The sequence below is a fragment of the Ambystoma mexicanum genome, chromosome 3q (assembly GCF_040938575.1).
Source record: "Ambystoma mexicanum isolate Mex_15411 chromosome 3q, UKY_AmexF1_1, whole genome shotgun sequence".
NCBI classification, from domain to species: Eukaryota; Metazoa; Chordata; class Amphibia; order Caudata; family Ambystomatidae; genus Ambystoma; species Ambystoma mexicanum.
The window spans coordinates 1,252,080,954-1,252,152,111 of record NC_090926.1 but is presented as its reverse complement, the minus strand read 5'-3'; the positions used below and the strand labels follow the sequence as shown (position 1 = coordinate 1,252,152,111).

Below are 71,158 nucleotides of genomic sequence, written 5' to 3'. Positions count from 1 at the left end.
CCGATCCTAAACACATTTCAGCATATTAATTCTTAACTCTGTGCTCTCTTGGTCATCTTCTTTGTGCCTGTTGGCTGCATTTGTCCCCTAATCAGAGCCTTACTTCTCTGCCTACCTCTTCGCCCCTTTGAACACAGCTATCTCCCCTCTCCCGAACTCTCCTACTATGACGTCAACCCTTAAGGTTCTTAAGTTTTTTCACAGAGCCCATCTACCCACTAAGGTTCTCATGGGCTCCCAGAGGGTTGAGCCACCCCTTACATTTCTCAGGTTTTTCACAGAGCGCAGCCAAGCAGGGTATCTAGGGTGCAGCCACCTCTTAAAAATATTCCCCGTGTGACGATTCACCAGGTATCGTTAATTCTCCCCAAGGGGGAGCCCTTTCCCATGAGGCTAAAGAGGTGCAGCCGCTACCCAATAGTCCCCTTAGGGGTGGTTTCATGTGGGAGGACCTCATGGCGAGGGACTCCCCTAGACCTATGGAAAATGGCAACCATGTTGAGTACAACCATTGTACATTTAACCCGCACATGCCTTAGACCACCCCCCCTCCATTTCAAACCACTACATTGAAAGCAAACCTGTCTTTCCATAGTGCCTGGGGTATAACCAAGACGGAAAATACAAGGACGAAGAAGAGCAAAGAAAACATGAGGAGTACGGACTATGCTAGTACTGAGATGAGGTGGCTCACAGGAGGCATGAGGAAAACCCACGAGCCACTGACAACAGGTGTTGACGTTATGCTGGGTTGGAGCAAGCCCTATAAAGTAGAAAAAGAAGACCTGTGCTGCTTCGTCTTCCATCCTCATTGTAGAACCCGGAAGTTTCGTAGTCTGCACTCGACCTGAAGCGAGGGCTCTGCAGAGGATGCTGGCAAGTGGCTGAGGGAGTCCATGGCGCGTCATGTGACGGCAGGACCCAGCGCAGCAGGTGAGGTAGTGGCGCGGCCTCCAGGGGGAGGTACACCGCACAGTGCCCCAACCGTGCGAAGACTGCAAAGAGCCACAACACGCAAAGCCGCAGCAGAAACAGTAACAAAGCAGACAGCTGCAGGAAGCGGAAGAAGACCGATCCCAGTCCTTGGAGAGGGTGGATCGGTAGGGATGTGGGGGAGTAGAGAGGTTGCCACTTCATGCTGGTGCAAGCGTAAGACCGATCAGAGGGCCATCGCAGGGTGAAGAGTGCATATGAGGAAACCTTCCTCGTACCAGTGGCAGAGATAAGCCCAACGACCAACAGAGAATGGTCTGGGACCCTAAGAGAAGAAAGCCAAGCACCCGGGGAAATCTTCCTCATACCAGTGGTGGAGATAAGCCAACTGACCACCAGAGTAAGGTCTGGGGCCCAGACCGAAGAGAGCCCAGCATCCAAGGAATTCTTCCTCATACCAGTAGTGGAGATAGGCCGCTGACCAGCAGAGAAGGGTCTGGGACCCCAAACAACAGAAGAGAGCCAAGCATCCAAGGACGTCCTCCTCATATCAGTGGCAGAGATAAGCACACTGACCATCAGAGAAGGGTCTGGGACCCTGATATAAGTAAGATGTGGAACTTTGCTGATATAGTTAAAAAGTGTCAAGATAAAACCCGAGTTGAGAAAGAACTGTCAAACACCAGCAGAAGGGATTCATTCTCCTGGTAGGAAAACGGAATCCTTTCAAGTACACTGAAGAGACACCATGGGAAAGGAGTCATTCCCACTGGCCTTGTGAAGCCTTGTTGTGAACTACATTGAAAGGTACTGACCAGTACCAGGAGACGAGAGTCATTCTCAGAGTCCAGAAAGCTGACTTTACAAAGTGCTGGAACTGCCAGCCAGGGAAAGGGAGTCATTCCCCCTGACATTTGTTTAAAGAAGACATTTTGGAAACACCACCCCCATACCAGAAGGCGGGAGTCATTGTCTGCGAAAAGAACTTTCTGTTTCTGTTAGATTGCTTCAAGCCAGGGAAGGGAGTAAATCCCCCTGGTACCTTTTGCAAGAGACCACTTCGGAAACACCACACGTATAAAAGGAGAAGAGAGTCATTCTCGTGCAGAAGGAACTTTCGGATTGGATTATAATAGTATTTAGTTATAGAGTAAGGGATATAAGTAGGTTGCGACACAGGACAGTGGACTTTCATTTAGACAGACATTCTGACAGATCCTTATTATTAGTTTGAAGCAGGGAACTCCTCTTATAGGTACGGATAGTGAAGGTTCTTTTCCTATCAATAAAGGTTTATAACCACAAACAAGCTACGCTTGTGTCAGCTTGTCAAATTCCCATCATCACTACATGCAGCCCTACAGATAAGGTGCACAGCAGTACTTTTTACGCACAGTAATCTTGTCAATACAACACTTTTCATTCTTCCTTGCGTACCACTTATGTAGGCTATTTATAGCCGCACCCCCATAAATCATGTAGTTCACTGGTGACAGCCTGGCCGGCAGCCGCTTGCAAATCCACTCTTTACTTTAGCAATCCACATAATTCCTTGAAAGAAGCAACTGGGATGAGTGCTGGTCTGTTTATTTTTTTTAACTCTCCTCTGTTAATAATTCTATCAAGATAATACTTTCTGAGCAATGTAGAAGGGAATTTGTGTTTTGTCCACTTTCAACTGCTTGCGTTTTGTAGGTTACAGTGCTAGTAAAGCATTTTGAATCATGAACCTGCTTTTCACATTGCTTTAGGACACATTTAGTACTGTGTAAAATTAAAATTGTCTTAAACAAGGGCTGCATTTCTGCTTCATTTTCATCTGTTTTCATCAGCTTTAATAGAAGCAGCGCAGCTGCAGCAGCATCAGCATTTCATACGTTGTTTTCTTTTTGTAACAGAAGCACATCAATTGCATTCAACGGCTTTGGGTTCTTGATGTTTTAGAAGAGCCTCCCAGCAAGTAATTATTTGGCATTTGTGAGAAGGAAAAGCTTTTTGTGTTCTATATGAAGATGTGTTTTTATTAGTCTTAAGATTGTGTTTGCGTGCATGTGCATGCATGAAAGGGCACTGTACCTAGTGTGTTGTCTTAGATAGCTTGGAATAACTGGGCATGTGGTCTGAACTACATTAACTCCCTTTCTGCTCCCCCACCCTCCGCGAGCAGGCATATTGGATACAGGTAGAAGAAATGCTGTATATATTTTCAGTGGCACAGATTGTACCATTACCTCTCAACAGGACTGCTATATATTTAGGCAAAGTAGCCCAATTTATCAGTGAAGCTGCTTTACATATGTCATGGCACAATGCCAATTATTCACAGCAGGGCTGATTGCATCATGCCCACATTTCTTAGCAGGACTGCTATGTTTTGGGACAGTACCTACAGTTCTTAACAGAGCTGCTGTAATGAAACAGCACCAACATGTGATGGACTTTTCTGCAGAAAAGTCGGAGCTCTTCCCACCATCCTCCTGAGCTGGCGTGATACACACTGGTGGACAGTGTGAGAAGATGTCATTGCTGTCCCACTGCCCAAATATCTAGCACATTTCAAAGACTCATTATGAACCTTCTGACTCATGTAGGATAGTCCAAACAGGCTTAGAGATTTTGACAATCCAGCTATGTCAGGAAAGCCTCACATGGAACTGCCAGTGCCCTAACTCTATGTACCCTTCGGAGTCAACAACTTGGTGGGAAAGGTAGCTGAGTGGGTCAATAAGCCTGCTGCAGAGCTCATTGTGTCACCTGTTAGTTCAAATCCTGTTGACAGGTGAGTTAATGCGTCTGCATCAGAGGTATGTGTTTAAGATGCCGGTAACATTCAATTATAACAGAGCTGACCTAGCTTTTGACTTATCAAAAGGACTTCTAAATGTTCAGTGATTCAGAACACACACATTTCATTGGGGATGCTATACCTGTAATGGGTCAGAATACACACCTCACTTCTGGACTGCTATACTTGTAATGGCTCCGGACACGCACCTCTCATAAGGGCTGCTACACCTGTAAGGGCTCAGAAGTAGAACATGCACATCCCATGAGGGCTAAGTGAGCTGTGTGACGAATCCTGTGGATTCATCACCGATCCGCAGCCTACGATCTCCTGACATGAAATGAAATGATATTTTATTTATATCGCGCTCGTACACAAGTGTTTCAGAGCGCGAAACATGTGGCCAGGGGAAGGCAGCGGTTACATGACCCTGGGGATGGTATTATGAGGGAGGATCACATGGGAGGAGATGGCTATTGGGGAGATGTGGCATTCTTCACGTCCTAATGAAGAAGACCGTATAATTCCTAAATTCCTGATGGGATGTTGTCACTTTAAAAATCCCTCTCATTGTAAACCCCAAACCCCTTCTTGCCAAACAATCCAAGCAGAATAACATTTATATTTTCTGTGTACATAATACTCACTTAACATCTCCTGTCTCTGGTATTTTTGATTTAAACGAAAACCTAAAACAATGTAACTTTAAAAGATCCCACATTTCTATGGACTCCAACTCCCATAAAGCCTCAAGTACTGCAATGAGGAAGAGGAAAGAGGAGTCAATGTGGATTGAAGGAAACCCCAAGCTAAAGGTGCAGACTTGCTGTTATGATGCAACTCAGCTGTGTGGGACATTTAAACATTGTGAAAATCCTGCAATGTGGGAGTGAAAGTAAAAGAAAGAGATGCAGAGCGTGTGAAGCAGAAAGCAGTACCGGAGGCAGAAGCAGACATTGGAAAATGGAGCGCACTGAGAAAGGCAAGCGGTTCCAAGCAACCGCTTGGAAGCATAAATTACCGGAGAGGCGCGAGACTGGGAGAGGCACAGCGGATGCCTTGGAGGGACCGCTGGAACACCGGTAGCAGCAGCAGGGCTGTTGGAGACGCGGTCTTGGTGAGCGGCAGCAGTTCTGCCGGCAGAGAAACGCTGAGCTGGCGAGAGAACTGGGTGAGGGTCAGCAACGCAGGGGACGATTTCGATAAGTAAAAACGTTGCTAATCAACGTGCCACAATTCGGAAATCCCATCAAACACTGTTGAGTCTGCCTATAGGTGTTGGGGACCCCATAACGTGCCGAAAAGCGTATGAACAATTGAACACTTATTTGGAATACCGACCACGTGACTTAGAAAGCCAACATTTACAGACGTCCTCATATAAGAAGTCAATATGGAGAAAGTTGGAGAAGATGTTATCAATAGCAAATGAATATTAACGAAGAGGTTGAAAGGCACATTTTTTACAAGTCTCCATATATGAGATGAAGATAGAAGAAGATTCAACCTGGGAATCCTCCCGTCCCCTGCACACTATCAGGTGCATAAAGCCAAATACTGTATAGTTTATATGAAGTTCAAATGTGATAGGTAATGCTCATAAAAATAATTACATCACACAAGAAGAATTTCAAGGAAAAAAGGTTTGTATAATTGATTCAAAGCAATAAATACAAAATATGTACATAACATAGATAATTATACAGAGAAGGAAACCAAGGTAAGTCCGTTTTCTAGGGCGATGCATTTCGAGGATTGGATCCCCTTCTTCAAATGGCCCAAACGGATGTCAAAGAAACAGAGTTCATAATATTACAACCAACATATTCAAAGCGCATATTACTTATTTACAATATAGCTCGGGATTATAAACAACATTTTTAAATCCTAATGCTTAAATGAGGTTGTAAGGCCTATAGCAGTTTGTAAAATCATATTACATCACCTCAAGTATTATTAGGGAACATATGAAATGAGATTTGCTTATAGTTTGTAGATTCAACCTATACAACTCAGTGTATGCCGTAAGGGTGTCTAGTACAAAGTTTGTTACATGACAGAATGCCATCAGAGATTGTTATATACTCATTAAAAAAAACATGAAACATTAGAATGTGGAGAACCCATTTCACTCATTAGAACTCATGTTAATTCTAAATAGGGTTCAAATAAAATCAATTCCATTGTTAATAAAGTGTCATACTCTGAACAGCCCCTCGTGTAGCATGGAGTAGGAGCAACCTCCCATTTCATGTAATGCAAGCTAGAGACAAAGAATATAAGGGGTGGTTATCTGGTGGGGGTGATGCAATGCACAGTAGTATAGAGACCTGTCAAAGTGCATAAAATAAGAATGTTCCTAACTGTGTCAGACCATTAAAAAGGTCTAGTACTTCCAAAGCGCTCAATGCCAGAGGCAGAGTACTGTGGCGGGTCCTTCTGGGAAATAATAGCGTAACCCGATCTGGGAAAAAAAGAGAGGAAAAAGTACAGGCATGAGAGATAGCAAAAAAAGTCAATAGATCGAAACGTCTGGGTGTAGTTACATGGCTAAATGATCTCTGGGTATATAGGTAAGTAAAAGTCATTGAAATACATGGCAAACTCACAGAGCTAGATGGTCTCTGAAAATATAGGTAAGTATGAGTCATCGAAACATATGACGATACCCTAAGGGTGAAAAAAATAGAATTGAATACAAATAGGAATTCGGAGAGATAAGGTAAGAACCTACCACCCTAAAGGTGCCAGGGATTTCCAAAAGGAGATGCTTGATATAGTTCATGTCACGTGTATATTTATATTTATAGGCAACCGCACGTACTATAGTTAAGTGTCAACGTGTTGAAAAAAACCTACAACAATATGATAAAGTGAGTTTAGCAGACAGATTACAGTATAAATTAGAAGAACGCAAAGCGCTAAATAAACCCTAAGAGGGGTAACATACTTCTGTGGAGGTCAAAGATCATTCACTGATGGAGTAACGAAAGAATACAGTCATGCTGTCAAAGTGAATGTGGTAAGTGAAGAAGATCACTGATGCGATGCCGCTCTGAGGCTCAAGTCACTGCAAAGCAACGGAAGTAGAGAAAGAATAAGAAATAAATGACGTTTGGAGACGGTCCCTAGGGCTGAAGCCGATCCCTGCCTGAGGGCTTACCTTGTCTCTCTCAGAGTTAAGCACGAAATGCAAAGACTCTAGAAATGGCGTCTGGAACCGTTGCTCCGGTAACAACCAGTGCCATCTTTTAGAGCACTTTATACGTTTCGAGGGTAGAAACATAGACGAGGGACTAATCCTTATACCAATATAGCATCGGCCATATTGGAGGTGAGCATTTACAAATGAGCTGAAAAGCTCCCTCTAGATCAAAAGATCGTTCGAATGGAAAAAGGGAGGTAATTAGCCAAATTTGCGCGGGTAGAGTCTAATCTGGAGACTGAAAAAAAAGGGACTATGGAATAGATTAAATTCGAGTCGTTAGAGGGATATGTAAAGAAACCTGAGGAAATTATAAAACATATAAATAAACCGGAAAAAAGGGAAAAAAAGGGGGGAGGGAAAAGAAATATTTTTACTATGAAAAGAAATAAATTATACATGTCCAGGAAGGATATATATCCTTAAGAAAAGGAATAGTGAGTGGGGCAGGCCCCCACAGTGTAAAGAGATAGCAAGTATCTATTGTTGCGTTCAATATAAAAGATAAGGGGCAATGATGTATTGGACAAACCACCGAAGTGGAGATAGAACACAAATGTCTACTGGCGCGTTTGATATGCAGGAAAAAGGATCTCAAGAGAAGAGAGCAGAATATCTAGACTCGAAGAAGGATTTGTAAAAGGATCAGAGCTGGATGGGCAAATATTCGAATAGTGTCCAAAAAGTAATCAGAAATATAAAGCTCCAAGTGAAGTGAAATATGAAGGAAAGCTCCCACTCGACATGCTCAACCGGAAATAACCAGAGCAGACAATGGTAAGAGAAATTACACCCAGAACAGGTAGAATAAGACCAATAAATATGATAACAGCACTAACCTGGAAAGAAAACAGATTTGTGTTCAGATCACAATTTCTATATGCATCAACAGAAGCAACTATTGACAGATAGCAAAAAGATACCTAAATTCAGCAATGGAATTTAAAGAATAGGCAGGATTAACGATGCTATAAAAAGCAATTCAATGAGAATTCATCATTTAGACCACAGGGTTGCACAGAATCCAACATATCAATCCAATAGGCTTCTCTTTGTAGGAGAAGGGCTTGGTAATTACCCCCCCTGGGGGAATATTTCACCACTTCCAAAATTTGGAATTTCAATTGAGCAATTGTATGATTTTGTGAATTGAAGTGTCTTGCCAAAGGAGAATGTTGGTTTTTACAATGTATATTAGATTTGTGTTCAATGAGTCTGGTCTTAAATGGTCTCTTGGTCTGGCCAATGTATACTTTCCCACAGGGACATGTGATCATATATATTACTCCTGATATTAAACAGGCGGTGTAATGTCTCAATTTGATTTTTTTTCCCGATCTTGGATGTGTCACAATATTGCCCTTGATAACGGTATTGCAATGTGTGCAACTTAAACATGGGAAGGTACCCAGTTTCTTAGTTGTTAAGAATAGTTGTTTGTCTCGTGGTAGTTTTTCTTGCCTCACCAGTTTCTCCCTTATGTTTTTGCCTCTCTTGAAACACATCATCGGCGGTGTGGGAAACAACCTTAGAAGTGTGGGATCGTTATGCAAGATGCTCCAGTGTTTTTTAATGCATTTAGAGATTTGAAAGCTTTGTCTGGAAAGATTTTAAATAAAAAGTAATGGTGTTTCCTTGGTATGCGTTTTAGCTTTCAGGAGATCTGTTGTAGTAGTGTTAAGGGATCTCTTTTTGGCTTCATCTAAGATATCGGGAGGATAACCTCTCTTTTGAAATCTATTCAGCAGGTTAGAGCATTCTGTTTCTAGGGTTCGAGGTAATTCTCTTGAGCCGTAAGATCTGGCTATATGGTAGGCTTTGTAACATTGCTCTGAGGTGGAAACTGCAGTAGTGAAGCAGGTTGTTGACATCCGTAGGTTTGTGGTAGACTGGGGTGATGATGTTATTATTGGAAATTATGAGATTCACGTGAAGGAAATGCAATCTAGGATTGCTCATTTCAATGGTGAATTTAATTCTTGGATGGACCGAATTAAGATAATCAAAGAATAGTTTTAATTCTTCCTTTGTGCCATACCAAATGGCAAAAATGTTGTTGATGAATCTTTTCCAGGTCAGTATGTACGGTGACCATGTAGGATGTTCTAGTACATATTGACTCTCAAAATGGAACATGAAAGTATTAGCGTATACTGGTGCCATCGAAGAGCCCATTGATGTGCCCGAGGTTTGTAAATAATATTTTGCTTGAAAACGGAAATAACTATTGTATAGAATTAAGTTGAGTAATTCTAATACAAATTGGCCATTACCCTTTAAATCCGGTGAGTTCAGGAGTAACCATTCGATTGAGTCTATACCCTCGTGGTGTGGAATTGAGGTGTATGCACTACACACATCAAAACTAAACAGTATGCATTCTGAGCTCACTGCTGAGAAGTCTTTCAGAGAATTTAGAAAGTCAGTAGTATCTTTTAAGTTTGTTGATGTTACCTGTATTAATGGTTGGATGAGTCTATCAATGTAGACTGCTAGTGGGTCAAAGATGCTCTCAGTGCCTGCGACGGCAGGTCTCAATGGGGGATTTTGTTGATTTTTATGAATTTTTGGTAGACCATAAAACACTTGAGTAATAGGAAGGTGGTGTCAAAAAGGAATTAATGCGTCTTACTACTGATCCAATCATTCTCCTTAGCTATGTCAAGTGGCTTCTTATTGAGGTTCCTGATCTCGGTTAGGGGATCCCTGTCAAGTGTGATGGAAGTATTTGTATCATCTAATAACTCCATGCATTTCTTGAGGTAGAAGTCCGAGTCCATCACAACAATTGCTCCCCCCTTATCAGCCCATTTAATAGTTATAGCTTTGTCCTTAGCTAAATTCTCAACCAGGTCTAATTGACAATTCTTGACATTGATAGGGGTGTTCCTTTTATAATTATTCCTCTTTAGGTCTGCGAGGAATTATTTTTCAAACAAATTAAGTACAGAGTTCTGGATGTGGGGATCAAATACACTTTTGGGTCGCATTCCCAATATGTCTTCCGTCATAGGTTGGGATTCCATTGGAATTTCAGAGTCAAAAAATATTTTCAGTCTGACCTTTCTCAGCAGTCTATGGAGACAGATCTTTTCCTCAAAATGAGTGGTGTTGCACATTGGGACAAACGATAAACCTCTGTTGAGTATGTTAAGTTGGGTGGTAGAAATTATCTTGCTCGAAAGGTTGACAACCAAATTCTTAGTGTTTACTTGTTCTTCTTTTTGGTTGTTTGCTTTCTTGCCTCTCCTTGTCTTTCTCTTACGCCTAAAAACAACTTCAGTGCTGTCGGTTTCCCTATCCAATGGTGGTGTAGTATCCCTAGTTGGGGCTGTTTCCTCTACCTGACTCCGATCAGTGGGTTGTTGAGGTGTTTTTTGTATTGGTTCCCCAATGCTACTGTCACTGCTATTGCCTGAATTAGTTGACCCCGTATTTTGTGATCTGTTGCGGTTCAGATTCCTCTGATGATAAAATTCTTGCCAGTTAAAGACTATTTCATTTAAGTAGTCAAAAGTATCTCGTTTGAATTTTCTTAATTTTCTCTGTTCTATCTCTGATTTATAGTTAGACAATTTCAAGTCAATTTCCTCAAGTAAATCTGAGAGATCTTTTGACGATTTAAATTTAGATAGTTGTTCTTTCAAGGATGTAATATCACTGTCAATACTGGTCAAGGATTTTGAAAGCTCCTCTATGGTCAATAGTATCACTTATTCAAAATGTGTTCCCACCTTGCCCCGAAGGCCTTGTTTTCACTGCAGAATGTAGGTCTTAGATAAACCCTAAGACCTCTAGGTATTTTTTCTGTAACTAAACTATCAATAACCTATTGGTGAGCACCACTGTTTCAAACCATTGTTTTCAATCCATATATGAGATGCCATTTGTTGAAAATGGAACAAGCATTGCCAGAAGCAAATAGATACCAGTGAAGATGTTAACAGAATGTGTACACGTCTCCATATATGAGATGTCAAGATGGGTAAAGTTGGAACAAGTAGCACCTAAATTCAAAACAGTATACACAGTGAAGGAGTACAACAGTGTTATACTGAAAGAGAACATTGTAGAAAGTCCTGGTGAAAGACGCACATCAGGTAGTGAACCTTTGGGAACAAGATACCTGGCAAGGGAGTATATTAGGGGGTCTACAACACCCAGATGGGGGATCCCTGGAAGTATACCAGGTAATCCATTTTGAATAAGTTGAAGAGAACTTTGTCAGAAGTCCTTGTGAAAGAAGTACATCAGGCAGTTTGCCTTTGGGAGAAAGATACATGGCAGGGAAGTATACCAGGGATTGAAAAATCCAGGAGGATTCACCGCCCGAACCTGTCAATCTATTTGAATTTGGACCAGTCTCTATACAAGAAGTCATTAAAATCATCTAAGGCCTGAAGCCCACAAGATGCCAAGGAGACATCTTCCCAGCTCCCTTAATCAAAGAATGCGTGACAGAGCTCGCCCCCTTCATCACATTGCTCATTAACAACTCCTTTGCACAGGTTACTGGCTCCAACAACCTAAAAGAGGCCTGGGTCCTATCGCTCTTAAAATAAAAAAACACACTAGACCCTAAAACCCCACTAATTACTGTCCCATCACCACTGTCCCCTTACTTCTTAAAATTCTAGACAGAGGAGCACACCTGCAAATACAGAAACATCTTGAATCCAACAACCTACTTGGCCTACACCAATCCGGCTTCCGCCAAGGAAATGGTACTGAGTCAGCGTTCTTAGACTTAAAAATCCAAATGGACGAGATCATAGATAATGGGAACCTAGCCATCCTCCTCTTCCTTGACCTCTCTCATGCGTTCGATCTAGTGAACCACAAAATTGTATGCCAACACTCATCGGCAGCTCACTTCTCCACAAAGGCCATAGCCTGTATTGAGTCCTTCCTATCCAATCATACAATGGGGGTCTTCTCTAATTTAGCTGCTGCCACCCCAGCCCCAGTCCTGTACGGTGTGCCTCAAGGCTCCGGTGTCTCACCAACACTTTACAATATCTTCACAAAGCCCCTTTTTGACCTCTTCGATGAACAAGACATCTCCTACACTAACTATGCAGACGATATGCAGATCCACATCCCCATCTCTGGCTCTGGTACCTATAACACTGACACCAATGCCCTTAACAAAATATATCAAATCACCCAAGCCTGGATGGTGCAACACAAACTCTGTCTAAATGATGAAAAAACTGAACTGCTCTCAGTGGGGACCCAAACTCGACTAGATAAACTGGATGGCCACTACAAATCTTTCACCATAGATGGGAATTCCATCCCCGTCCTGAAGGAAGTAAAAACCTTGGGGGTCTATCTGGACTCCTCGCTCTCTCTAACGAGACAAGTTAATGCAACGACTTCGGCGGCAGCCAACACTGATAAACCCATTAATGCCTGCAGACCATGCCTGACTCCAGAAAGCTGCATCACGTTAGGGAGAGCTCTTATTTCGTCCAGACTAGATTATTGCTTTGCAGACTTTGCCGCTGGCAACATCAAAACATTACAGGTCATCCAAAACAATGCCTTAAGAGCAGCATTGAATATCCCCAAAAAAAGAGCAGATCTCTTCGGCCAGATGAAATGCCCACTGGCTGCCAATTGGAGACCGGATTATGTTCAAAACCCTCTCCATCACTCACAACTGCTTAGCTAACACTGCCCCTAAATATCTCTCTAACAATTTTGCCAAACATTAATCCAACTGACCCACCCGGGTCACCCACTCGCACCTCCTCACCATACCTAAATTCAAATGAGAAAAGGCAGCAGGTCGTAGCTTCCCAGTTGTGGCTTCCAAACATTGGAATGCCCTCCCTCCGTCCCCAAGATCAGACTCCTCTCTCTGGTCCTTCCGCAAAAGACTCAAAACTTGTCTCTTTACACAAGACCTACATATCATATTGCTCTGCATTTAGGTAAGCAGTACTTTAGGTACTTGAGGAGAACCACCTCTGGTTCCGGAAGCACCTCAAGACCTTCCTCTTTGCTTCTGCCTTATCTTCTCTCCTCCCCTCCCCTGTTGATCTGTTCTGTATCGGCATCATGTACCTGGTCTCACTCTGTCTTCAGGGGGCAGGTACCTGCTCACCCTGCCACGCACCTGCACTGCCTCTGGGCAGACCCTTGCACTGGGGTCTGTATCTGTAACCCTGCAGTTCCCCGCTCCCCCTTTTCTTTTTCTACACGTATTCAGACACCCCCTGTCTGTTGCCTTATTCCTAGCACTTGCCACTTGCTGGCTTCACTACCACTGTTTGTTGACTTTGTTATTTATTTACTTCATGTTTTATTTACTTATTTTTATTTTTGCTCAGCACTTTCCACCTCTCCCCTCCCTCCCTTGCACTTACCCCTTTTCCCCTCCCATGCACTTGTGTGTTCCCAATGTCACTGGGCCTAGTAAGATCATTGTTTTGTTTTTTCCCCCTTGAACCCCTCACTTGCCTCGTCGCGCTCTGAAACACTTGTGTACGTGCGTGATACAAATAAAATATCAATTTCATTATCAATAAGCCCTGCCACTTGGTCTCCCTCTGCAATGACTGTATTTACTGCTTCATGTCTGTTTCTCTGGTCGTTCCGTAAAAGATTCAAATCTAGGCTCTTTATGCAAGACCTATAGATCATATTGCTCTTCATGCAAGACCTATAGATAATATTCCACTGCAGTTAGGAAAGCCCTTTCACTTGGTCTAACTCTGACATTACTGTATTTACTGTTTCATGTCTGTAATGTAACAGGTGCCCAAAAGCCCTTGGGTTCGGCGGGCTCTACAAATGTAAAATAAATATATAAATAAAGATTGTTTTAGTGTGAGGGTCAGATACGTTTTGGATACAAGGACAGTTTGCATAATTTTGACGAAGAGACACAGCCTGGTCTTTAGTTTTAGTTTCACAGGAAGGGAAACTCTTTAGGATAGGGTCAGAAAGGCCATTATCCAACCCTTTTTCTTTAATACAGACGTCTGTTGTCGAAAATATTGCAATGTTGTGTCCGCCTCTCATTTCTGACCCCTCACAGCTGCTATACTTGTAATGGCTCAGAACACAGGAAGAGTTTGGTTCTTCCGTCAAGGATATTGATAGTTTTAGTAAATAGTTACAGATTGAGTTGAAGCCATAAAAATTGCTGGTGCTACTTTTTAGGTCTCCCTTTTGGGTTATAATATAATGGCTCAGAACGCACACCTCTCATCAGGGTGTTTTTCCATGAAGGCTGTTATATTTGTAATGGCTCAGAACAACACATCTAATCAGAGCTGTTATACATGCAATGGCTCAGAACACACACCACTCACCAGGGCTGCTATACCTGTAATGTCTCACAATAAGCACAACCCCATGAGGACTGCTATACTTATAATGGACCAGAACACTCACATCTCAACTGAGCTGCGATACTTGTAATGGCATGCAGTGCTGGTAATGTAAAGCATCTGCATTCAAGCAAGTGCTGCATCTGGTGAGACAAACCTCTAACTCTATAAATTGCCAGCCTAATGGCCCAAAGAAGGTCTGCACACATCTAAAAGGAGCACTCAATAGTAAAGCTGCACTACATTTATAACTATGTATTGGTGCTATGTCAAAAGACAAAAAGAAAAACAGGAGTGGAAGAGTAACTCTGAACTTGAGCAATACAGGAGAACAAAGTGTGGGGGGCAGAGGCAAAAGATAATATACTAGACACTCCAAAGAAGGAATTCGAGCAACATGATGTAAGGTTCCAGCACTGAAAACCGGCAGGAGCAGACAAGTAATCTGCCAGACCCCTTAGTCCGGTTCACTCAGCAGTCAGTTACATACAACTAATGCGCAGACCAGGCTGGGGGAAAGGGGAAGTTATTAAAACAACAAAGAACAGGTCTCCTCCGTTAACCTCCTACTCCAGAATCTCCAAGTGTTCAGGAAACCTGCAATAAATATTTCCATGTTTAGACATCTTAACAAACCAGTACACTTTCCTATATTTTATCCCATCTTCCCTTGTTACCTGACTGCTTCCGCCCGAAGCACGGAGGCCAATGTGAAAAAGAAAATGAATCTTCAGCTTCTATGCACTCTATCTCTGTTTCTCTATGCTTGCGCTACTTATGCTTGAGAAACTTTTGCGGTTGTCATTTGGGAGGAAAACACATGCGTCTCTTTAAGTTTGAGTCTCTTTATAAACAGCAATTATGTAGCTTGCTCAGAGCATATATATTTGACAAGTTTAATGGGAAACCTAATTGTTAGGTTGCCTCAATGTTCTCCTTCTCCTTAAAACGTTCTTACTGTATGAGGAAAAATCTAACTAAATGAAGAAAGATTACATGCGCCTTTACTGAAACCTCTGTTTGTGCATGTGGCGCGATGCAAAATGGACAGATACTCCACTAATCCTCGGCAGCTTCCACAATGCCTTTGATCCGATGCATGGCTTCCCAGCTGCAGAGTTTCTGAAGGCTGAGAAACTCTTGACGTGTTGCTTCCGTTACAACAAGACGCTGGACTGCGCCTTTATGTACTTTCCTCTAATGTGCATTAGACACAATGAGACCTTGTGCACACAATATGGAGCTCCCAAACTATTTACAAATCATTCAAGAGCATGCAAGCCTTGGAAAATAAACATTACACTTGGTCGCGCACAAGCCATGGAATAAGGTTCCTTGCTTTTCAGCTGTTCATTGCGCGAATTTACAGTGCGTACATTTTCATAACCTTTGAAACATCACAGAATCGACTTTCCATTTAAAGGCTAAAATGTACTTGACAGTCTTATGTTTTCTCATACTCGTCTTCTGTTTAAAAGTTCCTCTAACTTACTGATCAATTTTCCATCAATCATATGTCATAATAAGTTGCATTCTTTAGTAATGTAACAGTCACTTATCTGAGTTAGAGTTTTCACTGGATTTTCCAGCTGTTAGAGTTCTTGAATTACTTCAGATCTCTGGTTACTTTCGTTTTTCTGTTACTCTTAATGGAGCTTCTTGCTGCTGTGACCTCTCTTGGATGAAAGGTAGTTTAGAACCTCCCCAGAGGTTTCAGACTACCTCACAATAGTCTTTAGACCAATCATGCTGTGCAGGCAATTCTCCGTCTTGGATTGGGATAATAGAAGCTGGCTGATTTACATGGTTAAGGAGAAGTACAGTTCTAGCCAACTTAACCCCAAAATAAATTTTACTAAGCCACTAGCCTCTTCCTAACAGGATGCCTCAAAGGGAATCTGCTGAACCTCCAAGGGAACCTGACACAGGAAGAGAGAGACCAATGGGCTACATGAGAGGGCAACAAAGAAAGTGAAAAGGGAAACAGAGGTAAATAATAGCACACACACACACACAATACGAATGAGGGATAGAAGTAGAGCAAAAGAGACATTTAGAGACAATAAAATAAAACACAGATCAGCAGCAGGTGGGGAGGGCTGAAAATAGAAAAGCAAGACTCGAGAAAGGCAGGGCAATATCATCAGGGGTAGTGCAAGAATGATAATCAAAAGGAGAAGCAACCACACAGAGAAAATAAAAATAAACAGATATAGCCAAAGTGATGACATGAGGGAGGAAGAGGAATTATATCAACTGATACAGCAATATATATTAGGGAAACAGTGATAATACAATGCAGAGATGGGAAAGACAGAGTGACAGAGCAACAGACCACAAAACAAGGCAGAGCATCAGAAATTGAGAGACTGGGGAAACCAAGTAGCAAAGGAGTGGCGAGATGGAGCAAAAACATGGAGTGGCTGTCAAGCAGGTAGTGCCAGGCAGCAACAGTAGGCCCTAGAGGCAGAGAAGTGATGCTGGTAGAGTGAGGGACTTCCTTTATGATGTAACTAGCTGGCACCTGTAATAGTACTCAAGAGTTTTAGTGTCCAAGTATAATGAAGATGAAGCTGGGTAGTACGCACCTACACGCTCTTTGTCACTAATGTTTCAAACACAGTTTGGATTTTACGCACAAACTGAATAGTTGTCAGACACTTTTTACTCTCTTGTGAATGCTACTCATTTTTACTCTCTTGAAATTGGATTTACACTCTAATTCGAAAATTGGGAGTAAAATACTCTTAAGCCAAAATTCTATCTGGAGCACTGACTACATGGTCTTAATTCCCCCAGCTAATGGACTGCCATAAATGTAATAGGTGTATACATTTGTTATAATGTAGCTGATTGGGTCCTGCCCAAAGACAGGTGCTGCCATTGACGCACCGCCCCCAACAGTTTATGGGGGAGGAGGGTGCTGGCAAAATGGGCTGCTGGCTACACGGATTGTGCAGCCTGGACTTGTGTGGGAATTTTGGCATGGCATGCCCAATGTCACTGCAGCGCTGCACCATGGCCTGTGGAATGCTAGGGATCTCTCCTGCTGAAGCAGATGGTGGTGTCAGTCAGGTTGCCAGCACCTTTAACAGAGGAATAGGGCTTTTTTGCTAGGCAGACTTGTTTGTGCCACTGGCAGATGTGGTTCCTGATAGCCATCGTCCCTAGGGCCTCCCTTGTCTTGCTTAACCCACTTCTGACAGCCCTCCACTGTGCGGAAGACCTAAGGCTCCTCCCCCATGATGGTCTTCCTTGGTGGCGGGTCAAAATATTCTCACACCCAGGACCATGTGGGATGTGTAGGGGGGAGTAGAGGTCTCCACTCCATGGCGGGTCTTCCAGTGCATGGCTTTCCATCCCCGCCATGGCAGGTGCATGAAGAGTTTGCTCCGCAACCTCCTCGATTGACTCCTTTGACCGTTCCTCCTCTCTGCAGGCCACCACCTACCGCAGCACCTCCGTGGGCTAGTCCTCCTTCTAAGCCTCATCTTGATGTACCACCCCCTCAGCCTCAAGAACGCCCTCACCAAGATGCTTGGAGACCACTTCCTCCTTAATGCTACCCATCTTCGAGCCACACTCTGTGGGGCCATGCACTAGAGGCCCTGCCTCCATGGGGCTGTACACTAGAAGCCATGCAGCCCCAACTTTTGTGCCAGTAGTCAGGGCTTCAGCTAATCTCTCTGCCTTGTTCCCCACTTCTTCCTGATGTACATCTTCCTGATGCCTGCCCCAATGCCTCCCAATAATGGCTGCACTTCTAACTACAACACTTCCATAGGTTTCCCAGGTGACGGCTGAAAATTGACCCCCTACTGCTGACCTTCAATGTCCTCATCAAAATAGCCATTTCATCGCACAAGCCACAGGATGTGGATTCTTCATATGGGTGTCACAATCTGTCTTTGACATACGCACAGGCCTGCAGTCGAAGTTCCATACACGTGTGGCGGCCCAGACTACTTTCATTTCCATGGTGACCATACTTGTGGTTCAGTCTTGCTTTCGTGCTGAGTCCTCTCTTGAACTAGGCTTCTCTGTTGGTTCAGTGCATCGCAACTTACATTGCATTTGGTCGTGATGCTCTGTTACCCTTTCGTTTTCTGGGCTTTCTCCTTTCCCAATGCCTTCCCTCGGCTCTGAAAATCTTGTGTTTTGTTTGTGCAGTCCCCCACTCCGGCGAGAATGTTATCTGCCTTGTTCCAGCATCTCGAAAGACACATCTTAAATCATTTCAAACACCTAGACATGCAGATATTAGACCCCCCAGTCTGCCCATTTAGCAAAGGTCCACAAGCCCTATATAGTCAGCCCAAATCCTACAGTTGACCCTAGCCACATCCATCCTGCACACTTCTTGCAGTGAACTCCACGCCCATCCGCTCTGTGCACTTCCTGTAGATGAATACCGCCAAGGCAGCCAATCTGTACATGTCCTGTAGATGAGGATGTCATATGCCGAATTCAGTCAGACTGACTGTTCTACTACGGATTTAGGGGTCGATTCAAGGAATTTGTTTGTGGAAAAAAATGTGATTTGTGCACAATTCTGCCCGCAAATCCCCATTTGTTAAACAGGGATTTGCGGACATAATGGCGCACATATCCCTGTTTTTCAGCGCACAAATTCCTTGAATCAGACCCCGAGTTTCCTGTGGGCCACCTGTACCAAGATCATAGACCAATCAAGATAGCTCTGGGGCAATGCCCTTGCCTTGGGAACAAGATGATGCTATGCAACATGGGTAAAATCCCCAGTACAGGGCTAAGAAGTTGGCATCAATCCTGATATAAATGACTTATAAAATAAATATGCATGCTCCCATCTTCTCTGAAAACGAGGACTGTGGAGTCCAGTCCATTCAGCTGGCCCATGGTCTGCAGATGAGGAGTTCCGAGTTTATTACACCGGTCCATTTTCTGCAGGTAAGAAGTATTGAGCATATCTAGGATTTCCAGTTCACTAAATTTTTAACAGCAGAGGCTCGGCTTTGCTGTTACCTCAGTATTTTCTCTTATGCTACACGACGTATAATGGACTCACTCTGTAGGCCCTTCTGAGCTAGGCTTGCCTAACATGTGACTCAGCAGTCTTCCAGAGAAAGCAACCAGGACACTGTTTCGAAACTTATGCCGCATATCCCGTGTGGCTAAAAGATTTCTCAATGAAAACTGATTTTAATTATTTTTTTTTTACTTTGCATAGCATCCGTTTTTTCCACGGAGCTGGCAGATGAGCAGTTTTCCATTGGGTCAGTTGCGAGGTCACTGTTTTCCAACGAAGCTTTACTGTGTTTTTTGGAGTTCTTCGTTAGCAGTCTTAGCAAAAATGGTGGAGAGGGAATTGAGACTTAGTTTGCATGTTGTGTACATTTGAAAAGTTGTTTATTAAGGCAGTAGATTAGTGAATGTAAATTTTAACTTTATACAAATGTATGTCGTATAGATATGTAATGTTTCTAGTAATGGCTTCCTGGGTTAATGTTTGGGATAGGGTTTAAGGTTTTATTGTGTTAACCATCAATGCACTTAATAAGGGCAGGTGTTTCAGGAGCGTGTGGGGGCAATGATGCAGCAGGCGGCCATGCGCGGAGTAACTCCAGGAAGCCGCTGCAGTAGAGGCTGCCCTGGCCGAGTTGCACTCCCTTTCTTTCCCATCACCATTGGGTGGACCCCCTGTAGATGGTTCCATACCCGCCCGCTTTCCTAGTCTCACTCCTTGCGATAGAGACCGCGCACTCCCCGGGCGGGTGCACCCACATGCCACGATGCCGACGAGCCTTGTTAGACGTGTGCAGTGGTGAGGGGCGCATGTCATCCTCATAGCTTCGAGAGCACCATAACATGTGTGCGTGTGTGTGTGTGCGCGTGCGTGCGTGCGTGCTACCCTCGTGCGAGAAGGCACGCAGTTCAGCGGGTTATGAAGTGCAAACAGGGGGTCGCTTTTGGGGAATAATGGAAAGGGACTGCGCCCCGTCGCCACGCCAGACAGTGCGGCACATAGCCCGCGCAGCACGGTGGCAGCCGGGCATGAAAGCGGCTCTTCCCACGCATAATGATAAAGGTCATTCCTGGGGTGCCGGGCCCCCCACTCCGGCTGCCTCCCCCCGCCGCACGCCCCGCCCTGGGTGGGGCAGGGGGAGGGCCGCGGCCGGGTGGGGCGCAGCTGATGTCACATCATATGTTGCCTTAGCACCACCTCCCAGGCGTGGAGGCCATCACACCACTCGCAGACCCCTCCCACCCCCGCGCAGTAAAAGCACATTGCCGGGCTGCCCCCGCCTGATTCCACACATTACTACTACTACGCCTGCTGCCTTCCGAGGAGGGAGAGCCGGAGCCGCCGCCGCCCGGAAGAGGAGAGCCCCACTGGCAAGAGATACCCGGCCGCAGGAGACCCCCAGCCCGGCCCAGCAGCAGCAGCCGCCGCAGCATGCGCGCCCTGTCCGTGCTCACCCTGGCACTGGCCTGCCACTGGGCCGCTGCAGCCTCAGGTAAGCAGCCCCACCGCGGCCATCTCACATACATTACCGTTAGGTGGCAAGCTACGAAAAATGAAGGAGAACTCCTTTTGAACGTGATTGTCATATTTATTTTTTTAGTTGTTTGGCAGCAGGCTGCATCCCACCGAGCTCGGGTTGCTGGGCCGATGAAATGGGGTGTGACTCGGAGTCGTTAAACTTGACGGCCTGTTTGCACTTTCCAGCCCTTGCTGGCATAAAGGCTCAAATAGATATAAACTATCTTTTAGTGGGAGTGATGGCACGTCGCGCCCGTTCATTTAAGTTCGCTTCTACTAGGCTGACGGGACGTTAATGGCCCGTTGTCGGGTTGAGGGTCGCCCGTTTCGCCTTCCCTGCAATGGGTTGCCTTAGGAAGTAACACCGTACACCTGACCTGACAGCCGGACGCCAACGCCTTGCTTAATTACTCACACGAACTGATTTTTTTAATCTCCACTTAACCTTTTCTTGAAGCATACGATGATCCGCATCTGCATGAACTTTTTGACGGCTACTTCCTTATAGTCCCTGTGGTCACACGAGGTTATTTTACTTTTTTTTAACGCAGGTTCCTTCACGTAACGTTTATTTTCCTAAAAGACCACCACACTTCGCCTATGCAGTCGTTAATTGAATGAGAGGGCGGGGTAGGACGCACACACGCCGGCCGCTCCCATTGGACGACGTCATAACATGCGATCGCGAGCCCTCCGCTGTGGACCAATGCGCGCGGGCAGCGTCTGGCGCTGGGGGCGGCGCGAGGCGTGGCGGTTGGTGGCGCGAGGAAGGGGGGGCGTGGCGGTTGGTGGCGTGTGGGGTGGTGCCTTGGCTCCTCCTGAGTCTCCTGTCAGAAGGAGGCGTGCGGCGGGAAAGGAGTTTCCTCTCCTGTCAGGCCCGCCCGGAGCCCCGCAGGAATGTCTCCCGCCCACTCGGGAGCACTTCCAGTTAGTCAATATATAATGTTCCCCACTAAAGAACGGCTTTATTTCTTAGCTGGACCGATAGTTAAACGAGTAATGCGGCCGGCACTTATATACACGTTTTGGGGGTGTGTAGGACTGTTAGAAAATCAGGAATGTAATAATGCGCACCCGGCGTTGCACACAACTTACTAGCGAAATTCAGATATTGAAGTCCAAGTTTGACTTGTCTGTGTGGACTGTGTGCCGACATACATTTTATATTCTGACTGGGCTAGGATAACTCAATCTGGCCAGAATTACGGAGAATGCGTTGAATGCCCAACTTGAACTTGGTCTTATGTAAGGTTTGTTAGCGGGCGGGATGCCATTGACACACCACCAGGCACACTCCTATTCTGAGCAAACTGGTCGTTTTGAGTGGGTTGTACATCTCTCCAGTGGCCATGCGTGAGTAGGCCCCTCCCACCCAATGCGATTTTCTTGGAATGCTGGGACTTGTAGTTTTCTATAAGTTTAAAATGGGAAATAAAGTACTGGTCGCAAAGGAGGTGTTGGGGAACCTGGACTGGATGACCCTCTCTCCCAGGTCATGGGAAAGCTGAGAGCTTTGGGGTTGCCGTGTGTCACACGTCTAATTGTGGCGCCAGGAAAGCTGCATTAGTGTGGCATGGTGTCCTGAGGAGATGTGGCCTTTGTGTTTGGCTCCAGGTTGTGAGTATGGGGTTCTTGCTTAGGGCGATAGCTTGTGAATCCCCTTCAGGCTGCCCATTATGTGGGCATGGGAGAGGGGCGAGTAGTTGCTATAGTGTGAGCGTGAGGACACCGGGGCAGTGGCTGCAGGATCTTTCCTCTGATAGCAGAAGTTGCAGTGGGGCAGTGCAAGCTGCAGGTCCCTGCAGCAGCCGCACTCTCCCTCTCCCTAGGTGTGGAGACGTGCTAGAGGCAGCGCCTCTGTTTTGCGTGGGTTGCGTTGGAGGCAGTCGTGGTAGGTTTATTGGTCGCTGGACCTTTGGGTGGGCTTTTCCCCAGGTGACCATTGTGAAGCCTTCCACATATGAGGGTAGATGCAGCAGCTCTCTGAAGTGCACTCTGCAGGGCTATTGTGGAGTGCTCCTCCTGCGTGAGTCATGTTACAACACACACGACTTACAACACGTTTGTCCTGGAAAGTATGGTGCTTGAGGTAGTCTTCCCAAAATGCCATGGCATATTGCAAATGCCTTGCCTGTCACTGTGCAAGAATATTAAATATATATATATATATCCGTTTATTATTGTAAAATGTATTGAATTAAAATTTGAATTAAAAAAAAAGCAAACTGTTGCAGTGCAGTCGTTCGCTGTTGGCTTTCCCTGGTTGGATCTTTGGACAAGCTACTGCTGCAGGATATTTTTGGGATTTCGTTGGTGATGGGAGTGCAGCTTCCTAAGAGACCAAAGCCAACCAGCACTAAGATGTCGCACAGGCACTGGCCCCTTTTTAAATGAAATCTGAAGATATTGGGGGCCGAGAGCTCAATGATGATTTGTGATGTATGCCAATTGTTATCCTCAACTCCAGCTGTGTCATGGGTTAAAAAAAAAAAACACCCATCACTGTTCACTGTTCCCATTGTGGCGTGGTGGGTGCTTTCAAGGAACACAAATCCAATGCCTGTTATGTTATGATATGGCATTTATTATGCACTTTTACTGTCAGTTAAGACTTGCAGTCTCCCTACAAATATCACAGTATAACTGGAGATGCAACAAATGGGTATACATGTTTATCAAGTGTACATGGGCAGTTCCGTGTGATTTGGCACTCGACGGAAGGGGAGCCATATTAAAGGAAGTCACAGGGCAAAACCTGTTGCCTAGAGTTATGACCATGTTGTGGTGGTTTGTGTGTTTTTCTCCAACCCCAATTATTGTGGTCAACAGCCGTGACTTACACATGGGGGGCGGACCTACACTTTAAAAGAATAGGTTTTTTAAAAAAAATCTTCTCCCTAGGCAAAATCTATAAATGAGGCCTCGTAGTATGAAAAGTCACCCGGGATCATGCATTGATCTAGCCTGGTGCTGACACCGGATACAGTAGCATGAACCCACAGAGCTGCAGCCCCTTGGCGGGCTGCACGGTCTAACGGCCACGTTGGAGTAGCCTTTAGGAGCAGGCAGCGTCTTAAAATGGCGACTGCAGAGTTTTGAGGCGTGGTAGCTTGCCAGGCAGCTAAGGAACGCACACACGCATTATCCACAGGACATTGGTGGCGTAACAGTAACGTTCGACCTGTTCAGCCACTTTGTAATTAACATTTTCTTTTCCTGCCACTTCAGGATGGGTGGAACCTATGCGCATGTTCAGCAGACTTGTCTCATACTGGCTGTTGGTGCTGTGCCTAGGTCCTTTTAAAGTTTCTCACACTTAACTTGTTTACATTGGCGGGTTTGGAAGGCTTTGGGACAATGTACATACGGAATTTAATGTTTCTCCCCCATTGCAAGGGACACATGGTGGCACTCGCTAGAGATGTTGTACATCTGCAGCAGTGTTTGTAAGTGGGTATCAAGCTACCTACCTCTCCGTCCATCCGTCGCATTTTTGTTTAAGCCCTATGAACTGGTTTCCCAACTAATGTTATATTGGAATCTGATGACATGTCCTAGCCACTTTACCTTCGGCCTCTGTGCCTTTATGCTGTCACCAGAACCTCTTACTTCCAGGTGCTTTACAGTTATTGTAATGCAGAGGGCCATAACAGGAGGTATGGGCCCTGAAGTCGTAGTTAAAGGCCTGATCACAGCAAGGGTGTTTAACAACAAGGTGTAGAAGCATAATCCATCGCACAGCCCAAGACTGGGTGTCTATAGACCCCCCCCCTTATAACTCGCATTGCTCGTGAAATCTGGATTTGTATGATTGTATCCTTGCCTTGCTGCTAGCCTTGAATGGTGTTTTCTTAACAATCTTGGGTATTTTTTTTAAAAAGGTGTGTGTATGTTTGTATGTATATATATATTTTGGTTCTTCAGCCTGCAATTGTCCAATGAGAATATTAACATTCTAAGGGTTATAACGAGTTGATGGAGATGGCAAAACCCAATTCCCAATGTAACATAGTAAGCCTCAAACAATCCTGAAAAGGACTTGCGTGTGCTGGCTGGTGAAATTCTGGGATATTGTAAAAAGGGTTGTCTGCAAGACCTCTGCTTTCAACACAAGTGTTTCAAGGCGCAATGAGGCAAGGGAGTGGAACAAAGGGAGGACAAGACAACGATCGTACTAGGCCAGGTGACATTGAGATGCGCAAGTGCAGGGGAGAGGGGAGGGGGGAAAAGTGCCAAGGGGAGGCTGGGTAAGTGCAAGACATGAGATCAAAACATGGAGTGCGGCCAGCAGGGGTTTAGTGCAGATAACAAGTGTTAGTAACGTGGAGTTCCCACTACCTGCACTTATTAAGCATAACTGCTGCCCCTTTGGGGCAATGAACCGTCACCCATTGATCTTCCCCCAACTGCTGCCCTATTGAACTCATCAACCTGTAGCCGTCCAATTCAGGATACTCATTAACTTTCTGGTGTGTAAACATTATGAAATAGTGTTACATTAATCTGCTAGCACTGCCAGCTTGGATTTTGACAGGTTTTTTTTAATGGGGTCACCAGCGTGTAGCATGTTGCAGTGCCCGTAGGACTAAAACCCACTTGCTCTTTCTCAACCTGCCATTTTTAGCATATGTAGACGTTGCCTGGGTTGCTACTCTACACTTTATCGTCCCCATCGCAAATATTTTGTCCAGCCTTTTAGGGATGTGGTAGCAAACCTGGAACAAGACGGGGGTTTCGTAGCAAGTGACTAGTTGGATGTAGAGAAGAGGCCACAGCTTACACCACTGTAGTGCTGTGTGAAAGATTACTGCCAGACGAGTGTTTTCTGGGGTATCTCTATTGAGGGGGACACAATAAGAGTACATTGTTTTGTTTTCCTTCCCCACTGGACGAAGGGGTCTCTTCCAGGGGTGAAGTTGCTATAGGCAAGCAACTAGCAATGCATAAACATGTACTTGCCTCCCCACATTTCTTACTCGCCGACGGTCCGTTGTCACTCGCCAATGGCTAGTAGTGAATGCACGTTTTGAGGCCTTGTGAGTGCGTGTGCGAGTCCATGTTGTGCATAAAACAGTACCTTAAGGGCTTTGACAGCAGATGACTGTGCAGGTTGGATTGAGCCTGATACTTTCAGGATATTGTGCATTTTTCAAGTAACCAGTGTTTGTCATGACAACGGATCAAGACAGGAGAATGTGGCCAATCTGGCAACGGGATGTACCCTTTCACAAGTCTTTAAGCGACGAGTTTGAGTGCCTGGTCACAGCACCTGACACTATTTGTCTGCTTGCAGATTGGCTGGAATGCCTCTGGTGTGATCCTAGCTCCACCTTCATTATGCACTGGGTTTGCATTCAGCACAACTAAGCCACGGGCAAAATATAGCTGGGCGCGGTTTGCCTTTGGGCAGGCCCTCTTTGCTAAAGGAGAAGCTGCCCTTTGATGGAAGAATAGCCCAGGTTGCGTAGGTTGAGTCTTGCCTGGGTGTGCCCAAAGCTGACTATTCTCCAGGTACAGCAACCTATGGTCCAGGGAGCACTCTGCCGAGTTCTGCCATGCTCTAATTATCAGTTTGTTGAGTAGATGGCATAGCGGAGAACGGAAACCAAGAATGTGGCTCCAATGGTGGTGCTTGCGTGACGTGGCATTTATTCTCAGTAGAGTATTTGCCAGCTAACTCTTAGCTGAACCCCCTAGTAAATTCTATAGAAAAATAAAATCATGGCCTCTATCTTGAAGTGCTTCCAATGTTAGTAGATAATGGAACTCTGGCTGAGTGAGTTTGGTGGGTAAGGGGGTGACCTTCAACAGTGAGTGAACCAGTAAGTAACCTCTGTCTCCTGGTGCCATTTAGACCACTTGGCCCCTAGTACACCTTGCTTGATAGAGTGCACACCGTTCTTAGTTACTCTACATGTATGCATCTAACGCTTTCCCTTGTCTGTACAGTTTTGCTTTTGTTTTCCTGAAGGCCATCGCAAAAATTGGTCGGCCCTGTCCCGTTTTGACGTTTCCGGTTTGTGATTTCTTGGATAGTGGAATTCAAGCTCTTAAAATGTTGCATAGTGCTCTTCCAGGATCAGAGGAGTCTGCACTTAGTTTCCATGGAGTAGGCACTGTTCTAAGTGGAAGCTTTGCTTGATATAAAGGTTGACTTCTGCATACTTTGTTCTCTTGTTAGACAAGTGCTAAGGATAGGGTTGGGAGAGCCTGGAATTCAGTAGGCTCCTGGATTTTTAGGGGTCTCCTCCCCTATTGTAGCTTGAGTGCCATGTCTTGGCTCCAGATATGGGCAAGTGGCAAACCATCTCTTGTAGCCATGTTTAAAGTGTGTGCCTTTTCCATAGAAGTGTTTGATTTTGGCGTAAGCGACTGATGGACTGATGTACCCGAGCCTGTAGTCTCAATGTGTTACTTTGAACTAAACCGTCTTCTGCTGTCAGATTAAACCTGAAAACCCACGCCTCGTTCATTTGCTTGTGCAAACAGTCTTTAATACAACAGTCGCCTTTGCTTCGAGTTCATAACTTGATTATCTGCAAGCACCCCACCCTAAAGTTTCCAATCCACACCCAAGCCTCCTGTTGCTCAGGTCTTTACTATTGCTGTGATGTTCAGGAGGCATCTCACGGACCGTAGCTCCTTATTGGGCTCTAGCACTGGCCACTGAGGCCTAGTGCAGAAATGCAGGTACATTTGGTTGTAGGAAAGGCCCTGCTGCTAACCCCTTGCTTTCCTCTTTTGAGAACACGAGCACAGCCAGTGAATGCAGGCGTAGGAGAAAATGTTAGTTACACCCAAGTTGCAGTAGAATCCCTAGACTTTTCATCCTTCCAGATAAAAATGAGTACCTTTTTTTAAAAATAACCCTAACAATGTACTAAGTCTTTGCATTCTGGTAGTTGCAGTTCTGTTTCTTGCCATCAGTAGTAGTAGTACTGCCTGCCTAAGCAATTAAAATTGGGTTTGGGAGCATTTGCTATCTTGGTTGTGAAGTGACGGCAACAGCTGGGCCCGGCTTTGTACTGTATGGCAGGACTTGTAATATACTCTTGCGGCATGGGTTTGCTTGGCAGGTGCACGTGGCACCCCTGTGGGAGAGTAGGTGGCGATGTTTTTTTAGTTTTTGGGTGATCACCTGGTCTGAACTTTACATTGTCTTGCAGGTGTGACACAGTGCAGCCGGAACGAGTTCCAGTGCGGCGATGGCCGGTGTATCCCATACAAGTGGGTGTGCGACGGCAGTGCCGAGTGCAAGGATGGCTCGGACGAATCCCTGGACACCTGCCGTGAGTACTGCTGGTGGGCACTCCCATTGGGTGCCATGGCAATCTCTGCAAACGGAGCTTTAGGCACTAGTTGGCTTCAAGCCTTGGGGTGACTAGAAGCATAGTGTTTGCGTGGGGCACATTTTCTAACCTATAATAATGGGTTGCTCCAGGTGGCTGCTCTGGCGCTGCGCATGCCTGCCTGGCTCAAGCAGTCGTGCAGCTCCTGTCTTTACACTGGTGCCAAGTCTTTATCCTCTCCACTTTCAGTGCAGCACACATCCCCTAGAGGGCGTGCTAGCTCTGCAGGCTGTTCATGTTCTTAGTGAGGGATACATAGGCCAGACTCCAGACCAGTCGCATGGCACGTTATGGGTCGATTTTAATGTACCTTCATATCTAGCTGGATAGACGCGCCACATTTTCTGGAGCAAAAGGCTTGAGTATGAGCTCATTTTGAAATGTTGGATTTCCGTTTTGCTGTGATTCTCGGGGTTTTGCTGTGATTCTCTGGGTTTTGCTGCTGGGGAACCTATAATTTTGCACTTGTGTTTGGAGCATGTCCTGAAAGATGTGGCTGTCTTGTGCCATCTCCTCTACTGGGACTAATGTCTGACTGTGGGCAGGTCCTCCTTGTGCCCTGTGCTACACCCCTTAGAGCTGTGTGTATTCATGTCATGTGTCCCCTTTTTGTCCAGGGTCGGTTAGCTGCAGGCCGGAAGAATTCAGCTGCGGAGGGCGAGTCAACCGTTGCATCCCCATGTCGTGGAAGTGCGATGCCCAGGCGGATTGTGAAAATGGTTTCGACGAGAAGGATTGTCGTAAGTGTCCATGGAGAGACTGGGGCAGTTGGGGGCACTGATGCGCACATGCTCCAAGGGCCTTGTTTTGGTAGGCTCTTGAGCGTTGTGGTCCCACACAGATGTTCCCTAGGAGGTGGTGGGTATGTTTCCATATTGACCGTTGGCTAGTATCTTGGCAAGCACTAACCCCCATGGACCTTCTACATGGACCTAATCGGAGGGTGGTGTTGGAAGAAACTAGTGTACATGCAGCCTTGTCTGTCCTCTACCTATCTACTACGTACCTAAAAGGTAATTCTTTTGATCTTCCTGACCAGCACCCAAGTCATGCGCCGATGACCAGTTCCAGTGCCACAGTGGCAAGTGCATCTCGTTGGCCTTTGTGTGTGACGAGGACCATGACTGTGATGACGGCAGTGACGAGGTGGGCTGCCCTGCCTCCACTTGCAACCCCACCATGTTCCAATGCCACGGCACCAAACTGCTCTGCATCCCCAACCTGTGGACTTGCGACGGGGATCCTGATTGCGATGATGGTTCTGATGAGTCTCCGGAGCACTGCGGCTATACCCCGTTGGCACGGGATATCAAGTCCTGCTCACCGCTGGAGTTCCACTGCAGCAGTGGTGAATGTGTCCACATGACTTGGCACTGTGACGGGCGTGCCGACTGCAAAGATGGTTCGGACGAAGCAAATTGTGGTGAGTTCATAGTCCTGGGATTGAATGTATACAAGTAGATGTTGTGTTTGCTCAACTCTCCTCACTTGGGGTGGCATGAGGCCTTGGAAAGTAGACTGGGGTTATAGTTCATACTTTGGGGTTTGAGTCTAGTTGGTTTTCAGGGAACCAAGTGCCATGTGACTCCATGTCTCTCCAACACGCTATACGTCTCGTAAGTCAAAGTCGCTTTGATTTTGCTGCTCCTCGTGGTAGAAGTAATTGTAGTAGGAAGAATGTCTTTTACCAGGGATCTGCAACCTCTGGCTCTCCAGATGTGTTGGACTACAACTACCATGATCGCTCACCTTTGGGTATGCTGGCAAGTGGAGAGGAGTTGCAGTCCCAACGTCTGGAGAGCCAAAGTCGCAGGCCCCTGCCTTATACAGTTTGTCGGTTTGAGGAGCACTTTTGTCAGCATGTGGCATGCTCTTCCTTTTAATATATGGTTCATCTGGATCTGGGAGCCCCAGAATCCCTGCCTGGCTACCTCCTCACTATCCAGGGATTGGAATAAAGGCTTGATGAGTGGGTGCTAAAAGCAGCTCTAGGTATCGAGCGTCACCCAGTAGGCAGCCTCCATAAGGAGCAAGCTAGGAGTTTGTCAATTCTGCAGATGCTCGAAACCTCTTCTAGCGTGGGCATTCCCAACAGTCAATGCCACATAGGCCAAGCGATGCCATGCATAGAGCTCCTGGTAGCCGGCTCATCGGAGCGACAGGCCGGAGCTATGTGGCTCTCTGGTCTCCTAGACAACTGAGTGTGATTCTTCTTCTTCTCTTCCTTTAGTGAAGGCGACCTGCAGGCCGGATGAGTTCCAGTGCACCGATGGCGCTTGCATCCACGGGAGCCGGCAGTGCGACAAGGAGCACGACTGCAAGGACTCGAGCGACGAGATTGGCTGTGCTAATGGTAAATGGGGGTGGGGTGGCGGGGCAGCTGCACTTTTGGGTCCTTTCTTAAAGGTGAAGCACAACAATTACAAAATATAGGTTGCCTTTTATATTGAAAAGGTTTTTTTTTTTTTTTAAATCGAGCACTCTTGAGTTTCTTCAAGCTGGTGGGGGCTTGGGTAGTAGATTTTAACTTTTTCAATGTTGGCTTAGTTCTAAAAGTAATGTCTCCTTCGGGTCTATAGGTTTTTCAGGATTTGGGATTGGTTGCTACAACTAGCTTTCTCAAAAGTTGTTTACTTTATAATCTCAGGGTGGCAGGGACTTTTCACCAGTGTAATCGGTTTAATGGTAAAAAGCTTATGGTTATTGGGGCAATTTTCTTTTTTCTTTACATAAGCAATTCCACGGTGGTATTTCTGCCCACCTCCTAGTTACCCCCGTTCAATTTGACTGGACTGGGAGTTAGAACAGCAAAGCTGCAAGCAGTGGGAGCGTGCCAGCCTGCTTCAGCACGTAGTTCCTCTTGCCTCCAGCTCGACCCGTGTAGGCTTTCAGGGGATTTTATTCGACATAGCCCACATGGTAACACTGCAGCGTGCATGGCTAAATTGGGAAGTCCAGGGTCTTTTGAAATATGGAGCCCATGAGAGGGGATGGGGAGTAATAGGCATGCGCTGGCCTGCTGTGTCGCAAAGGGATCCTGCCTCACTCGCTTGACCAACATTCAGATTTTAGCAAGTACTTTCACCCTCAAGTCAAATAATTGGCTACCGTTTGCCGACATGTTATCAAGGGGAGGGGGGTTTCTCGCTGACCGTTTGTTTTGCCAGCTTACCAGATCTCCAATTACACTGTGACCTGGTGGAGCTAAAGATGGTGGAAAGTGGATCCTGGCAGCTGATATTAGGCTAACCAGGGTTTTCTAGATTGAGAAGGATGTAAAAAGCTCCCAGCTGCTTGGAGCCCAGCAAGGTTGAATGGGAAGAGTGCTTCTAAAGCTCTTCTCTTCCTATCCCACCAAGCTGATCTAAAAGGCCTGGAGAGGGCCACTGCATGCCAGGCTCTGCCGGCACATTGTCTCCCTCTGGAGATTCTTGGGGGAGCACTGATCCCCGGCCTCCTTTAGACTTGGAGAAGCGGAAGGGGCTCTCAAGATGTTCCACTCTGTTGCTGACAAAGTTGGATGGCTTTTAACACTTTCCCTCTCTGACCCCCAGTGACCAAGTGTGAAGGGCCAGACAAGTTCAAGTGCCGCAGCGGGGAGTGCATCTCTATGGACAGAGTGTGTGATACGCACAAGGACTGCCGTGACTGGACTGACGAGCCGCTGAAGGAGTGTGGTAAGGGACCCTTCGAGCCTTGGTTTCTGGACCTTACCTCGTGTGGCCTAACTGGTGCAGAGTTATCCGGTATGGGATTTATCAAGCCTGAGCCTAGCTGGTCAGCAATGGGGTTCTGTACGTAGTAGGACACACCCCTGGACACACACTCTGCAGTGGAAAGATTGTCTGCTCAGAGATCTAGTGGGTCAGCTGTTTGACTAGGTGCTGGTGAGTAGAATGTCCTTCCCAGTAGTTGGGAGTCTGCTGCCACAGAGGCTACTCCTGCCCCTCTTCTGCAGAATTGGCTAATGGGCTGGATGCCTGCTTCCCTGCTCCCCTAAAACTCGACCACCTTTCTCGTTGGGGAAGGATTCATGCCATATTTTATGCGAGGCAGTGATCTGATGGACTTGGTGTTTGGGTTCTGCACAGCTGACTTTGGTGGGAGCAAGTCTCGAGCTACTCTCCTGTAAAGCAATGATGAGGATCTCTGACCATGCTGTTACTGAGCCCTTCGTTTGTCTTCCCAGGGGAGAACGAGTGTCTAGCCAGCAATGGCGGCTGCTCACACACCTGCAAGGACCTGAAGATTGGTTATGAGTGCCTGTGCCCAGAGGGCTTCCGCCTGGTCGACAGCAAGGGATGTGAAGGTAAACACTGGAGGCTGGCGTCTCATCGCTTGTGTAGGATGGTGGGAAAGCAAACTTACTTGAAGTCATGCTGCAGACATGCGTAGTCTGCAAATGATTGTCTATAGCGGAACACGCTCGTTGGTGCTTTCGACTAGTGGCACTGTTATGGATTGCCAATGAATGGCCTTGGCAGAGCATTGAGTGCCTTTCTGCTGGCGCTATTCTTCAGCCTTTTCACTGGTCCTCTTCGGCTGAGGGTCAGGCGTGTTCTAGGACTGCACACTGGCTTCTTTGCCTAGCCCGTTGTGGGTTGCGGTGGCGGCATTGACTCTTGGAATGGTGCCATTCACCATGTTTCTTTCTGTTTCTCCCCAGACATCGATGAGTGCCAAAACCCAGACACCTGCAGCCAGATTTGCCACAACTTGGAGGGGAGTTACAAGTGCGACTGCAACGAGGGCTACCAAATCGATCCCATGACCAAAACCTGCAAAGCTATTGGTGAGCATCAAGAATAGAGATTTCCCGCAGTGCTTGAGGTTGGAAGGGTCCGCTCTCCCCTGCTAGGCAGGTCGCCTAGATCTTATTGGTCTGATGGCCACGCCTAGCCCTGTACTCATGAGTTTCCTTCAAAGGGGGTTTGATGTAGTCCTTGACTGACCGCTTTCCAGATTTAGTTTACTGCTGGGATATGTGGGGGGCAGGGGGTGCCCACACACCCATCCATCCCAACTTGGGGCCACAGCGTAATGTAAAGTGTTAAGCTTAATGGCCCTAAATTGACAGTGAACATGTTACCTTGCACAGATGGCGGATTTTCTTTCCTCGCGTGGGGTCGCCTTCTCGTTTCTTCTGTGCCTCCTGGGGTCAACTCCACACTATACAACCTACTGATGCCTCTGGGTGATAGTGTCTGTGTGCCGAATGCCATCCCTAATCTGAGCACGGCCACTATTACTCGGTTTAAACCGACTCTGTTTCTTGGCGTCTGAAGGACAAAGGGGGGGGGGGGGAGTCGGGACATGGATTCAAACATGAAGTGCGGGCGGCTCGCCCTCAGGTCCGGGATTTAACCTGTGACCCCCCTCCCCCGCCCCCTCTAGACTTGACCATCTATGAACCCTGCATAGCCTACCCCACCGCTACAATGTTGGGCCTTTGAACTGAGAACATGAAGTCCTCTCGAGCCACACCACAGCTCTTTCAGCTGCCTGTCCCTGTTGGTTCCCCTCTCCCTTGTATGAAACCCTTGCAATCTGCTTCTCTCGTTAAGTGCCCCCCCCCCCAACTCTATAAATAGCTTTGCTGCTTCCAGGTCGCCCTCACAAATACCCAAATACTGTGTAACCTGTCTGCTTAGAACTTGGACATTGAAGTGTAGAAAGCACGATCCATCTATGCCCGTACTGTGCAATACTTATTCCAGCCCAATGACTGGCGGGAAAACCCTGGTCAAAAAGCCCATCCTCTTCCCACCCGGAGTGGCGCGAGGGGGCCTTCATCTGAGTGACGTGCCCTGGTGAATCCTCTGATCCACCTCCGGTGTCCATGAAGCGTTGCCTTAAACGAGAAAAGCTATAGGAGTTGGCGTGGCGCCTGCCTACTGTACGGAGCTGCAGAAGTGACTGCAAGCTCTAGAAGTTGGCATGGCGCCTGCCTACTGTACGGAGCTGCAGAAGTGACTGCAAGCTCTAGAAGTTGGCATGGCGCCTGCCTACTGTACGGAGCTGCAGAAGTGACTGCTGGAGGCTCTTTGCATTTCTTTTGAAGTGCCCAGGAAGGAGGTGGGGGGATTCATGTTCGTTTGCCCGCACGATTCCACAAAGTTGACTTGTAGGCAGAGGACCTTGGGGTGTGACGTGCTTGCTTTTCCATTTCCAGGAACTGTGGCCTATCTCTTCTTTACCAACCGACACGAGGTGCGGAAAATGACGCTGGACCGTAGTGAGTACACCAGCCTGATCCCACGGCTGAAAAATGTGGTGGCTCTGGACATGGAGATCGCAAGCAACAAGATCTATTGGTCGGACCTATCGCAGAAAAGGATCTACAGGTACTAAGATTGGGGGGCGGGGGCTAAGTGGCACCTCTTCTGTAGACTGTGGTATAGATGGGCTCTCATGCCCACTCTGCCCAGCATGGTCTCTACTGTGGCTGTGTCAATAGATGGGGCGTTCATGCCCACAGCGCCTAGCATGGTCCCTACTGTGACTGCCAATAGATGGGGCTCTCATGCCCACTCTGCCCAGCATGGTGTCTTTACTGTGTCAGTCACCAGCTATTCTGTATCCTTTGTGTCGTCTTGCTCATGTCCTTTGCTTAGAACTGCTTGCCTTTTCCCACATGCAGTGCGCTCATGGACAAAGCGGATAACTTCTCTCACCATTCCACCGTAATCGAGCATGAAATCCAGGCGCCTGATGGCATTGCTGTTGACTGGATCCACGGCAACATTTACTGGACCGATTCTGCTTTCAGCACCATCTCTGTGGCCAACACCGAGGGCTCTAGGAGGAGGACGCTGATCACAGATGGCCTTGCCAGGCCCCGGGCCATTGTGGTGGACCCTGCCATGGGGTACGTATGTGGCTTCTGCTGACGCCATTTATGGTTGGGCAGTAGTGATTGCAGTGCACACATTTTATTATTTTAAAGTGCCAGTTCTCCTGCCCTGTTTACTAGACAAGAGGTAACTTCCAGACAATGAGAGCTGCAAGGATCACGGAGTCTCCATGAATAAGTTCAGTTGCCCCTCTTGTCTAGCCAGAGTGCGCACAGGCTTGAGCAGGTGTGGGATGGTGATCTCGCATAGATGGGTGTATGCAGCGTGCGCACAGGCTTGAGCAGGTGTGGGGTGGTGATCTGGCATAGATGGGTGTATGCCGCGTGAGCACAGGCTTGCGCAGGTGTGGGGTGGTGGTCTCGCATAGATGGGTGTATGCAGCGTGAGTACAGGCTTCAGCAGGTGTGGGGTGGTGATCTCGCATAGATGGGTGTATGCAGCGTGAGCAGGTGTGGGGTGGTGACCTCGCATAGATGGGTGCATGCAGCGTGAGCACGGGCTTGAGCAGGTGTGGGGTGGTGATCTCGCATAGATGGGTGCATGCAGCGTGAGCACAGGCTTGAGAAGGTGTGGGGTGGTGATCTCGCATAGAGGGGTGTATGCAGCGTGAGCACAGGCTTGAGTAGGTGTGGGGTGGTGATCTCGCATAGATGGGTGCATGCAGCGTGAGCAGGGGCTTGAGCAGGTGTGGGGTGGTGATCTCGCATAGATGGGTGTATGCGGCGTGCACACAGGCTTAAGTAGGTGTGGGGTGGTGATCTCGCATAGATGGGTGGATGCGGCGTGAGCACAGGCTTGAGTAGGTGTGGGTGGTGATCTGGCATAGAGGGGTGTATGCAGCGTGAGCACAGGCTTGAGCAGGTGTGGGGTGGTGATCTCGCATAGATGGGTGTATGGTGTGGGATGGTGATCTTGCATAGATGGTGTATGCAGCGTGAGCACGGGCTTGAGCAGGTGTGGGGTGGTGACCTCGCATAGATGGGTGTATGGTATGGGGTGGTGATCTGGCATAGATGGTGTATGCAGCGTGAGCACAGGCTTGAGCAGGTGTGGGGTGGTGATCTCGCATAGATGGGTGTATGGTGTGGGATGGTGATCTTGCATAGATGGTGTATGCAGCGTGAGCACGGGCTTGAGCAGGTGTGGGGTGGTGACCTCGCATAGATGGGTGTATGGTATGGGGTGGTGATCTGGCATAGATGGTGTATGCAGCGTGAGCACAGGCTTGAGCAGGTGTGGGGTGGTGATCTGGAATAGATGGGTGTATGCAGCGTGAGCACAGGCTTGAGCAGGTTTGGGGTGGTGATCTCGCATAGATGGGTGTATGCAGCGTGAGCACGGGCTTGAGCAGGTGTGGGGTGGTGATCTCGCATAGATGGGTGTATGCAGCGTGCGCACAGGCTTGAGAAGGTGTGGGGTGGTGATCTCGCATAGATGGGTGTATGCGGCGTTAGCACAGGCTTGAGCAGGTTTGGGATGGTGATCTGGCATAGATGGGTGCATGCAGCGTGAGCACGGGCTTGAGGAGGTGTGGGGTGGTGATCTGGCATAGATGGGTGTATGCAGCGTGCGCACAGGCTTGAGCAGCTTTGGGGTGGTGATCTGGCATAGATGGGCTTATGCGGCGTGAGCACAGGCTTGAGTAGGTGTGGGGTGGTGATCTGGCATAGATGGGCTTATGCGGCGTGAGCACAGGCTTGAGAAGGTGTGGGGTGGTGATCTCTCATAGATGGGTGCATGCAGCGTGAGCACAGGCTTGAGTAGGTGTGGGGTGGTGATCTCGCATAGATGGGTGTATGCAGCGTGCGCACAGGCTTGAGCAGGTGTGGGGTGGCATAGATGGGTGTATGCAGCGTGAGCACAGGCTTGAGCAGGTGTGGGGTGGTGATCTGGCATAGATGGGTGTATGCAGCGTGAGCACAGGCTTGAGTAGGTGTGGGGCGGTGATCTGGCATAGATGGGTGTATGCAGCGTGCGCACAGGCTTGAGCAGCTTTGGGGTGGTGATCTGGCATAGATGGGTGTATGCAGCGTGAGCACGGGCTTGAGCAGGTGTGGGGTGGTGATCTGGCATAGATGGGTGTATGCAGCGTGCGCACAGGCTTGAGCAGCTTTGGGGTGGTGATCTCGCATAGATGGGTGTATGCAGCGAGAGCACAGGCTTGAGCAGGTGTGGGGTGGTGATCTGGCATAGATGGGTGTATGCAGCGTGCGCACAGGCTTGAGCAGGTGTGGGGTGGTGATCTGGCATAGATGGGTGTATGCAGCGTGAGCACAGGCTTGAGCAGGTGTGGGGTGGTGATCTCTCATAGATGGGTGTATGCAGCGTGCGCACAGGCTTGAGCAGCTTTGGGGTGGTGATCTGGCATAGATGGGTGTATGCCGCGTGAGCACAGGCTTGAGCAGCTTTGGGGTGGTGATCTGGCATAGATGGGTGTATGCCGCGTGAGCACAGGCTTGCGCAGGTGTGGGGTGGTGATCTCGCATAGATGGGTGTATGCAGCGTGAGTACAGGCTTCAGCAGGTGTGGGGTGGTGACCTCGCATAGATGGGTGTATGCAGCGTGAGCAGGTGTGGGGTGGTGACCTCGCATAGATGGGTGCATGCAGCGTGAGCACGGGCTTGAGCAGCTTTGGGGTGGTGATCTGGCATAGATGGGTGTATGCTGCGTGAGCACAGGCTTGCGCAGGTGTGGGGTGGTGATCTCGCATAGATGGGTGTATGCAGTGTGGGGTGGTGACCTCGCATAGATGGGTGTATGCAGTGTGGGGTGGTGACCTCGCATAGATGGGTGCATGCAGCGTGAGCACGGGCTTGAGCAGGTGTGGGGTGGTGATCTCGCATAGATGGGTGCATGCAGCGTGAGCACAGGCTTGAGAAGGTGTGGGGTGGTGATCTCGCATAGAGGGGTGTATGCAACGTGAGCACGGGCTTGAGTAGGTGTGGGGTGGTGATCTCGCATAGATGGGTGCATGCAGCGTGAGCACGGGCTTGAGCAGGTGTGGGGTGGTGATTTCGCATAGATGGGTGCATGTAGCGTGAGCACGGGCTTGAGCAGGTGTGGGATGGTGATCTCGCATAGATGGGTGTATGCAGCGTGAGCAGGGGCTTGAGCAGGTGTGGGGTGGTGATCTCGCATAGATGGGTGGATGCGGCGTGAGCACAGGCTTGAGTAGGTGTGGGTGGTGATCTGGCATAGAGGGGTGTATGCAGCGTGAGCACAGGCTTGAGCAGGTGTGGGGTGGTCTCGCATAGATGGGTGTATGCAGCGTGAGCACGGGCTTGAGCAGGTGTGGGGTGGTGATCTCGCATAGATGGTGTATGCAGCGTGAGCACGGGCTTGAGCAGGTGTGGGGTGGTGGCCTCGCATAGATGGGTGTATGGTATGGGGTGGTGATCTGGCATAGATGGTGTATGCAGCGTGAGCACAGGCTTGAGCAGGTGTGGGGTGGTGATCTGGAATAGATGGGTGTATGCAGCGTGAGCACAGGCTTGAGCAGGTTTGGGGTGGTGATCTCGCATAGATGGGTGTATGCAGCGTGAGCACGGGCTTGAGCAGGTTTGGGATGGTGATCTGGCATAGATGGGTGTATGCAGCGTGAGCACAGGCTTGAGTAGGTGTGGGGTGGTGATCTCGCATAGATGGGTGTATGCAGCGTAAGAACGGGCTTGAGGAGGTGTGGGGTGGTGATCTGGCATAGATGGGTGTATGCAGCGTGCGCACAGGCTTGAGCAGCTTTGGGGTGGTGATCTGGCATAGATGGGCTTATGCGGCGTGAGCACAGGCTTGAGTAGGTGTGGGGTGGTGATCTGGCATAGATGGGCTTATGCGGCGTGAGCACAGGCTTGAGAAGGTGTGGGGTGGTGATCTCTCATAGATGGGTGCATGCAGCGTGAGCACAGGCTTGAGTAGGTGTGGGGTGGTGATCCCGCATAGATGGGTGTATGCAGCGTGAGCACAGGCTTGAGCAGGTGTGGGGTGGCATAGATGGGTGTATGCAGCGTGAGCACAGGCTTGAGCAGGTGTGGGGTGGTGATCTGGCATAGATGGGTGTATGCAGCGTGCGCACAGGCTTGAGCAGCTTTGGGGTGGTGATCTGGCATAGATGGGTGTATGCAGCGTGAGCACGGGCTTGAGCAGGTGTGGGGTGGTGATCTGGCATAGATGGGTGTATGCAGCGTGCGCACAGGCTTGAGCAGCTTTGGGGTGGTGATCTCGCATAGATGGGTGTATGCAGCGAGAGCACGAGCTTGAGCAGGTGTGGGGTGGTGATCTGGCATAGAGGGGTGTATGCAGCGTGAGCACGAGCTTGAGCAGGTGTGGGGTGGTGATCTGGCATAGAGGGGTGTATGCAGCGTGAGCACAGGCTTGAGCAGGTGTGGGGTGGTGATCTCGCATAGATGGGCGTATGCAGCGTGAGCACAGGCTTGAGCAGGTGTGGGGTGGTGATCTGGCATAGAGGGGTGTGTGCAGCGTGCGCAGAGGCTTGAGAAGGTGTGGGGTGGTGATCTCGCATAGAGGGGTGTATGCAGCGTGCGCACAGGCTTGAGTAGGTGTGGGGTGGTGATCTCGCATAGATGGGTGTATGGAGCTTGAGCAGGTGTGGGGTGGTGATCTCGCATAGAGGGGTGTATGCAGCGTGAGCACAGGCTTGAGCAAGTGTGGGGTGGTGATCTGGCATAGAAGGGTGTATGCAGCACGAGCTTGAGCAGGTGTGGGGTGGTGATCTGGCATAGATGGGTGTATGCAGCGTGAGCACGAGCTTGAGCAGGTGTGGGGTGGTGATCTCGCATAGAGGGGTGTATGCAGCGTGAGCACAGGCTTGAGCAGGTGTGGGATGGTGATCTGGCATAGAGGGGTGTATGCAGCGTGCACACAGGCTTGAGTAGGTGTGGGGTGGTGATCTCGCATAGAGTGGTGTATGCAGCGTGAGCACGAGCTTGAGCAGGTGTGGGGTGGTGATCTGGCATAGAGGGGTGTATGCAGCGTGAGCACAGGCTTGAGCAGGTGTGGGGTGGTGATCTCGCATAGAGTGGTGTATGCAGCGTGAGCACGAGCTTGAGCAGGTGTGGGGTGGTGATCTGGCATAGAGCGGTGTATGCAGCGTGAGCACAGGCTTGAGCAGGTGTGGGGTGGTGATCTGGCATAGAGGGGTGTATGCAGCGTGAGCACGAGCTTGAGCAGGTGTGGGGTGGTGATCTGGCATAGAGGGGTGTATGCAGCGTGAGCACAGGCTTGAGCAGGTGTGGGGTGGTGATCTGGCATAGAGGGGTGTATGCCGCGTGAGCACAGGCTTGAGCAGGTGTGGTGATCTGGCATAGAGCGGTGTATGCAGCGTGAGCACAGGCTTGAGCAGGTGTGGGGTGGTGATCTGGCATAGAGGGGTGTATGCAGCGTGAGCACGAGCTTGAGCAGGTGTGGGGTGGTGATCTGGCATAGAGGGGTGTATGCAGCGTGAGCACAGGCTTGAGCAGGTGTGGGGTGGTGATCTGGCATAGAGCGGTGTATGCAGCGTGAGCACAGGCTTGGGCAGGTGTGGGGTGGTGATATGGCACAGAGCGGTGTATGCAGCGTGCGCACAGGCTTGAGCAGGTGTGGGGTGGTGATCTCGCATAGATGGGTGTATGCAGCGTGCGCACGAGCTTGAGCAGGTGTGGGGTGGTGATCTGGCATAGAGGGGTGTATGCAGTTCGCACATCTCACCTTTTGCTGGTCCTTTTTTTTTTTAGCTTCATGTACTGGACTGACTGGGGCCTTCCAGCCAAGATCGAGAAGGGGGGATTGAATGGAGTAGACCGCATGACGCTGGTGGAGGACGGCATTGAATGGCCCAATGGCATCACTTTAGGTAAGCAGGGGGGCTGCTGGGACACCCCTGAAATGCCCAGGCCACAGTGCTCCATGGCAGCACCTGCTGGGGATGTACTAACCACGCCCTCTGTCGTCTTCTTCAGACTTGGCGAATCAGCGTCTGTATTGGGTGGACTCCAAACTGCACAGCCTCTCCAGTATCGATGCAAATGGTGGCAACAGGAGGACTGTGATCATGGACGAGGACAAATTGGCACACCCGTTTGCTGTCACAATTTTTGAGGTGAGATCATGTGAGGTGTGATTGGTTATTCATTGAATATTATTTTCCCCATCAAGACCGGTCTCGATGGGAATCCGGCATGGCGGGCTCCTTTTGTCCAGCATGATCGATCCTTTTGGTTTGGCCTATCCTTTCCGATCCTATATTTGTTGCCAGTCTCCCGTTGGCTGTTTGTGTTGTGCCAGGGTTTGCCGTGCCTCGTCGCATACTTCGCTGACTGGTTTGAGTTTCCCTGTGTGCACTGCCAGAAGTTCATTCCCTTCGAGCCCTATGTCCGGCTCGCGCCTTGACTTGTTAGGGCGACCTGGCCTTAATGCCAGGTGATGGTTTACTTCATGGTGAGTGAAATCCAGGCGCTATCGGAGCGCTTCCTACGTGACACTGCTGCGCTCGCAGGTGTAGAGGCTTGCATAGATGCAGTGAGCAGAGTGAACATTGCTTTTTGGCTGCCTGGCCTGGCCTGTCCTTTCTCAGAAGTGCCTGGTGTTTGTAAGTGCTGAATACCAGTGCTGCTCCCTTGCCATGACTTGGAGGGGCATCAAAGTCTCCCGGGTGGCATGTGAGGAGTAGCTACTACAGAGACACTTGGTTCCAAGCAAGTGTCTGAAAGAACCCCCAGAACATTTGCAATCATGCACTCAGGCTTTGGATGGCAATTTCCAGCTCTAGAATGATGGCCCATTTCTTTGGGGGCTTGTGAACTCGAATGGGTCTTTTCCAATGAACGTTGGGATTAGGCAGCTGGGGCCCGGGCAATCTACTAATATTTGTTTTTCTATCAAACTGATACCAGCCAAAGATCTGCAGTGCCTATTTTTTTTTCTTTATTTTTTCTGAGTTCCTGCCAAGAAAAAAGGTACAACTCGTACTTTTTTCGTACTTTTCTTTATATTTCAATCTGCTGCGGTTTGTTTGTGAATGTTGACCTGTGTAAAATTTTCAACCTAATTCTTTCTTTTAGGATAAAGTGTTCTGGACAGATGTTGAAAATGAAGCCATCTTTAGCGCAAACCGGCTGACTGGGGGAGATATTGTGAAGGTGGCCGAAGACCTGATGTCCCCGGAGGATCTTGTCCTGTATCATACACTCCGACAGCCAAGCGGTACGGGTCTGGACGATATGTAGAGCCCCCTAGAGACTTGGTCTAGTGGTGCCGCAGGGCACCCATGAAAGCTAGTGGAGGTGCAGATGCAGCATTGATGGCTCCCTGATGCCTGCTATCGCTGCTTCTGACATCCAAGGACTAGCAAAGCGCACTCTGGCTTCCTGAAGCTCGGTCCATTGTCCAAGACCCTAATCATTGTCCTCAAACTTGAGCCAAAGGTTCCAAAACAGCTAATTGCCTCATACTTTTGGAGCTGTGGGGGCGGGAGGCCTTTTGGGGCGGTGGCTCACCCCAATACCTCAGGTAGAAACGTGTGGCGGACCACTTGGTCAGAGGAGAATTGCTAAGCATTTCGGTGCTGAGAGTCCACGTGGATGGGACCGCACGGATATGCAAATATCACCTCAGTTAAGGTACAGGGAGACCCTCCGGGGTGGGACCCGTCCCGTAGAACCGAGCAATGCTGACTGTCCTGTTTCCGAATGCTTTGCATTCCTCATGTATCTGTATGACTTACTGTGGGGTTGACCCCATAGATTCTCAATGAGTAAAGGCATGTTCCTGATTTCTTCTGCAGGTGAGAATAGGTGCGAGAGTGGCATGCTCTCCAATGGTGGCTGTGACTACCTCTGCCTCCCAGCCCCACGCATCACGGAGCGCTCGGCCAAGTATACCTGCGCCTGCCCGGATGGCCTGCACCTTGCTGCGGACATGAGGAGCTGCCTCACAGGTACGCATTGCGCCTGTTCTAGGATGCAAGGGGGGGGTTTCTATACGACGCTTTCTTTGGGTGACCAGGACGTTAAGCTCTGTATACAGGATAACTTATTTTTTTAATATAATTTTGTGGCTGGATTTGGGGTGGGGGAGACCGTGGACTTTAATCATCCATGGCGGCTTTTGATTGGTCTGTGGCGCTCTGACCGGTGTGAAAGGGCTACCCAAATGTGGGAAACGTAATCCTGAGCAGAGGGAACAAGCGTTGCCTTTAAATAATGGCATGTGCCCCATGACGTCAAAGGTTATAGCCTGCACATAGCAATGGGTTGGTTCGACACTGATAACTGCTCTTTGTTACCCACCTCTGTTGCACGCTTTCTTCAACTTTGGGGAGTTGAAGTTTTGAACCTATGACCAAAACCACATCCATGTAATGGGTGCATTGGTCTAGTGCATCTACTCCATCAGTTCTGGTCGAGCAGCAGAGGGGAGGTGTGCAATGAATAGGAACAGTACCTACTCATCTGGACGACAGCGAGTGAGCGACTCCAGGGGCAGAAGGCTGCTGCTCAAAAACCCAACTAAGCCTCTGGCTCCTAGTGCGGGATCTGCACTGGTACTCCAACCATGTCCATAGTGGTACCTGGGGTCTGCTCCCCAAGACACCCAATCTGGCATGGAGTCTGTTCCTCGCTGTAGATGTGATCCCAGGCGTACCATCATGTATACAGTCTATGGGTGCCCCGCTGGAATGGACACGCAGTCCGTGTGTAGTTTGGAATGTCCTTATTGGTACTTGTTTATGAATGGCTTGAGTTGAGTGACCCTGGACTAACTTTCTGCTCTCTTCTCAGAAGTGCCGGCTGCTGTCCCTTCTGCCAAGCCCAGTATCCCAACCACAACCCTCGGGACTTCAACCGTGGCTCGTCCAGTCCCTACAAGCACAGTCCGTCCCAGGACCACACCTGTCCGGGCCCGGGCTACATCGATGCCACCTAGGATCTCGCAGCAGCCTTCCACCACTAGCTTGCCAAAAAGCAACCCTGCCGCTATCTCTGAGCTCACGACACCGGAGCTGGTGACACGTTCCGACCACGGTAAGTCCATCCCTGTAGTTGATCCCTGCTCCGGTGACCCCTGTTCTTGGTGCACACGTGTTGCACAGTCTGCCATCTAGTGTTGGGTCTGCAATCCATCCCTGTAGTTGATCCCTGCTCCGGTGACCCCTGTTCTTGGTGCACATGTGTTGCACAGCCTGCCATCTAGTGTTGGGTCTGCAATCCATCCCTGTAGTTGATCCCTGCTCCTGTGACCCCTGTTCTTGGTGCACATGTGTTGCACAGCCTGCCATCTAGTGTTGGGTCTGCAATCCATCCCTGTAGTTGATCCCTGCTCCGGTGACCCCTGTTCTTGGTGCACACGTGTTGCATAGCCTGCCATCTAGTGTTGGGTCTGCAATCCATCCCTGTAGTTGATCCCTGCTCCGGTGACCCCTGTTCCTGGTGCACGTGTTGCACAGCCTGCCATCTAGTGTTGGGTCTGCAATCCATCCCTGTAGTTGATCCCTGCTCCGGTGACCCTTGTGCTTGGTGCACATGTGTTGCACAGCCTGCCATCTAGTGTTGGGTCTGCAATCCATCCCTGTAGTTGATCCCTGCTCCGGTGACCCCTGTTCTTGGTGCACACGTGTTGCACAGCCTGCCATCTAGTGTTGGGTCTGCAATCCATCCCTGTAGTTGATCCCTGTTCTTGGTGCACATGTGTTGCATAGCCTGCCATCTAGCGTTGGGTCTGCAATCCATCCCTGTAGTTGATCCCTGCTCCGGTGACCCTGTTGGGTCTGCAATTCATCCCTGTAGTTGATCCCTGCTCCGGTGACCCCTGTTCTTGGTGCACATGTGTTGCACAGCCTGCCATCTAGTGTTGGGTCTGCAATCCATCCCTGTAGTTGATCCCTGCTCCTGTGACCCCTGTTCTTGGTGCACATGTGTTGCACAGCCTGCCATCTAGTGTTGGGTCTGCAATCCATCCCTGTAGTTGATCCCTGCTCCGGTGACCCCTGTTCTTGGTGCACACGTGTTGCATAGCCTGCCATCTAGTGTTGGGTCTGCAATCCATCCCTGTAGTTGATCCCTGCTCCGGTGTCCCCTGTTCCTGGTGCACGTGTTGCACAGCCTGCCATCTAGTGTTGGGTCTGCAATCCATCCCTGTAGTTGATCCCTGCTCCGGTGACCCTTGTGCTTGGTGCACATGTGTTGCACAGCCTGCCATCTAGTGTTGGGTCTGCAATCCATCCCTGTAGTTGATCCCTGCTCCGGTGACCCCTGTTCTTGGTGCACACGTGTTGCACAGCCTGCCATCTAGTGTTGGGTCTGCAATCCATCCCTGTAGTTGATCCCTGCTCCGGTGACCCTGTTGGGTCTGCAATTCATCCCTGTAGTTGATCCCTGTTCTTGGTGCACATGTGTTGCATAGCCTGCCATCTAGCGTTGGGTCTGCAATCCATCCCTGTAGTTGATCCCTGCTCCGGTGACCCTGTTGGGTCTGCAATTCATCCCTGTAGTTGATCCCTGCTCCGGTGACCCCTGTTCTTGGTGCACATGTGTTGCATAGCCTGCCATCTAGCGTTGGGTCTGCAATCCATCCCTGTAGTTGATCCCTGCTCCGGTGACCCCTGTTCTTGGTGCACATGTGTTGCACAGCCTGCCATCTAGCGTTGGGTCTGCAATCCATCCCTGCTCCGGTGACCCCTGTTCTTGGTGCACATGTGTTGCACAGCCTGCCATCTAGTGTTGGGTCTGCAATCCATCCCTGTAGTTGATCCCTGCTCCGGTGACCCCTGTTCTTGGTGCACATGTGTTGCACAGCCTGCCATCTAGTGTTGGGTCTGCAATCCATCCCTGTAGTTGATCCCTGCTCCGGTGACCCCTGTGCTTGGTGCACATGTGTTGCACAGCCTGCCATCTAGTGTTGGGTCTGCAATCCATCCTTGTAGTTGATCCCTGCTCCGGTGACCCCTGTTCTTGGTGCACATGTGTTGCACAGCCTGCCATCTAGTGTTGGGTCTGCAATCCATCCCTGTAGTTGATCCCTGCTCCGGTGACCCCTGTTCTTGGTGTACATGTGTTGCACAGCCTGCCATCTAGTGTTGGGTCTGAACGGTGCGTGTAATCTGTCTGAGAATGAACGTGATGTTGATGTGCAGGTCTGCGCTTCTTTTCAGCTCCCAATGACGTGGCAGCCGAGATCAGCAATGAGAAGCATAGCAGCACCACGGCGCTGTACATAGTTATCCCCCTTGGTGAGTACGGCCACCCTTCTACCCTATGCGACAGGGGTAACTTGTGATGTGGCGCATCTGTGGTAATATTCAGCACTTGTAGAACCACAGCACCCCAGGCAACCTGCATTGTCGGCAATTGGCCAATTTATTTGTTCGAACACTTTTGTTAGATTGAAATGTATGCGGGCAAAGTGCACAGGTCAATTGACGCATGTGAAAAACGAGCAAATATTTTTCACTCGTTTTTCACATGTGTCAATTGACCTTCTGTGCACTTTGCCCACATACTTTTTTTCATACCCCCCACCCCAAGCCGTTATATTGCGGTCAGTTTTCCGTGAACAAAACGAATGAACAACCCAAATCCCACTGTCTTTGTGCTTGATGACGGATGTTGCTCGGCCTCCATCTCAGGAGTTGGCCATGCTACGATTTCTGTGTCCTTGTGCCAATTTTGCATCATGTTGTGCTTCTGGTGGCAACCTGCGCTGAGGCCAGAATCTGAGTAGGAGAGAACCTGGTCGCATACCTCAGTGGGTAGCTGCACCCTGCAGGTCCGCTTGGTGTGATGACTGAGGTAGGATGACTGAGCTAGGAGAGAACCTGGTCGCATACCTCGGTGGGTAGCTGCACCCTGCAGGTCCGCTTGGCGTGATGACTGAGCTAGGAGAGAACCTGGTCACATACCTCGGTGGGTAGCTGCACCCTGCAGGTCCACTTGGCGTGATGACTGAGCTAGGATGACTGAGCTAGGAGAGAACCTGGTCACATACCTCGGTGGGTAGCTGCACCCTGCAGGTCCACTTGGTGTGATGACTGAGCTAGGATGACTGAGCTAGAAGAGAACCTGGTCACATACCTCGGTGGGTAGCTGCACCCTGCAGGTCCACTTGGTGTGATGACTGAGCTAGGATGACTGAGCTAGGAGAGAACCTGGTCACATACCTCGGTGGGTAGCTGCACCCTGCAGGTCCGCTTGGCGTGAGGACTGAGCTAGGATGACTGAGCTAGGAGAGAACCTGGTCACATACCTCAGTGGGTAGCTGCACCCTGCAGGTCCGCTTGGCGTGATGACTGAGCTAGGAGAGAACCTGGTCACATACCTCGGTGGGTAGCTGCAACCTGCAGGTCCGCTTGGCGTGATGACTGAGCTAGGAGAGAACCTGGTCACATACCTCGGTGGGTAGCTGCACCCTGCAGGTCTGCTTTGCGTGAGGACTGAGCTAGGATGACTGAGCTAGGAGAGAACCTGGTCACATACCTCGGTGGGTAGCTGCACCCTGCAGGTCCGCTTGGCGTAAGGACTGAGCTAGGATGACTGAGCTAGGAGAGAACCTGGTCACATACCTCAGTGGGTAGCTGCACCCTGCAGGTCCGCTTGGTGTGATGACTGAGCTAGGATGACTGAGCTAGGAGAGAACCTGGTCACATACCTTGGTGGGTAGCTGCACCCTGCAGGTCCGCTTGGTGTGATGACTGAGCTAGGATGACTGAGCTAGGAGAGAACCTGGTCACATACCTCAGTGGGTAGCTGCACCCTGCAGGTCCGCTTGGTGTGATGACTGAGCTAGGATGACTGAGCTAGGAGAGAACCTGGTCACATACCTCGGTGGGTAGCTGCACCCTGCAGGCCCGCTTGGCGTGAGGACTGGGCTAGGAGAGCACCTGGTCACATACCTCAGTGGGTAGCTGCACCCTGCAGGTCCGCTTGGCGTGAGGACTGAGCTAGGAGAGCACCTGGTCACATACCTCAGTGGGTAGCTGCACCCTGCAGGTCCGCTTGGTGTGATGACTGAGCTAGGATGACTGAGCTAGGAGAGAACCTGGTCACATACCTCGGTGGGTAGCTGCACCCTGCAGGTCCACTTGGCGTGAGGACTGAGCTAGGATGACTGAGCTAGGAGAGAACCTGGTCACATACCTCGGTGGGTAGCTGCACCCTGCAGGTCCGCTTGGCGTGATGACTGAGCTAGGAGAGAACCTGGTCGCATACCTCGGTGGGTAGCTGCAACCTTCAGGTCCGCCTGGTGTGATGACTGAGCTAGGAGAGCACCTGGTCGCATACCTCGGTGGGTAGCTGCAACCTTCAGGTCCGCCTGGTGTGATGACTGAGCTAGGAGAGCACCTGGTCGCATACCTCGGTGGGTAGCTGCAACCTTCAGGTCCGCCTGGTGTGATGACTGAGCTAGGAGAGCACCTGGTTGCATACCTCAGTGAGTAGCTGCAACCTGCAGGTCCGCTTGGCGTGAGGACTGAGCTAGGAGAGAACCTGGTCGCATACCTCGGTGAGTAGCTGCAACCTGCAGGTCCGCTTGGCGTGAGGACTGAGCTAGGAGAGCACCTGGTCGCATACCTCGGTGGGTAGCTGCACCCTGCAGGTCCGCTTGGTGTGATGACTGAGCTAGGAGAGCACCTGGTCGCATACCTCGGTGGGTAGCTGCAACCTTCAGGTCCGCTTGGTGTGATGACTGAGCTAGGAGAGAACCTGGTCGCATACCTCAGTGGGTAGCTGCAACCTGCAGGTCCGCTTGGCGTGAGGACTGAGCTAGGAGAGCACCTGGTCGCATACCTCAGTGGGTAGCTGCACCCTGCAGGTCCGCTTGGCGTGATGACTGAGCTAGGAGAGCACCTGGTCGCATACCTCAGTGGGTAGCTGCAACCTGCAGGTCCGCTTGGTGTGATGACTGAGCTAGGAGAGCACCTGGTCGCATACCTCGGTGGGTAGCTGCACCCTGCAGGTCCGCTTGGTGTGATGACTGAGCTAGGAGAGCACCTGGCCGCATACCTCGGTGGGTAGCTGCACCCTGCAGGTCCGCTTGGTGTGATGACTGAGCTAGGAGAGCACCTGGTCGCATACCTCGGTGGGTAGCTGCACCCTGCAGGTCCGCTTGGTGTGATGACTGGGCTAGGAGAGAACCTGGTCGCATACCTCGGTGGGTAGCTGCACCCTGCAGGTCCGCTTGGTGTGATGACTGAGCTAGGAGAGCACCTGGTCGCATACCTCGGTGGGTAGCTGCACCCTGCAGGTCCGCTTGGTGTGAGGACTGAGCTAGGAGAGCACCTGGTCGCATACCTCAGTGGGTAGCTGCACCCTGCAGGTCCGCTTGGCGTGATGACTGAGCTAGGAGAGCACCTGGTCGCATAACTCGGTGGGTAGCTGCAACCTGCAGGTCCGCTTGGCGTGATGACTGAGCTAGGAGAGCACCTGGTCGCATACCTCGGTGGGTAGCTGCACCCTGCAGGTCCGCTTGGTGTGATGACTGAGCTAGGAGAGCACCTGGTCGCATACCTCGGTGAGTAGCTGCAACCTGCAGGTCCGCTTGGTGTGATGACTGAGCTAGGAGAGAACCTGGTCGCATACCTCAGTGGGTAGCTGCAACCTGCAGGTCCGCTTGGTGTGATGACTGAGCTAGGAGAGCACCTGGTCGCATACCTCACTGGGTAGCTGCACCCTGCAGGTCCGCTTGGTGTGATGACTGAGCTAGGAGAGCACCTGGTCGCATACCTCGGTGGGTAGCTGCACCCTGCAGGTCCGCTTGGTGTGATGACTGAGCTAGGAGAGCACCTGGTCACATACCTCGGTGGGTAGCTGCACCCTGCAGGTCCGCTTGGCGTGAGGACTGGGCTAGGAGAGCACCTGGTCACATACCTCGGTGGGTAGCTGCACCCTGCAGGTCCGCTTGGCGTGAGGACTGAGCCGATCCAGCCCTTCAAGGACTGTAGTTTGCTGGTGCATGCCACTGCACTGCAGACATTACTACTACTACGTTGCCAGGAGGAATTGTTGAAACCCACCTCTTCAACTTGAAATAACTTGCTTTAGGTTCTCAATGTTCTTCTGCCTTGTCCTCTTTTCGTCTTGTTCTCTGTGTGCGCCCTGAGGCCCCTGGGCATGTGGAGCGTTACAAAAATTAAAATAAATAAAGGCATTTCATCAATGGGATGATGGGAGAATGTTCTGGAATATGGCTTTAGTCCCCCACTGGCCAGAGACTAATGCTTCCCCCCCCCCCTCCCTGCTTCCTTCTAGTTGTCCTGTGCTTGGCAGCCTTTGGCGCCTTTCTCCTGTGGAAGAACTGGCGACTGAAGAACACTAACAGCATCAACTTCGACAACCCGGTGTACCAGAAGACCACGGAAGATGAGATCCACATCTGCCGGAGTCAGGACGGCTACACGTACCCTTCGGTAAGCATCCTGCAACCTCTCCTATTCACTTTCCCCTTTTCCGGTTGTTCCGTTTTATATCGGCATCTGTTGCTCCCTCCCAGATGTGCATGGAACAAGCCATGCCCTAGACCTACAGTGTTGCTATCTGAGTGCTGCTTCTGAGGAGCACGCTTTACTTTGAGTATGTGGTAACGACTGAAAACTTGGCTATTCAACTCCCTGCGACAAGCATAAACGTGCACCCCACAAACCATACCCTGGCACTGAAACAAATATGAGACTATATAGATTGAAGAACCAACAATAAAACGACCACACACCCAGAGCCAGGCAGAAGCCAACTAATCCCCCTCCCCACACCTTACGTACTACACATGCCCAAAAGGACCAGCCAAACTACACACCCCCTACTAACCACTCCACAAGAGCAAACTGTTAAAACAACCCAGACACTGCATTCTACCCCTCTGGACACCACAAGCCCAGTGCACACAACAAAGCACACCCAGAAAGCTGACGCACAGACGCCAGTTTCTACATCAACTAGAAGAGCACAACTTCCATCTTGTCCCTCTTCACTCACCAAGCCAATCAACTCTCCTTACACAACCACTTGAGCATATAGAGACCATGCAAATGGCAGCGTGTGCGGTAAACCTTGATCTGTGCAGTCCGCTGTTGTGAAGCACAGTAATGGAGGGGCTTTTCCAAGGAATACATTGCTAAGCCTGGACTTCTGAATAGCTTTCATTCTTGTAGGGATGGTTCTTCCTGAGTTACTACTTCTTTGATGGAGGAAGGGGGGGGGGGCGTTTGGTGTGGTAATATAGAGCCAGAGTCTTGCTGGTGTAGGGTGTGCAAGCTTGCTCAGTCTGTGCTCCCCTCCACCCTCTCTCCAGTCTGGCAAGGGATTGGTTTCTGGTGTTGGGGTGCTGGCTGGAAAGGGCCAGCCTCTCCGGTGGGTAGACGATGATAAGCTATCACTGCCTTTTATAGGGTACAGAGTGTGGCTAGCCGATGGGAGGGCTCGTTTTTTATTTTAATTGTTTGCATCATGCTGGTGCATAATGTCTGTTCACCAGAGATGTGGGGAAGGGGAATGTGGGGGTGGGGGGTTCTTGTGAGCTTGACATTTCTGCCTTTGTTAATGGAATCTAGCACCAGGGAGGCTGCATGAAGGCTTTGTTTCCAAGAGTTAAGGTTTTCCCATGCTTTTCAGTGTATAACTGAGTGGTTGGGGGCCATGGCGATTCATTTGAGGTTCCTCAGGCTAACCTGTCGATGTTTCAGTGATTGAAATGTTGTGTGGGGTGCCACGGCTGAATCTTTTGGGTAGTGTATTAATCTAGTCTAGATTATATATTCGGGATTGGAGTGATGCAGAGGGTGGATGGCGTTTTGGATGTACATTTTCTTGTTGGCCGTGGGAGGGCTGGCGAGACTGGTCTTTGTACAAATTGAATATTTAAGAACTGGATGGAACCATGGGGAACCCGAAAAGTGGTTGGCAGTCAAGGTGATGAGGAGGTGCCCGTGGACAGGTTTTTGATGTGCTGAATGCTTCCTAGATATGGTAGGCTGAGGACTTGATGGACCCAGGGAAGCAAGCGTTGCCCTTGACTTGGTCTTAGCCCGTGCTGCATTGTTCCTGGGGTTGCCAGTGCTGAACTCTCAGGCTATCCTTAAAGCAAAAAAATATTCGGGCTTGGGCAGGGTGCTATTTCCTTGTAGTTGAAGAGCACCGCTCGCAGTACAGCCCCTGGTATGCTTTAATGGAGGAATTGCACTGAAGTCGTAGTGCAATGCTTGGGCTGAGAGTGAAGCTACATCACCCTAGAGCTCTTGCCAGGTGCTCTGCCTATGACCTATTGGTGGTAGAACTTCCCTTACTAGGTTTGGCCGAAGAGCTATTTCTCTATGGAATGAAGGATAATCTTAGGCAGTGAAGTGCCACTACAATGGTGATGCAGTGGCACTAGTAGGCATCGGGTGTGTGTGTGTTTTGGAGATGGGAGATCCATGTCGATGGATTGTGTGTGATTGACATGCGAGTGTAGGAAAGTGCGTGGTTCCTGTAGTCCAGGGCTAGTAGGGTTCAAGTCTACTGTCTGGGTGAAAGCTGAAGTTGGGGTGGTGCTAATGGCCTGTTTGAGAAGACACTAGAGACACTCAAATGAGTCTAATCTCTAAATTTAATACTTTTTACGTGCTACCTGTCCGAAGCGGGTAGGGGGGTTTGTGGGGGGGGGGGGATTGGGGTCGAGAGGCCAAATTTCAGTTCTGGTTCGTTCAGCACAACAGATAAAGGTAGGACGCAGGCAGTTTATCATCATAGTGAGGGGAGTTGCTAGGTCTGGAAAAGACCCGGGGCTACGCTGATGTCAGAACTGTTGGGACTGGGGGCTAGCTAGTCTTTTGGCTGTAGCTCCTGAGATTCTATCCGGGGCTACAACCAAAAGATCGGGGGCTATAGCCCCCTTAGCCCCCCCCTAGCAATGCCCCTGATCATAGTCTCAAGTCGGTCGAATAGGTAGCATGGAGCATTTCCAGACCGACATATGTGTATTTTATGTGAGCTTCTCGGTGTGACAGGCAGCCAATGAAGAGACCTTCATAGACCTGCAGTGTTATCCAAAGACTAGGGCAGCTTGTCCCTGCCTCAGTCTAGCTGCGTTTCATGAGGAAAATGTACTAAATTCAGCACTGCACACCTAGAGCCGTGCTTTTTTGTTTATCGCTTGTCAAAGACTGGCCCCTTGTTGCGATGTATGGGCACTGCCAGCAGATGGGGACCACTGGGCCTGTGTGGCAGCCTGACGCTGGTTCTGCTGCTGGTTTAGTCTGAGGGCCACGCTTCCGATCATCTCTCTCCAGCAGGAAGTGGAGTTTAGAGTGGCAGCAACAGCCAGTGCTAACGGTCTGTACCCTTCTTTCTCCACAGAGACAGATGGTGAGCCTGGAAGATGATGCTGCATGAAGCCAGCCGTGTGCCTCATGACCACTTGCTGCTACTCACTCTGGGGAGAGGAATGTATTCTAGAAAGATGAAGCGCTACCAATCTTAACCCAACCCGTCCAAGCCAGGGCGCACTACACCCCCTTCCTGACCCATACGTCTGCTTAATTCTTTTTAACACCACACCTTAATTTTTTTAAATTAAGATCTATGGATTTTTGTCCGTCAATCGATGATGGTGTGCCAATCTGGACCCCCGCACAGATTTATCTTATCGGGGGAGTCTCTTAAACATGAAGGAGGACAAAGGGGAAGCCGATCAATTCTCTGGAAGAGTCTGGGCATGACCAGCTCATGGAAGTGGGGAGCACAAGCTGGGGTTACCCCAGCCCCTAGGCTTCTAAGCTAAAAGATGAACTGACCTCGTGCAGAGGAGAAGAAGGCTCTTGGGGACAATGTGATTGTGTTCGCCAAATCCTCAGGATAAAATCTGTTTACAGGCCCCAGGAAGCGCCTGGGGTTTGCTACAAGCCATCCTCCTCTCCTCCTTTTGCCTGTGTCTATCTCAGGACTGCAGCTCACTGGCTGTCCCTCAGCTTTAAGAAGGTCGGAGTGCCCGGTCACTGGTAAAACGGAGGGGATAGCTCGTCCCAGCTGAACCACTACTGTGCCTGTGGGTTGCTTCTTTTCTTATTTGTTTTTCTTCCCCTTCCTGCCTTTTTTTTTTTTTTTTTTTTTTTTTTTTTTTGGGTGGGAGGGGAACGGTCTGGACATGTGTTCTCCCTCCCCTGTGCACTTTAGTTTTTGTTTGTTTGGGGGGTTTTATATATTTTGTACATTAACGAAGACTGTTTAAAGTTTTGCACTGTTTACGAACTCCTGTAAATAGACGGCGGTATGAGGGCTTTTTGATGACGCTTGGGCTAGTCGGCTAGCATCTGTTCTGTTGGGCTCTAGTTTGGGACATCTGGCTTTTGGGGGGTGATCTGGTTGAAGGGAGGCATGAACCCCTGGATTAAAGCATTGTGTACAGTTACTTTGCCAACAGGTTAAACTGTGTCTACGTGTACTTGGCCTGGCTCTCCACTCTGTCCCTCCGAGCCCGCCACCTACCCTTTCACTGCCTCCTTTTCTGATGAGGGAACATGACATCTTGTGCCAGGCCTGCACCTTGCCATGCATCGCTGTTTCTTCAATGGCGAGGACCAATTTGCATCAAATCGCAAGGTGCCCTGTCCGTTCCCTTTTTAAGAGCTGGAATAGGAAGTTCCTAGAGCCATTGGGGCGGCATCCCACTAAAGAGGGACTTTCTGTTATTGAAGGGTTTACTGGCTTTACACTTGCACCCACCCCTCGCCTTGATCATGTGAAGGGTAACTTACTAATGTGGTTCTGCGCATAGCTTTTCTAAAGAGGCCTTCATTCACTAAGCAGAGTCGGGCCATAGTCCTTAGTACATCTGCTGAACTGGGCATCCGTTTTCACATGTAGATTCTGCTGGCTAGTGCTCAGCACTTACTCCTACCACTTGTTCCATTGCATAATGGTGCTGAACGGCCTGTGTGCGGGCACATTTTCTGTATTGCTAGCATCGTTCACAAAACTAGTAATGCAAGTGTATTGCAGCAGAAAAGTTGCTGTTGTAACCATGGGCCAAGTGCCTAGCTAAGGTGGGCTAGAGCATTTACTCCATGGCTTTTGGACACAGAGGGAAGCGCTTGGCTGGGTGAGCCAGTCCTCCTCTGTGCAGATACTTGACTACGCTGGCTATATTACAAGATGCCTGACTGGGTGTATGCTTTCTTGCCATACGCATGAAATGACCAGGCCACGGGAATGCACCACGCAAACTACCTGAAGGAACGGACATAGTAGACGGACTCGGGAAAGTGGCATGCCCCAAAGCGTCACTACTGTGGTGGACTATCGTGGCCTTCAATCTGCCAACACCGTTTGGGAATTGCGCCACCAAGCGTTTTGCTGCTCCCGTTGTACTCTGGAATGACGCTGCGTAGGTATCCAGAAGGGCTTATGCTGAACATGTGAGCACAGCGTAGCTCAGCCGGCCCTGTGGTGATGCTAGAACACTCACTCCCAAGGTGGTCAAATGGGTCTGGCGTAAACTGGCACACTGTCTCGGGTGTCGTGGCTGTGGTGTAGGGTTCCAAAGGTCCGACCTGTCTGGAGCCAACGTATTCTGCCATGTCCCCTTAAGGCTTAGGATCTCGTAGCCAAAGTCTTAAGTGCTTTACTTTTCTCAAAAGGTGAAAAGAAAAGACCCTGCACAAATGTATATAAAAATCACAAAGGGGTCAAACGCCGAAGTTCAGAAAAAAAGCCTGTACCTACATTGTGCCTGAATGCTGTCAAGCCTATGTTTTCTGAACTTTCTTCTTCTCTGAAGGATGTAAATATGTTAATTGTTTCCTAAACGATACTTTTTTATTTTGCACAAAAGACGCTTTATGTTCGTTTTGTTTGTACATTTTGGTTTAAAGAAAAAAAATGTTAACTGCTGAAGAATTTATAAAATATGATTTATTTATTTCGTACTTCCACAGCCTTTGAGTCTTGTTTTTAGCCTTTTCAATTTTCTTTTAATGGCGGGGGGGACTTTGGGGGCGAAGGATTTGTGGGCTTTTTTGGAATTTTGTTTGCACCGGCTTACTCTCCGGCTACTTGGCGGGGAGTTGGCTTTGGACAGTATGCTTATTCCGGGATGGGATATGACCCACACATTTCATGTCTGGACTCTGCTGTCTAGGTGCACCAGTAGAAATGTGCCTTCAATGATTTGCAGGTTATTATTGCCCTAAGTATTGTGTTTTCAAGAACCTTTTATAAGGCCGTTTTTTTGTAAAGCTAGCTGCCTTTAAAAAAATAATAATAATTCTTCCAATGGGGTTACATTTTATTGCAAACTGTTAACGCCATGCCGTAATTTTAGAAGGAAGGGGGTGGCTGTTCACTGGTGCATTTGTATCCTCCCTTTTTCTGAAAAAAAGCGTCTATCTGAGGATGATGTCTGTACAAGCAAGGTGCGCCACCTGGAGCAGCTTCATGTTTGGATGATGGAAGCATACCTGCTGCATGTCCTATTTTTACGCTCTAATCACTTTATTGCATCCTATACATGTATACATTGTAGGAGTGAGTCCCAAACGTGAGCAGCAAATCTAGCGTAAATGGGGGGGGGGGGGGGGCATTAAGCGAACCAATGCTTGGACACTTTGCACGATTCACAACCGATGATTAAAGGAGATATTGCTATGCAAAGGATTTGTGTGTTGACTACAAGAGGTGGCAACAGTTGCCACTGTTTGCTTGCCAGACTGAGTCGTCGTCATAATTGCTACCCATTTGCTCACCAGCTATGGGTTTAGCAGATTGGGCCTTCCGCTAGCAATGCCCTGAAAGACTTTACTCAACGTGATAGGCCCGCCCTTAGCCCTTGCTCTCCCTCATCCGCAACTGATTGGATAGGACCACACTGGAAGGCAATAGTCTGGGCACCCTGTATGAGCGTCCTTGTCAAACCCTGCCCCGCCCCATGCCTCACCAACTACCCCATCTTGGTTCATCATGGTTTTCTGACATGATGATTGTAGAAGCATGGTTCTAACACTTATTTATTTTTTTCTTTTTCATCAGTGGTATTTAACCCCTCCCAATGAACACCCCCTGACCCCTTATCGCATAGCTGCAGCACCACTTCTCTAACATGTCATGGGATGTATGATGATCCTGGCTCCTTCCTACGGCATTACCCTCCCACTACTCCACCCTGGTGGGCATTCTCTGGACCACCATCACACTTCCTCTTGATGTGGTATGTTGCCGCATTGCAAGTGTGGCGCGTTGAAGACTAGTGTTGACCATGCAGTGCAGCAAAGACATGCCACCGATTATATGGACTGAATACGTTAAGAGACTGCTTATGGCCTGCCAGGTTTGAACCTAAAAACTGCTGCGGAGGGCTTCCTGGACAAAAGAAGATGCATAAAGAAATGCCCCAAAAATGCCTGCTATGGTGCCATGTACCTGGAGTGCCCCAGTGCCCACATACCTCTGGCTGAGCGTGAAGACTCTAATGAGCTTAAATATTTCGAGTTGAGAAACTATCCACCTTGCAATTATTGCAATTGGAGCTTTATTGCGGGGGGGGGGGGTGGGGGCAGTTTAGCGTCACCTCAGCTGGCAGAAAGAATAGAAGCAGTCTCTTGCTAAAGGTGAATTCTCGCAGTAACTTGCAGAAAGAAAGAAGGGACCAGACCCGTGTCCTCTTGGAAGAGCACACAGGCTAATCTGAGGATTGGTTTTAGAAATGTACAACTCGTCCGGATTAAGAAATGGGGCCAGAGCAGTTAGTCTTTCATGTCAGCCGAGGTCAGAGGGTCAAAAGTATTCTACAAAATCTCTCCCAGAACAAGATTTGCCCTGTGCCCCTCACGAGGAACCAGATCTTTAAATGGAGGATATAAGATTATCGTTAGCACTACGTTTTTCTGGTGAACTGAGGCATGCTATGGAGACTGTGCAGGATTAATTCAGCATCTCTCTAATTGAGCAGTGAGCACAAAAGGAAATCAAACACGCTGATGGAGTTACAGAGCAAGTGGCTGAGAGATCCGCTTCTCAGCCACTTGCTCTTCAATTGGAATGCTCTCTTCCAGCTCTAAACCTAGTGGATCGAGTTGCTCCTGGGTGAATTGTTGAGCGGGGGGGGGGGGGGGGGGTGCGAGGAGAAGAGGACTGAAACCTACTCTTCCGGGAATGCATATCCTCCATATTGGACAAGCTCAAATGTAGCTCTTGGAATCCGCTGACAGTTGTAAGACTGTCGGGATTTCTGAATGTCAATGAGGCCTTGGGGGGGTATTTGGCTACGAGTTCAGACTGAAGGTATCTGCCAGAGTGTTCCTGCTAACACGAGACCGAAAGCATACGTTGTACACAGATGGTTAATTTGAGTCATCAGGCTGTCTACCCTAGGCTGAGTAGTGTGGGCCCCCCCCTTCGCTCTTGTTCCTTGTACCCCGACTCTGGAATAATATGACAAGCAGACTTGGGTGTGGAAAACGTATAGGCCGTAGGCTTATTTATTTTCTACCGAAAATAACACCAAAACATAACATAACAGAATACATCACACCAGATGCTTTTGGGCACATCGTGTCCAGGGTTGGAGGAAATGCCCAGCCTTCTTCTCAGCAAGTCTTTGTTACCCTTGGGCATCCGACCCCGGACACGTGGCGCCACACCTGAGTGGATGTTGCCTCAGCCGCTCAGGTCCCCCCAAAAGCGCCCCTATCTGCCCTGAGAATGTTGCTATAACAAAAACACCCCTTCCCTTAGTAGACAGGTGCGCCCCAGGTTCTCCATGCTATTATTTCTGACATGAAGCTTTCCGTTTTTCCCCCCCATTGCGTGCCATGCTACGCAGTATACCTGCTGCTGCCTCTATGGTAGTGGTCCTTCTCTCCGGTGCAGTTCAGGTATATTGCTCTCACCTCTACCTGACTGGTATACTAACCTCGCTTTTTGCTTGGCTCTCCCCATCTATCGTGTGACGGTCCATTAGTTCCCCTGCACTGAAAGCCCCATGGTATGCTTTTCTTTTCTTTCTCCCTTTGGCCAATGCCTCTTCCCAACATTCACCCCTTTTTTCCGAAAATACACCCATCTCCTGTGCTCCTATTTCCACCACTGCATTTATTACCTGCTTCTCGTACTGCTTACCTGTTTTGTACGTTAGGGCGTTCGTTGCTTGCTTGTTTATGACCCGCCCTGTATCCTTTTTTCCCTTTTGAGTTAACCTTTGTAGTCAACCGCTTTCCTTTCCAGTTTTTTTAATGGACTTTTCTTTTTCCTTTTGGCCAATGCCTCTTCCAAACCTTCACACCCTTTTTCTGGCGCAATTTATATTAGTTTTTTTTTTTTCTTTTCCCATTGCACTCCCCTGCGGTCTTCCTTTTTGCGTTAACCTTGTAGTTAACCGTTCTTATCATTCCAGAGCTTATCGTGGACATTTCCACTTTTCCTTTTCCCTTTGGCCAATGCCCTTACCAAGCATTCACACCTTTTCTCAGCTGAAAAATTATTTATTTATTTTTTTTAATTTTTTTTTTTTTTTTTGTAATACTTTTTGAGTTAACCTTATAGTCAACCGTTCTTCCCTTTCCAGAGTTTTTAATGGGACCCATGCCTTCTTTGGCGTGGGCGTTTTCTCCTTTCTGGCGCCCGCCTTTGATCCCTGCATCTCTCGCCACTGAAAAATGCGCCAAAGTGACAGCTACACTTTTAATACCCTGGGCATGATGTACCCCCTATCCTCGACCCGTGCACCACTGCCACACTGCCATGTTATCCGACTGCACCACTATTTCTTTTTTATTCAGCTCCTCCCCCGCTGCACATAATGCTACCCAGCTAGGAAACAATTCCCGCCTGCGTGTTATTCCTATCTCATGCAGCCTCCTGCCCTGCTTTTGGTAATTTCTCTGTGCACCACTCTCACCCTAGTGTTGCGCCGCCAAGTTCCTTTGCCGCACCCGTGAGCAACACTCTTTTCCCCTTGGTACCTCCTCGTATCCTACCTATGTGGAGCCCCATCCTGGCCCCCTTGTCCTTGGCTCAATGCTTCTTTAGAAAACCACTTTCCCTTGTTCTATGACCCTTCCCGCCGTATTTTGTTTTTCAGCTAATGCTTGCAGTTCTGTCACGGTGGCCTTGTTCCTCCCTTTTAGCTGACTGCCCCTTGCCGGACTGAACCTCCCCTCTATCCATATGCCATGAGCTGGCATGCCCCATATGTAGACATTTGCCCCTGAAATATTCCTCCTCCCCTTGCATACCTAGCCATTTCTGTGATTCCTTTTATTTGCTCAACTCTTCTTTTAATACGTTTAAATATGTCAGGTTAAAAAAGTCCCATCCCATATCCGGACAGCAAACCATTTCTCATCTAAACTCGTGGTCCTCTTCATTCCATGCATCCCCCCGCATGCCTTGTATACTTTTAAGGCCTTTTCTGATATGCTACCAATGCTATCCCGTCCTCTGGGAATTTCTGTAACATAATGGTGGGCATTTGTCTGGAAGGCAGTCATCCAGCTGTCGAAGCTCTTTACTACTGTTGCCCTCCTCAGTGCGCCTTTCTCGTCCTCTTTTATATCTTCTATTGACCCATTCATCACTCTTCTTAGCAGAGAATAAATGTCAACCACCTCTTTTCTCCATATTTTTCCCCCTTTACCATGTCATTTATATACCATCCCCTTGCCTTCGTGGACCTGCCCTGTGGGTCATTGTTGGTCTGCCGTATTTAGTCATGAGGGTCCCCGTTCTTTGTCTGCTTTAACTGCAGCTGCTACCACTGTTGGTGCCACCCCCTGCGGTGGGTTCCCTGCCACTGCTACTGCTGTTGCTCCCAAAGGTCCTATTGGCTGTGGATTGGTACCTTGCGGTACCCCTCCTGAGTTTGGCACTATTGGTGCCCCTTGAAGTGTTGGGGCCAGAGTCCCTCTGAGTTCCGACCCTGCCTCCCCCTCCTTGTTCGTGACACCTTTCCATTTATCCCATGCCTTCCAATGATCCCCTTCCTCATTATCGCTTCTCTCTGTTTCGGATGATGAAACCCCTTGCCCACTAACTCTTTGTTCTCTAAGGTGGATTTCAGATTATTTGGGGTGTTCTGAGACCCTTGTTATTCTATTTGTAATCACTTCTTTACTTGTTTTGCCAGTATTGCTTTCTATGATATCCTCCCGCAATTTGTTCCCTGGTGTCCCATTTCTCCTTTAAAACCTTAAGTATGTTTATGTCCTCTATTGATGCATACTGTCCTCTCTTTTGGCATTCTAGCAGGGAAAGTCTGATGCTCTACCGACTGAGCTATCCACGCCCTTCAAAAAATATCTATGAACTCTTTTCTCCCTATTTTCACCTTTACCTTCTACTTAATGTGCCATGCCTGTGCCTTCGTGGACCGGCCTTGGGTGTCCTTACCAACCGTGGGCCTACCATACTGGGTCACCCTCCTTTCCTGCTGTGCCAGTGAGTGGCCCTGCTGGGACTACGACTGTCCCTTGTATTGTGACCTGGGTGAACCCTGCGGGGGTCACCGGTAAGCTGGGGTTCATCCCCTGGGGAATAAACCCTGACGGAATCCCTTGTGACACCCCCTGTGGTATGGGGACCCCGTTGTCTGCTGTGCACTTCTACCTTTGCCCTTTTCTGTTTCTCTTTACTCATTACCTCCTTCCATTTCACCCATGCCTGCAAGTGGCCCCTCTCCATCTTCACTACTCTGTTTCAGATGTTACCACCCTTTGCTTCTTCTCCTTCCCTCCATGGGCTCTGGGCGACTTACCCTGAACCGTGATGCATGTTCAACATTTTCACAATTTTGTCCCCAATATTATTAACAATCTTTACAGTACCTTTTTTGTTTCCTTTCTTTTGCTTTTTCCTAAGCACCTCCGGCTGCTCCTGCGATCCCCTTGTCGCCTCTCGCGCCCTTTTCCGGCCTTGTGGTATCGCAGCCTTGTCGTCGCTGCCGCTGTAATCCTCTAGCAGCAAAGGCGACATTGCCCTTGCCCTTTCCTCCGTCTTCATCACATCCAGCACCCCTTGTGCTCCATACTCATTTTCTGCTTCCTTGGCCCATGAACTGAATGTCTTTTATTGTTGGTTTTTCGTGCCTCTCCTTTGAACTATTGTGTGGGCTTCGTGCTGGTCCCCAATGCATTAATTGTGTGCTGTCCCTTTAAAGATTTTCGGCACGTCCCCGCTCCTTCCGATCACGTGTGTCCGTCCGTAGCCACGTCCCTTGAAAAGCAAGTGGCAGAATTTGCTTAATTTTCCAGTCCGTTTCTCGCCAGTCGTTTTTTTGGTCCGCTTCGACTCTGCTGCCAGTAAAGCTCCTCTTTCCGCCCATTGCGGCTCCTCTTTGTGAAAAAATGTGAGATTTAATTGGCCCCACGTGATTTGAACGCTCAACCTTCTGATCTGAAGTCAGTGGTGCCACTGTTGTGCCACGGTGTCCTTGTGTCTGCTTTCCCCCTTTCCGAATTACTTCTTTGCTTTTAACCGATAGTTAAAAGCATGCCCAGGAGGTTCCGGACATTGGATTAGAACTCAGGTCCCCAGCGTTCCAAGACCAAGCACTTACCAGTTGAGCCACTGTTGCTGTGCTGGTTGCCAGGCAACGCCTCCCGGGCAAAAGTTGCTGACCTCCTTCGATTGTGTGGGCGGTGCGGCCCCTCCTTCCTGGCTGCTCGCTGTGGCCGTGTGTTGTCTCCGCCTCCCTGCTCTGCTTCCGCGGTCCTCCAGCTGCCTCTCCCCGCGGTGCTCCGTCTCCCTGCAGGCTGGACGGTGCCGCGCTCCTCACGCCGTTCCCTCCGATCGCTGGTGACGGTCTGGTTCATCAGCTGCTTTCCTTTCCCGATGTTTTTCTTCCCTCGAAGTCGGTCCGGACGGTGCCTTCAACCGCGGCGACTCCCTTCTCCGGTCCTTAGCACAATGAGCTCCTTCCGCTTACCCGCAGAGGTGAGCGGCCGCTTCTATTCCTTTCCTGGATGACTCCTTTCTGCTTACCCGCAGAGGTGAGCAGCCGTGAGGAAAACTGCACGATCCTCGGACCCACTCCTCCACTGGGATTCTCTGCTCACGCCGCTCTGTCTGCAGTGGGGGAGAACCAAAAGACACGAAAAGCCCGCAGAGGCAAAACGTCAAAATGTTTCCTTCTCCCCCTTTTTCCAGGCCCTAGGAGCTTACCCGAATGAGGTGAGCTCCTTCCTGGTTTGTCCTTCTCTTGGTTTCTGTGGGGTTACTTATACTCCCCTGCTCCTTTGTTGTCCCTTTGGGGGCCGGGCTTCCCCTGGCCCCCCGTTGCTTTTCTTTCGCACCTTTCCCTGTTGTGTTTCTTGCTTCCTGGCAGCACCATGGGTGGGGGCGCCGCCTGGCTGCCCCTCCCCTTGCTTTTCGTGCTGTTTCGTCCCCCACCCTGCGCCTAACCCCCCCACCCCCGGCCCTCCATCGTGCCGTACTTTGTACGGTACGGGGCCTGGGGCAAAGGGGAACCTCGTACATCCGTCCCCTTTCCTTCATCCTTGTGGACGTCCCTAGGCATGGCAATGGTTCGGGGAACCTTTGGTAAAATGGTGAGCTTCCCCTTTAAATTTAGATAGTGTGTGGGGGTACAGCACTGCCCAATAGCCCCACCCTCGGGCACCTCCCCTTTTCCTTACGGAAGGGAACGGACCGGGCTGCTTGCGCAGGCTTTTTTTTTTCTTTTTTTTTGTTGGTGCTCCGCATGCTTCCCTGGTTTCCTTGTTAACCCCTTGCCTCCCCCCCCCCCCCCCCCCCGGCGCATGTGGCTTCACCAGGTGTACATGGTGCGACCGTTCCTTTCCGGCATCGGTGCCTCGCGCACTCTGTCTGCAGTGGCTGGGGCCCAATCGCCATTGGGACATGTGTGCAGTGTGTGGCTCTCTCGCGCTGCAGTCCTTGAAGATGAGACCGTCTCTTGAAGGCAAGTCACTTGTTTTCTAAGGCCCCCCAGTCCGGGGGACCCCAGCTGGGAGGGGTCGTCCAGGCTCCTTTACCAGGGGAAGGCTGTCAAGGTTACTGGCCTCTGTGCCGAGGGGCCCAGGGGCTCCCCTGGGCCTGCCTCCAAGGGGCTTCCTAGCGCTGTTGATGCACTGTGGTGCAAGGGTGGGGCGGAGGGGGGTTAGTCGGGCACAGCCTTGGGTGCAGTCCTGCGCTCCGACTACTAGTTTTCTAGCTGAGGGCAAAGGGCATTTCGAAGCTTCCTCCGAGGACCGTTCCGGGCATCTTGATTACCAGTCGTCTGAATGAGCCACTGCCGAGGGGAATACAGATTCTTCAGTGTCGGGCCATAAACCGCCTGTGACTCCAGTGTCGGGCCCTACCTGCGTCCCAGTGCGTGGCACAAGCCCACAAAATGGCCATTTTAGAGCCAGACATGAAGCCACTGAGGGCCGATGCTCGGCTGAATAAAGAATGGATGGCAGCTTTCGGCAGCTGGAGAGTGAGCAGGTGCTGCTGCTGGCTCACTCTCACGCCTCCGTCCTGGCAGTGGCGTACCTGTACCCTCCAGGTCGTCTGCCCAAGGCTCCACTACCAGCTGCCTCTCGAAGGAGGACCAGGTTCTCGAGACCTTCGGGAAGAGGACTGGACTCAATACACCTCAGGCAGCCTAACGCTGGCTCCATTCTCGCTGCGGCAAAGCAAGAATTGTGGATGGCAAATGGGTGTTTCCGCCCCAGCTTTCCGGTGGGTAGCCTGGCTGCTTTCAAGGCAGTTTTGGTGGATGCGCGCACAGTGTCGCAGGATCTCCTGGAGTCTGCTGTCGCCCACATCGACCCCGGCTAGCAGAGACCTGTGCCTTGGCGTGAACATGTGGATAACTGCGTGGGTGCACGCAGCCAGGTTTTTGGTAGATGTGTGAGACTGGATCCTCCACCTCCCTTCCGAGGGCTCAGACCCATTTCATTCGTCCATGGACGAGTAGCGCACGAAAGAGTCCACACACAAGGCAAAATCTGACGATACTTACTAAGCCGGGCCCGAGCCTTTGCTACAATGTCATGGTAGGTCAGACTCCAAGCCATGCTCCTTTTGGCAGGTTCAACGCAGAAACACGTCGTACCCCCTACCCCACTCCCTCTCCATGCCTGCCTCTAACAATAAGAAGCAATAAGGGTCGGGACCACAGTTCTTGGTGGGGGGGGGGAAACTGGTTGGCTCTGTTGGTGAGCAATTGGAGGTATTTCTTCATGAATCCATGGATTCTGTCAGTGGTGTCATCAGGGGTTCAGTCTTCCTCTTTCCTTTGCTGCAGCTAGGGTCTCAAGCTCTGTTGGAGAGCTTGCACCTGTGGAACATGCAGGCGGTGGAGCTGGTTCCTCTTCCAGACCGGGGCTCTGGATATTATTCTAGAATCTTTGCAGTGCCCAAGAACCTAGCGGCCTGAGGGTTGTTCTGGATCTTTCCTTAATCTTTCACACCCCCTCGAATACTCGAAGATGACGCTGGCTCACATAGCAGAGGCTCTGTGCGCAGGAGACTGGATGTGTTCCCTAGACCTAAAGGATCATATCTGCATGTCCCCATTTTCCAGCTGCATCAGAAGTTCTTGAAATGTGCACCAGTGTTATTGTGCATCCCCTTACCTGCTCCCTCCCTGCCACTTAACTGTTGGCGGCACATATTGCTGTGTGCTGCCTTCTCCCATCTCCCTGCACCGATGGTTCCCTTTTTTTTTTCTCCTTTTTTTACAACTTTATTTTGATGAACAATTCTACCATAACTTATTTTATACGGCTACCCATTTCCAATACAAGGTGCTCCGTTTGGCATCATTGCAGCCCCTCGTGTAATAGCGGGCCTTCTTTGATTGGAAGGGCACTACCTGTAACCCTATTTGGATGACTGGCTGGTGAGAGCTGGCTCTCGCAAAGGAGCCTTCCACTCTTGCCAGAGTTTGGCAGATGTGCTCCATCAACTGGGGTTTTCCCTCAACCAGAAGATGCAGCTTCACCCCTCGGTGGACCTCCTGTTGCTGGGGGTTCCCCACAGCTGAAAGATGAGTCTCTCCTTAAGGCGGTTTTCATTTCCTGTTTCTGCATTTGCTGTGGCTCATGGCCTCGTGTGTCCTGACAATTCAACAAGCCAGGCTCAAAACTAGATGGATTCAACTTCATCTCGTGTCCTCTTGGGACCAGGAAATGGGGTCTCACTCGGACAGGCTGATCAGCCTGTGTACTCTTCACCTGGAACCAGCGTTGGTGGCTCCCCAACAGCAATGTGTGAGCGCGATCTCTGTTCTCCCAGCTGGACGGACCCCTCTGGTGGTGATGACCGATTTGTCCCGCGGCCAACCCTGAATGGCTAGTACATTCATGGCACATGGTCCAGGGAGGAGACCTTGGCCCACACGAATCTCTTTGAGCTCAGGGCTGTGGACCTAGCTCTCAAAGCCTTTCTGACATTGATCCGGAGCAAAGCGGTCTCGGTCAAAAGTGGCAATTGGCACGGCACCAGGTTGCCGTCGCTCTGCATGGATGCAGTTTCAATGTGGGAATGGGCCCGGTCACAAGGGATCTGGATCAGAATAGTTCATCTTCCGGAGACAGCAATGAAGAGGTGGACGGGTTGAGCAGGTTGGGCTACAAGTATGCGTGGGAATTGCACAGCAGCCGCTCCTTGTTGCCTCTTTCACAGGTGGGGCCACCTGGATCTCGACCGGTTTGTATCATGGGTGGGGGCAGGGTCAAGGCTTTTTGGGGGAACGTGTTTCAGCTGTGTTGGAACAGTCACAATTGCTATGCCTTGCCAGTCTCCCCCTTTTTACTCCAGAGGGCCCTTTTTAAGTTTCGGAACTTGGTGGGCTGCAGACAACCTTCAGAGGATGACCTTTCTCGGTGTCTCACTCGGTGGTCAAAGCACACTTCAAGAACCGTAGAATGATGTTTCTGCTGGTGCACAGGCCCCATCACATCTGTGATTTGAATGTGCTGTTAGCAGCCTTGCAGTGTAAGCCTTTCAACCCAAGTTCAGCTGGCATTAAGTAGCTAATGCTAGAATCGGTGCTCCTGTTGGTGCTTACCTTAGCGCGCAGAATTAGTTGGCTGTAGGCGCTGTTGTGTGAGCCACGTTTCACGACAAGTGATTCTGTGCACTAATCCCAATTTCCTGCCCAAGTTGGATTCCTCCTTTCATCTAAATCAGGAGATCTGCCTTCCGGTTTTCTTCTCTAATCTGCAGTCTGATGCTGAAAGAGTGCTCCATTCCTTGGATTTGCAGAGGGTGCTCAAGTTTTTACCTCTCCCGGATGAAGCCTTTGAGGTGGTCAGAGGCGCTGTTCGTCACGTTTGGTGGCTCCCCCCGGAGTACCCAACCATCTAAGGCCTCCATTGTCTGTTAGAGTACCCTGGCAATGTCAGAGGCTTTATGGGGCCACGTGCTAGAAGGTGCCTCGGGTATCGATGTGGTTGGGGGGCAGTTGCTTTTCAAAGGCATACCTCCTCTGAGGTTATCAGCAAGGCAGTGACACCGGCCTTCTGCAAATACTACTCTTTGGACACCAGTTAAAAGCAGGATGCAGATTTCGGACAGGTAGTTCTCAGGAACCTCTTTGCATCTAGCTAAGGTGTCCGCTCCGCCCAGTTGTTTTGGTGGAATCGCGCACAGGCGGGAAGACAAGGGGACCGGATGTATAAGTAATAAAAGCCACTCACTGTAGTGGCAAGATTACCCAAAGTCCCTTTACTCCATACGTCTGACCGCCCCACACCACTAGCCCCCCCCCCCCCCTGCCCCAGCATAGCCTGGTTTACCAGTGTCCAATGTGTCAAAGAGACTGAGATGAGGTGCTGGAGGGCAGGGCTCGTGGGTGGTTCCACGCCCAGGGCTGTGACCCCCCACGCACTATACTAAATTTAAAGGTATGCTGAGTTTGTTTTTTGCGGCCAAAGGTTCTGGTACTGTACCCATGCTTGGGGATACCCACAAGGACGGAGGAAAGGAGACTTAAGACTATGAGTACTCTAGTCACTACGGTGAATAACCTTTTTTATATTTCTCCAGCATTGGATCTTTCATGGATTCGCATGCTTAGAATATTCCCCGTCGTCAGGCTGGGAACCCTCGGTATATTTGTAAAGATGTTTTTCATAGGAACATTTTTGACACTTCTGTGTGCTATCTACGTTGTTTTGGGCTGCTTATGCGTGCCCCAATAGGACATAGCGGTATAAATGCCCCACCCCCGCGGCTCCCTTCATATTTCAACCGGCTTCCAAGTAGTGGGATCACCTCACGTCATCTATTTTTGCTAGGTTGTTCTTTTTTTGTTTTTCCTAATGTCTGGAAAAGCTCTTTTTCGTCCGTGTGCTATATGCGGATTCAAGAAGGTGTAAGGAGGAGATGGCCATATGGACTGTATGTACTGTCGCCAACCTCACCATTCGGCAGACAATTGTGACATCTGTTAAAGCTTCTCCCAGAAGACCCTCAAAGACCGGAATAGGCGGTTGGTGGCTTGGTTGAACGATGGAGCGGGTGTGTACCCCACCTTCGGAGGTAGACTCCATGCATAGCTTGGCCTCAACAGCTAAATCTCTAGGGGCCCCCCGCCGTTCCGTATTGGCTGAACCTCTGGTGAAGAAAGTGCGTTTTATGGCAAAGGGCCCATCCGAAAAACATTCCACGAGAGCATCTTTGTGGTAAACGAAAACCTTGTCTTCCTCCTCGTCAAAGGAGAGAAGAGACCTGTCAAGATTCTCCTCATGTGATCATCATAGAGTCGATTCTTCAAAACAACAAATCAAGTTCAAAAAAGGCGGGAATGCCTCAGGGCTCTGTGCATCCACCAGCGTCGTTGACGGGAGTGCGATTGTTGACGCCCTCATTACCATTGACGCAGATCGTCACTTCAGGGGTTCCGCCGAGTCAGGTGATGACGACGGTGACGATAGAGAAATTAGCCTCGTCAACAGAGGCTCCACAGGAGGGCTGGTGACCGGAGGTGTATGACCCGGTTTTACCAGAAACCTTGTTGCAGCAGGAGGCAGCCCTGTCCATATCCTCTGTGGATGATGAACGTGAGCAGGTGGCTGGGCCTGTGGAACTTGGGTTGCAAGGGGTTAGCTCTCTTACTCTTTCGAGCGGGGCGAATATCCCGGTTACAACTCTGTTACTCATTCCTCACTGTTTTATCCATGGAAGTTCTGTCTACATTACAAAACTTGTTGAAGAAATTAGATGAAAAGTTACTTCAGGTGGCTACTCCAGCGAGACCAGTCAACGACGAGCCAGGCCCTTCCCATCGACTGACTCCTATGGCGTCGACGGTCTGTGGAGGCCTTCCATGTGCACGCCCGGAAGAAAAACTGCCGGCATCCGAGTCAGAGAGAAAGTCTATATCGGATATATCGTTCTCCTCCTCTAGGGACCCGACCTGGGAGTCGGAGATGGAAACTCCAAGAAGCCCAGCCCAACCGTCCCCTCCGGATGACATTGGTTCTTTCCACACGATGAGTAAGGCTTGTACCGAATTTGGGCTGGCCCAGGAGGAGGAGAAAAGGACTTTTTTTTTGTTTGATCATATGGGAAAGAGAAGAAAATCAGTGTTTTCGGTCCCCATTTTAGGTCATGTATGGCAAGAGGGACTACAAACGATGCGTCATCCGTTCTCGGAGCCGGCGATAAAAGGTAGACTGGAAAAGAAATTTGAGGTTCCCGAGCCTACTCCGAAATGCTTGTCCTCTCAACCTGCTCCAGAGTCGGTGGTATCGGCGGCTGCTGCAAGAAAGGCAAGGTCTCAACATAAATGCACAACTCCTCCGGAGAACGAGGCCAGGAGACAAGATGCCTTTGGCAAAAAGGTGTTGTCGGTGGGTGCAACAACGGTGAAGGCGGCCAATTCTCTAGCTATTATGGTGAGGTATGACAGATGTGGAATCGTTTAGCACCCATACTGGAACATCTGCCGGATGAGCACAGAAAGGCTGTGATGTTACTTGTTCGAGAGGCGGAAGAGGCCTCTAATCACTCTATAAATATTGCTGTAGACCTGGCAGAATCAGGCTTTAAGCAGGCTAACGGAGTGGTTCTGAGGAGACGGGCCTGGCTCAAATGCACCAACTGTCGACCTGAAGTGCAATATAAGGTGTTGGATATGCCTTTTTTGAAGGAGACCTTTTTGTGGAGAAGGTGGATGAGGCCTTGAAAAGCATGAAAGAAGACTCTGATGCAGCACGTTCTCTTGGGGCTCTCCAGAGTGGCAGAAGTTTTTGTTTGTTTCGCCCCTTTAGAGAAGTGTCAGGGAAATTCCCGGTTCTTGTCATCAAGGGACCATACTTTCAATAGACCGTCGTACTCCTCTCAGGGCTACACGCAGGCTTCTCAAACTGCAAGAAGACGTCGAGACTATCAAGCCTCGAGGAAAAGGGGAGGTTACTCATTGTCGTCGAAGGACAAACAATCAAAAGACCAGCAATGACGAGTTTCAGAACGTCCTGGGAGGCAGGGTGTCTCACTGTGTCGACGAGTGGGAAAAGATAACCTCGGACCGGTGGGTATTGGGACACTGTGAAGTTCGGTCATTCCTTACAATTCAAAAGCAAACCGTCGCACATCCCACCAGTGTTTTCGGCTTAACCCCACCTGAACATTTTAAAACAGGAGGTAGTACTTATGCTACAAAAAGGGGCTATAGAATTGGTACCTGTGTCAGAGAGGTCAAGGAGTGTACTCCCGATACTTCGTTGTGAAGAAGCCCAATGGAAAATGGCATCCCATTCTTGACCTTCGAGACCTCAACAAAACATTAAAAAATCTGAAATTCAAAATGCTCGCACTTCATGAAGTGATCCGGTCGATTCAACAGGGGGATTTTCTGGCGTTGTTGGATCTCCAGGATGCATATTTTCACATACCAATGCGTCGACGACACAAAGTTCCTAAGGTTTGTAGTTGGGTGGACCCACTACCAGTTCAGTGCTCCCATTCGGACTAAAATCATCTCCCAGGACGTTCACAAAGTGCCTAGCCCCGGTTGCAGCATGGTTAAGGAAACCGGGTCATCATGTTTACCCTTATCTGGACGATTGGGTAGTGAGGGGGTCGTCCCCTATGACAACGCAAGCAAGTCTAGAGGCCACCATGCAACTTCTCCGATGACTAGGATTTGCGGTCAACTTCGAAAAGTCCTCTAACTCCCTCAAGAAGCTTAGTATTTTTGGGTTCAGAGTTCGAAACTGTCAGGATTGGTGAGACCATCTATGGAGAGGATCAATCAGCTGGCAAGG

The 71,158-nt window shown here is 49.4% G+C and overlaps 1 protein-coding gene across 1 annotated transcript; it reads left to right on the top strand.

Moving 5' to 3' along the window:
• The first annotated feature begins 20,534 nt into the window (after nt 1-20,534).
• Nucleotides 20,535-55,873, top strand: LDLR (low density lipoprotein receptor). The gene is made up of 18 exons (XM_069604246.1): nt 20,535-20,763; nt 27,956-28,078; nt 28,756-28,878; nt 29,178-29,561; nt 30,369-30,491; nt 31,693-31,815; nt 32,328-32,447; nt 32,805-32,930; nt 34,311-34,482; nt 34,779-35,006; nt 40,722-40,840; nt 40,947-41,086; nt 42,048-42,189; nt 42,770-42,922; nt 43,767-44,009; nt 46,136-46,213; nt 50,226-50,383; nt 53,307-55,873. Exons 1-18 carry the CDS (start codon nt 20,703-20,705, stop codon nt 53,340-53,342), a joined length of 2,652 nt encoding a protein of 883 aa, XP_069460347.1. The 5' UTR covers nt 20,535-20,702; the 3' UTR covers nt 53,343-55,873.
• Nucleotides 55,874-71,158: the final 15,285 nt, after the last annotated feature.

Excerpts from the sequence above, each read along its gene's own strand:
- LDLR (XM_069604246.1), top strand. The coding sequence starts at position 20,703 with ATGCGCGCCCTGTCCGTGCTCACCCTGGCACTGGCCTGCCACTGGGCC. Across the intron at positions 28,879-29,177 it reads TTTCGACGAGAAGGATTGTC|CACCCAAGTCATGCGCCGAT; the intron begins GTAAGTGTCCAT and ends CTTCCTGACCAG. Across the intron at positions 32,448-32,804 it reads CGACAGCAAGGGATGTGAAG|ACATCGATGAGTGCCAAAAC; the intron begins GTAAACACTGGA and ends GTTTCTCCCCAG.